Source organism: Monodon monoceros, unplaced genomic scaffold (assembly GCF_005190385.1).
Source record: "Monodon monoceros isolate NGI ecotype Baffin Bay Population unplaced genomic scaffold, NGI_Narwhal_1 Super_Scaffold_11, whole genome shotgun sequence".
Taxonomy (NCBI): Eukaryota; Metazoa; Chordata; class Mammalia; order Artiodactyla; family Monodontidae; genus Monodon; species Monodon monoceros.
In genome coordinates this window covers 33011481-33083569 of record NW_021703767.1, presented here as the reverse complement: position 1 = coordinate 33083569, position 72089 = coordinate 33011481, and positions in this window count along the sequence as shown.

Here is a 72089-nt window from a genome sequence, read left to right as displayed (position 1 = left end):
GTGTGTCTGTGTGTCTGTGTGTGTGTGTAATGAAATTAAGAGGGAGATTGGTGGCCTGAACTTTGTTCAGGTCAGGAAGACTTATCTTCTCTTTCAAAGCTATCTTATGTAAAATTAAATTAAAGCAAGCTCAGTTTTTAAACCCTCAGACCAGAGATGTCCTATAAGCAAACATTTTAAATTATTATGTACATACATTTCCACAGTTTATATAGTCATACTCAAGTAAAATACCAGATCTGACTAGACATGTTATATGGAATCATAAATCAATGTTATATAGCATCAAAATTACTTGTCTCAACTGCATTTATATAGTATGTTCTAGTGGTATCTGTAGTTACATATTGTTTCTTATCCACTTAATTTGAGAATCTGTATTTGAAAATATTCAGTTGAAAGTATGAGAGATAGTGGAAGATAAATGTATTTCATTAGACTGCACAATAGAAATGGAAATGTGGTCTTATGAAGTAAATAGATCATTATCATTAAAATAATATCTTTTTTTATAAAACAGTTGTATTTAAAGTAGATAACCGGCCACACAGGTTTCTTATTTAAAATTTCCAATGGCCTATATTTTGTCTAATTTTATTATAATTCTCATTCTGTATTATTATTCCAAGGCAGTAAGACCAGATAATTAAATTAACTGTGACTTTGCAAGTAATTTTCATATTTTTGAGAACATATGCTACTTTTCATCCTCTAATTTATTCAAACTTTGACCTGGAAAGTTTTCCCTCCTCCTAATTAACCTAAGGATCAATTTCACAGAATAATAACATTTTAATAAAACTGAATAGCATAGTAGGGATTATCATAAATGAATTCCAACATTTTTTTGATTATGAATATTCCTGAACACCTGGCAGGAGAGAGAGGCAGATTTGAAATAGCAGGACACCAGCCAAACACTGCCCTTCTTTTTAATCAGTGAATTCACTATTAGGTCTTTTCAGTCATCTGAGAAGTCAGATTTTTGTTCCTTAAGGCGTAAGTTTTCCTCAACACTACCATTACAACTGGTTCCTTTTCCAGTGAGAGATCATGTTTGTCTGCCCTGTAACAGATAATTGTCTGTTGTGGCTTAATCACATAAGGGTTAATTTTACCATATAGCAAGAGGGTCCAAGGGTGATAATAAAGTGGCTTCTCTAAACTATCCGAGTCCAGGCTTTTTCTAGATCTTTGCTCACACATCCTTAACCCAAGGCCTTCATCTGAATATTCAAAAGTAGGCTTCCGTGCATCCAGATAGAGCGTCCTTGTTCCAAGTAGTTAAAAGAATAAGGGCAAAATAAGTCAGTTTTCTTTAAAAAACACACACACAAATAAACAAAACCACTACAAAGAAACCTTTGGGGGAATGCCCACCTGGCTACTTCCAATTATCATCTCAATGGCGAGAGGTTAATCGGACAGCCACATTCAGCTGTAAGACAGGCTTGGCTTGGCTGGGGTCACTGTCACGCAAAACAAAGTCACAGCTCTCCTAGAAAGGAAAAATGGGGAAATAAATATTAGGCAGCTAGGAGAGTCTGCTACAGAGCCCAGGTCTGACTGACTCAAGAATTCCTCAACCTAGACTCTGCAGATTAGTGGAATGAATTTTTCTACCTTTAACCTACCTACCAAATTTGTTACTTTGATCACTGCCAATCAAAAATGTTGCTTTGAAAAGTAGCTCGAGAATTTTTACATCCCCTTTATTCCACTGACCTCCCAATTGCCCAGTTCCAGTGATCTCGGCATTCACTATGCCTAAGCTCCCACCAGCCTGGCTGTATCTCTTACCGTGTAAAGTTGATTCACTTCCAAGACTTTGATCTACAAGTCCTTCTCAGATTACCATCTCCTGTCCTTTCACTTTCCCAATTCCCTTATGCCTTCTTTGTGATTTGTAGGCTTTCACACTTCTCCCAAGTCTGATGAACAGTCAGTTTCTTTCTATTTGCCAACTTTCTTCTCCTGTTCTCACATCCCCATATCACTCATCTGGCAATCCAGTTTTATCAATGCACTCATTTTATCAGCACACTCAATTATTTTCAAGTCCCTCTCTCACGGACTCTTCCACAGGATGCCTATCACTAAGACCATATGTAATAAGACCATATGTTTTGCTCTGTCCCAATGTACCGTGAATCTCTAGATGGTTCTACACAGCCCTGCCATCTTTATTCCCCAAGCAACTAAGAATGAAAGGGTTGGAAGGCCTTATTTTCATATCACCATCATCCCACCAAGTGCCTGAGGCATACCCTCTTTATATTAATATTTGGTACATTTTGTGGGGGGTGAGTCACAGGATTCTAGCAAGTAGGTCTAAGCAAGAACTGAGTAAAGATTTCGGGAAAACATCGTGGTCAAGAGAAGAGAGATTTTGCCTTGTCCCTCTCAAATATTTTCTCCAAAATGAATATTCTCTATATCTCTTAAGGAACCTGAGACAGTTAAAACTCTGCTTTTCATGTCATCTCAACACTTACTTAAAGCAATGAGCCCGAAAAGCCTATGTGTGTGAAAGGATAGGGATCAAACAGGCATAGGGAGGAGGATAATTCCCAGGGGATGATTAATACCTCAAAATAGCATCTTCCCATCCCACAGTAATGAAGAAGCCATCTTCTTACCATTAGGGTCTGGTTCCCCAGTGTCAACATTTTTGATCTCAGAAAAAACAAATATTTGACACTCAGTGTTCACCTGTCATTTATAATTCAATGATACAAATATAGAAGGAAACATTTTATGAAATTTCAGCAATGGAAAGAACTCTTTCCACTCTTCCAGACCACAGAAGATATATATCCCCCTTCCCTGAATCTCCTAGATCTGCAGAATGTGAAATATTATAGGAAACTTTTTAGTTTTTTTTATTGAAGTATAGTTGATTTACAATGTTGTGTTAGTTTCAGGTGTACACAAAAGTGATTCAGTTATATGTGTGTGTATTCAGTTATATATGTATATATATTCTTTTTGAGATTCTTTTCCCTTATAGGTTATTACAAAATATTGAGTATAGTTCCCTGTGCTATATAGTTCCCTGTGCTATACAGTAGGTCCTTGTTGGCTGTCTACGGAAACATTTTTTTAAATGCTGAAAATTAGGTAGTTCGGCTGTACTTCTCACAGGAAAATAGTGATCAATTTCTCAACAAAATCACAAGCAAAGAACTCACAATAGAGAATAAAACTTTTGGGAATTAAAAATGACTATGACTCCAGGAGATGTAAACTTCTTGATACAGTTACTCAGTGGTAGGGAATTCGTTCTCAATAGATCTGTTCTGTTAACATGGGCGGCCAGCCAGCACTTCCATGAACTTTTTGTTATGGTGAACTTTTTATTGCAATGGTGCGTGTAGGAGGGATTTGACCTGTGTAGGTCCCAAGAATTCTTTTCCAGAATATAACTCACTTTGACAAGGCATTTATATACACAGGTATACCTTAAATAGAAATACCACCAGGCTTCAGGATCCTATGCTGTCTAAAACTGCAACCACTCAAAGGAATAATTGTTTGGCTTCAAAACAAAATAAGCTTAGAAATGTGCTTAGTAATTTTATCAATATAATTAATAATTACTACTCATAATATATACTGTTTATTGGATATGATGCCAAAAATTTGAATTCAAGATCTCCTTCTTGGTACAAATGTCATTTGAAAAAAAATGTGGGTTTTTTTTTTTTTGTATAAATTCTGTATATTTACTGTCCAGATGCTTGTGAAGTAAGACCACAGGGCTATTTAATTCTGTGATCTTATAGTTATAAATTTGGACATGACAGGAAAAAAGAGTTTTCAAATAAAATTTCTGTCATATTGTGTTTAAGATTCTAGTAAAGTTTGACATTAAGTAATAAGAAATCTGAATATGATCTATCTTATCAGTAAGAGAAAGTGAAAACTTACAAATTACCACCAATTATGTGCAAGATGCTCTTCTAGATGCTTCTTTTGCTTGGGCTTGAAGTGAGTTGTTAAATGCATGTATGTATGTGTATATGTACAGGTATGGCTATATATAAATATATATTTAATTATAACTCAAACATTCAAAGCATCACAAAATAGCCCAGAAGATACACTTGTCATTTGTTAAGTTCATGCTTGTGTTACTCAAGTATGTGTACCTGTCATAAAATTAGTAATGGACTTTTCATCTGGGGTTAAAACACATCCAACGTTTGAATTAGCAGCATTGGGCTTCCCTGGTGGCGCAGTGGTTGGCGCAGTGGTTGAGGGTCCGCCTGCTGATGCAGGGCACACGGGTTCGTGCCCCGGTCCGGGAAGATCCCACATGCCGCGGAGCGGCTGGGCCCGTGAGCCATGGCCGCTGAGCCTGCGCGTCCGGAGCCTGTGCTCCGCAACGGGAGAGGCCACAACAGTGAGAGGCCCGCGTACCGCAAAAAAAAAAAAAAAAAAAAGAATCAGCAGCATTTCATGCAAGAAACTGACCCTACTCCTCCCCGACCCCCCACACACATTCTTTTTGCCAGTGTGAGAGATGGTCAAAGATCACTATATTCTGATCCTAATGTCCTTTGAAAATAATTTGGTGTTGTAACAATCATTAGTACTTTGGCCAAATAGTCTCAGCTTTGCTCTTTCAGGCACATGTTAGGATGCCTTCCTTCCCTTGGGCTTCTCTAATCTTGGAACCAAGTTTGGCCTTGTAATCGGTTTTGGCCAATCAAATATGAGAAGTGCTGTTAGTCACTGTAGAAAGAAGTTTTTAAAGCTAACATGTGATTCCTCGTTCTCTTTCTCTGACAACCATCAGGACACTGGTGTGCCATCAGCCTGGGTTATTTACGGACCACAATGAGCAGGGACTCCTGCCAACCAGGATAAACATGGGGCACAAGCAAGAAATAAACCTTAATCATTTTAAACCATCAAGACTTTCAGATGTTAATAGTGCATCCTATGTTTAGCCTATCCTGACCAATACAAGTGGGAAAGTAGATTTTCTTCTCTGAGATTGAACTGCCATCTAAAACCTAGAGAAACAATCACAGTGAATTATTACTTTAAGATCTGGATTCTTTGTATTTATTCCTTCATTCAGGAAACATTGGAGAGTCATGATGGTGTTGATCACTTTGCTAGGTCTTGGGGTACAGAGATGAATGAGGTGTGGTCTTTTGACCTCAGGGATCTGGCATTCCAAAACACATTTCTGATATGTGATCAGATAAATAACAGGAAATCAATCCCATGCACTTGAGTTGGCTGTGTAGTTGGTCAAGCACTTTATGGGAACCTTGGATATAAAAGCATTGTCCTAATTTGAGAAAATGTGTGCAAAAGAAGAAATTATAAAAAAACTGTTCAGGTTATGTTGAAAGGCTCACTGCAGCTGAGAAACATGTCAAAACATTAACCTAATCATATCATGTATACCAAGAGAAAAAGAAGAATTTGAAGTATATTTTTATATTCTTTTATTATTTCCACTTACTTTGAAATAACAAAACAAAATATTTGGAAGTTGTGCTAAGTTCCCTCGGGGTCATTCAGAGCTATGCTTTTTAATATTCTTCATTTCCAAGGACATTTTATGATCAACCTTACTTGGATACAAAGATTGTGGACTCTTGGCCAGGACCGGCTTAAAAGAAAAATCTCTTGGTGTTAATTTAGTGCTTCTCAAACTTTCACATGCATACAAACCAACTGGAGTTTTGTTAAAATGCAGATTCCACATACCTAACAAGCTCCCAGGTGATGCCACTGCTGTTGCCTGAGACCACATTTTGAGTAGCAAGGTGTTAACCCATCACTATTTGACATCATGTGGTAAGGATATAATCAATTATTCAAGCTATTTACTGAACATCAACTATAACAGGAACATCAAGCATTTCACTATGCCAGATTCTAGTGATTAAATGGTAAGCAGAAAAAATCAAGGTTTCCATGTTCATGGGATTTAAATTTCGGTGGAGAAAACAGAAAATAAATGAATGACAATATAAACATTTTTAAATTTTTGATAAGAACAATAAAGAAAATGAACATTATGTATCCTATAAAGGGGGACTATCTGGCCATATGAGATATTTAGGGAAGAACTGAGGAAGTAGCAATTAAACAATTAGCTGAGGGTCTTCCCTGGTGGCGCAGTGGTTGAGTGTCCGCCTGCCGATGCAGGGGACGCGGATTCGTGCCCCGGTCCGGGAAGATCCCACATGCCGTGGAGTGGCTGGGCCCGTGAGCCGTGGCCGCTGAGCCTGCGCGTCCGGAGCCTGTGCTCTGCAACGGGAGAGGCCACAACGGTGAGAGGCCCGCGTAACGCAAAAACAAAACAAAACCAAAAAAAAAAAAAGCAATGAGCTGAAAAAATGAAGGAGCCAGTTACACAGAATGGAAGAAAACAGCCTCCAGAGGAAGTACAACATCTTATCTAGTAACATTTAGAGAATTTGACTTAATTAGAAAGGAGACCAATACAGCTAAAGTCAAGTAAGCATTTGGAGAACTAGACTGGAGACAGACCCTGCAGTATACTTTAGATTTTGGAATTTTTTTAGAATTCTAAGATAAAAATTCACTAAAGGAACACTTGTCTATTTAATAAATGGACACAACCTTTACTATTTAGAGAACACAAGGGCAAGAGCAAAAGTCGGGCTATAGAGCCCATTGAGAAAGGGGATTTAGGAAGCTACGTAGTGGTGGTAGTAATAGCAGTAGTAGTAGCCACAACAGCAGAGTAGTTGAGATCAGAGATGGTATCAGGGAGCTGACATTGAACCCAGGGAGAATAGGAGAGTTGGAGGTGTATTTCTGATGAAAAGGACGATACAGAAGATGACCCACGTGTTTGGCTTGAGGAAACAAGTGGCTAACAGCATGATTTACTGATGTGTGGAACCCAGGACTAAAACAGGTTTGTGGAGGAAAGGCAGCATTTCAGTTGTAGACGTGTTGACACGTAGAAATAGTAAGTAGTCATCTAGTTATACGAGTCTGGAGCTCATGGATGGTTCTAAGCAGTTCATAGAAACATAGAAATCATTAACCATGGGGCCGTCATGTCACTTAGGGAGAGGGCATAGAAAAGAGAGAGGAGATCCAGCCCTGGAGTATTCAAATTTTAGATATTTAGAGATATCTAAGGTATCTTTTGCAAAGAATACCTGGAAGGAGGAAACACAGGAGAAAACTGATTTTGGTTTTGTTCTTTGATAGGACAGAGATAGAGCTTCTATTTTAATAAATGGCAAAACAAAGAATATGTGCATAAATATAGGTGGGTGTGCTGATTTCAAGGAGAATATCAGTCCTCTGATGGTACCTATTCACTGAGGAAGAAGGAGCAGGGAGCTGTGAGGGTAACTAACGAGTAGGGTGAGAGAATGGAATAGCTGTGTTCTGGTAAATGCTGGTAAATATGCAGGTAAATAACTATATTTTCTCAAAAAAGTGTCTTTTACATTTAGAGCTACAAACTGGAATTGTTTCTCATATGTGAAATCGGAGCCAATGTGCATTATTTTTCATATGGAAATCCAGTTATAATAAACCTGTATCAATTATTCTAATTACCACTCTTTCCCCACTAAACTATAATATCATCTTGTCAGTTAGCAGTTAATTTTATATATGTGGGCCTATTTCTGGACCCTGTACTCTATTGGTCAGTTGAAAGCCTTTGTTTCTCAGCTAGGTTTTCATTCTATATAATGAAGGCTCATGTACAATCTGTTGGTATATTCTTCAAACTACCAGGACATCTACTGAAGTTGAGTGTCAATATCTATGTGTAAATTGGATTCTCACACATTATGTTCTCCAAACAGAATGTGAAGTAGATATAACCAAAGTGGTATTATAAAACTGGTCCATACACACAAACATTTTATGCTGAAAAGCAATATGTGAAAATCTTCAATTACAGAAATAACAAGTACAGTTACTAATCCTTTAAATATCCCATTGCAAATGCACAAACACCAGAAATAAGACTTTGTTAAACAAAGGGATCAACAAAGTAAATATCCATTAAATAACCAAATTTTTGAGTTTAAAGCCATCAGTAAAATAAACAATAAATTATGACTCAAATTTTACACAAAACCTTTCAATGCAAAAAATCACCATGTCTTGTTTGTTTTGAAGCTATGCAATAAGGGTAATCCTTTATTATTCTCTCACATCTGGAACTATGTCAAATATTACTTTGGTAATTCTAACTATAATGCAAATGCATTTCTAGAACAACTTAGTTAAATTGACATAGTGCCCTGAGGTACCCTGATGATTTCATATATGATATATTCTTTGAAATGTTGACTATTTCCCTTCATGCTTAAATGTTATTTCCCTTGGTTTTTACATTCATGATTTATTCTGCACTGTATATTGCATTAAAGATCTGACATGAAAGCCAAGAGATAATGTCCTATAAAATCAAATAAAGACTATTGTGAACAGTTTTATTTTATTTTGTTTTAAATGGGGATGGATAGGGGATCACAGTATACAGTTACAACAAACTTTTAGTTCAAAAACATGATTGAATTAAATGGAACATTTATTTGAGTTAGAGAGATTAAATCTTTTGACAAGGTGAAGTCGAGTTGTTTTCTGTTTAGTCTACCTTGCTAGAGAGTAGATTTAAAGGGCAATAGAACTTTATGAGAATTCATCTCCTCCTCAGAGATTCTGGCCCTAAAGCAAATGCAGTTTCTGGTAGATTCTCCATTTCTATTACCTTACTTTCCATTTCAGTGTAGTATTAGAAAATTGCCCTCAAATCACTGCTTGCAAAATATTAACTGCATTTTTAAGCATCTTAATTTCACGTTGGGGAAGAATTGTTCTTCAACTTTATTTTTAAATAAAATTAAGCCTGACATTAAATTCAAGGATAAAATTTAGACTTTTATTTTTGGCCTCCCCATTCTCTAAGCACCAAATTTCTTTCTTCTTGAATCAGAGACTATATACTGAATATGTTTAAAACACAGCCAAGTGTCATATTTCTCTAACATGTAAATATTTTAACAGTAAATTTGCAATGCATGTGATCCGATGAAGAAGAACAAAGAAAAAGAACCGATAATGATCTCTTACTTCCCATTAACAGAGGATTTCATATATTGTGGGCATTGAGCCCACAAATCACTTCCATCAGATATTCTGAGCCGGACTATTGTTCAAAAACATTAAAAAGGAGAACATATTAGCAGTTTTCATAACCCACAGATATTACTTGACTTCTTGTCTCATAAATGGAGACCTGGGGGCTGGGAATTGTCCTTGGGGACACCCAGTCCCCAAGGTGGCCCTTCATTCTACTCATTTCAATTGAAACTCAAATATTCACAAACCCTGATTTTGTAGCTTCCTAGCTAGCTAAGAAAGCTTATTTCTGATGGTATGAGAAGGATAACAAAACTCCAAGATTTCTCCTTTTTGTCAGAAACAAGAAATGCATTTAAATTTGGGCCTCCAGACAAAATACCACTGTGATGGTTAATTTTATGTGTCAACTTGTCTAATCTGTGGTGCACAGTTATTTTGTCAAACACAGTCTGGATGTTGCTCTGAGACACTTTTGATGTAATTAACATTTAAATCAGTAGACTTTGACTAAAGCAGATTAACTTCCATAAATTAATCTCATCCAATCAATTGAAGACCTTTAGAGCAAAAAGTGAGGTTTTTAGAAGGCGGAATTCTCAAGATTGCAACATAAAGTCTTATCTGAATTTCCAGCCTGCAGCTTGCCCGACAAATTTTATACTTGTCAGTACCCATGATCGTGTGTCACAATTACTTAGACTAAGTCTATAAATATCACTCTAGATGTCATTTCTACAATTGGCCAAAAACACCACCTGTGTATGAATCTCAGCTTAACTGCAGAAGTTCACAGAATAAGTGTTTTAGAAAAAATACATGCAACAATAATGAAGTGGAAGTTGCATAACTCTTTAATAGCTTATTTGATAAGCTTTATCAAATACTTTATCATAACTTTTTTTTGTGGAATATCCAGTAAAAACTACTTGAATTTAAAGGAAAAAAAATACTAGTCCTTTAGCTTCAGGGGCCCTTCTCCAATGACATATTATTTCTGGTCTCAAGAGTGTATCATAAGGAACAAAGAAAATTGGATTATGAGTAATTTCACTCCCTTCTCTCGGAAATCATATACAGAACAAAGCATTACACAGTCAACTGAGATTTTTTTGCATAGTAACTATCTTGTCGGCACTCTTAGGCAATAGGGATAAAATCATGAATACTGTATAGGTTGTTTGGGTCATTTTGTCAAGGTATATTTGTCTCACTGAGAGAAAGTTGGGAGTGAAACAGTTTTATGAAGAAGTAACACCTGTGAAGGAAAAGGGGAGGAAGAAGAATGGGATAAGAGAAGCCCTCAGATCATGATACAGTCTCTGCTAGTCAAATGGAGAAAAAAGTTGAAAGTTGGGGAAAAGTTGGCCCCCTTAGAGGAGTTTTTCCTTGGCAGAAATGGTTAAGACCTGCACTAACACCTGGGTCAGCCACTGTCCAGGCCTTCCCCTGAGACGGGCAGGCTCTTTGACTGGGGTCACCCACAGAAGAGCATGACCTCAACTCGAAAACCAGGGTGGATCTTGAAGGAGCTAACAGCTGGACACACTCCTCACTGCTGGGCACTGAGTCTTTTCTTAAAGGGATACCTGAGCAGAACATCTCCATGTCTGACCTGGTCTACCCATTGTACTTCACTGATCCACTTCTCTGTGTAGGTTTGAGATGAATCCCCTCTATGGTTCCCGTGTGAATCTCTTCCTGAGGTGAAACTCAGAAGTGGGAAAAAGAGGGAAGAATCACAGGCTCCAGTAGTCTCGGGGCTATAATCCGTACTCATTTCTCCCTCTTTTACTGTCCATTCTAAATTCTCCCCACCCTCAGATATACTCTTTTTGCTGGTCATAGTGGTTTATCTGGTGCAGTGAACCAAGTACTCATTCCTGAATTGTCTGAAGCCCTAGTAGTCATGCCCATTCCAGGCTGGAAATGATGCACTTTTCTGTTTACAGTTACAATTAGACGAGGGAATATCATGAGTCACCCAAGTGAGTCAGCCAAACTCCATACATAGTTCTCCCCGTCCCTGTTGTGAAATAGCAGCCTCATCGCCTTCTGATAATCAGGTTCAATTATCCCTGAAAAGAAGTGACTCATCTTCTTACCCACTGATCCCTAAAAGGTCTAGGTGGTATTCTAGCTTATAGCACTTTGAGACTCTTTTTGTGCTCCAGGCAAGACTGCATCCGTGTTTGGGACCAGATTCACCACCTGTAACTCAGCAGCATCCAAAGTTGAAGGGACGGGAACCATAAAGTCGTTTGTAAGTCATGGGGCGTAGTGGAAGGTAGGGCAACTTCTGCTTCTATACCTTGGTTCCTGAATCTAACTATTGTTTCTATGGGGAGTTACAGTGCCATTTAGTGATCCCCAGTTTAATGCTTGTACTGCATCTTGGTGAGTGGCACCTTACCCTTACAGGCAATTGCCTTTAGGCTATCACTTCACTTTTGGCAAGCCATTATCATGCCCATAGTTTCCGGGTGATGCAGAATGTAAAACCAGTGGATCTCATGGTGATGGGTCCAATCCCACATCCCTTTTACTGTGAGGTTGTTCCCCTGATTGAGTGCTGTTGTGTGTGGAATGCCATGCCTGTGGATCAGGATTTCCGTAAGTCTCTAGACAGTGGTTCTATGGAGAGAAAGGACAAACACATGCATGGATTAAGTGTTTATTCTTGGGGAACCAATGGTTCTTTCAAGACAAAAGGGGCAAGTGTAGTCACCTTGTCACCAAGTGGTCACAGTCTGTTTCTTTGAGGAATAGTGTCATAAATCTAACATGTCATTGGCAGGTTGGCCTCAGTGGCAGCAGTGGCAAGATGGCCCCAAGTGGAAATCTATGCTGTTGAGCCTTTGCATTGACTCATCTCTTCTACCGTGGCCCCTGAATTAATGTGCCCACCATCCCAGCATTGGCGTGAATTCTAGCAAATATTGGTTGATACCAACCCAGTCATTTTGTCTACTTGGCTCCTTAGTGCTTCTTCTCTGGTGGATGTTCCCTGGTGGGGATCAGCCTGTGACACAAAGATCCTCACTTTATACCCACTCTTATGTCCATGTATGTGCCCTACCACAGAGCTCTTTGTCCCTGATCTTCCAATACATTTCCTGCCAGACCCCCTATCTAGCCAGCCAGGCAATTTTCCACTTTCTATAAAGTTTATATTATACATATTTTAAACTCAGGCCACTTCTCCTTCAAGTGATGGACACTTGAAGTTCTTGAAGATATTTTTCTCATGATTTTTTTTTTTTTTTTTTTTTGCGGTACACAGGCCTCTCACTGCTGTGGCCTCTCCCGTTACAGAGCACAGGCTCCGGACGCGCAGGCTCAGTGGCCGTGGCTTACGGGCCCAGCCATTCCGCGGCATGTGGGATCTTCCCGGACCAGGGCACGAACCCGTGTCCCCTGCATCGGCAGGCGGACTCTCAACCACTGTGCCACCAGGGAAGCCCTCTCATGATGTTTTTTTAAGGCCATTTCTGAGTGGCGCTGCACTGCAGCTGCCATCCATTTTTGGACTGCTTCCTCCTACTGAGCTTACCCGTCCATAAACCAAGTTACATATTTTTTCTTCATTTTATGTCAATTATACAGAACCCTTCAGAGATCAATGTGTGTGAGCTGAGGGAGGGATGCTGATACAACAATGGTGGTTACCCGGGAATCTGGGGTAACTGCATAGGCAGCTTGTTGTGCCTTCTGACCGGGACCTTGTGCTTGATCCCAGATATATCATTTCCAACTTACGATGGATGAGCACTGTGCCCACTTCACTTTATGACTTATGAGTCCAAAATAACCCAGCCCATTATGGCAGTTCCAGATGCATGGTCACTTGGTACCCTATGGTCAAGCGTTTTGTCTCTATAAGAGCTCAGTTAAACCCCAGAAACCATCTTTAAGAGGTGCATATTTCTATGCTGCAGAGAGAATGTCCTTGCTCCCATAACTCAAGAGTCCATGCTGTATTTCTCCTAGTTACACCTACTCTCATTTGTACACTACATCTTTTTTTCATCACTGACCCACATGTTATAAGGTCTGCAGATTGTATGGCTCAAATGGCAGAACTGTGTGTTATGCAGCCTGGACCTCCTCTTTATTGCTTCAGGCCCAGCTCAAAACTATCAGCCTTCCGTGTCATCCAGTATCAAGACCAGAACAGTATTCCAAGTTATGCAATATATTATCTTCAGAACCCAAAGACACCTACCAGGCTCTGAGCTTTCTTATTTGTGTAGAGAATACAAGTTGCATCAATTTGTCCTTTACTTTGGAGAAACTGTTCTGGCATGCCTTGGATACCTGGACTCTTAACACTTCACTGAAGTGGCAGAGCCTAAATCTTTATCAGATTTGTTTCCCACCCTTAGGACTAGATATGTCTTATCTAGACCTCCAGGATACTGGCTACGTCTTGCTCCTGCCTGATTGACATGATGCCATTGGTGTAATGGATCTATAGATTTTTAGTTGGATACCCAGATTGTTCAGATATCCATATGGTCAAGATCTCTTTGGATTATATCATGGCAGAGGATGGGAGGGTTACCATAGCTCTGGGGAAAAATAAAAATGTATGTTGCTGTGAATGTGAATTTTTATAGTTCTCTTTCCTGATTGGAATATAAAAGAATAAATTTATATATTCAATGGTCACACATCATATACCTGAGGCCTTATTAACCTGTTCTAGCTAGGGTATCACACTTGTTACAGCAGCTGTGATCAAGGCTCCTAGAAGTTTGAGCTTGCAGTAACCCACAGTCATTCTCTAGGATACACTTGATGTCTGTAGGGCATCAAAAGGGGTATTAAAGGAAAATATGATAGAGGCCATTATCCTTGAATTATTTTTGAGATTGGAATTATTCTCTGCCATTCCCCCCCTTCCAATATAGTATTGTTTTTATTTATTCCCTTGCCCTGTGACTAGTTTTAGAGATTTCCACTTGTTTTTCCCCATGATGATACAATGTGGGAGTTACTCCAGCTACCAAGTGTGTCCATCCCATTACATACTCAGGGACCAGTGAAGTGAACACCAGGCAAATCTATAGACACACTGAAAACCAGACTTAAGCCAGGAGTCCACTTATTTCTGGACTCTATATACCTTCTAAATGAGGAGCCATGATGATGCTTCAAGTTCCCAGGTGTCAATGTCTACCCAGAGCTAGTGTTCAACAGTAAATTATGTGGGAATTCTTTTCTCATTTTAGATTTACTTAAGGTAATGCCATGAATGCCTTCGGGGAAGGACTAAGGAAATCCTTTACAGTGTATACTTGCCCTGACCTTATCCCGTCCTTCTCAGTGGAGAACCAACCACTTATTTCATCAGTGGGTTTACTGTCAGAAAACTGGATCCGTTTCAGAAACTAGGCAAAAGATTTTGAACTTTTTAATAGTGCAACTGCCCTCAGCTTCCTGTCCATCCAATACTGCTCTCTTTTAAATAACAATGTTAAGCAATGCCCTTGTTTACTGCTCATCTATTTTGTGCCTAGGAACACCATGCGTAACAATCACCATAACTTTCTATGTGTCAGGTCCACTTGGTTGCCAGTCTGAATTCTCAGGCATTAGAATAATTATCTGACATACCTGGCTTCCACTGTCTAAATGCTGATACCTGACCTCTACTCTTTCAGAGCCTCTAAAATATCCATTATCAGTGAGTTCAATTCTGTTCAGAGGAAAGCTGTCACTGAACTTCTTATCGATGCTGGTATCTTTTCACTAGCACATTTCTGATGGTCTTACCAAGTCGTATGCTCTTTCATTTCCCATGGAATGTAGTTCTCTGGTGGGACTTTATGTCTCTCATAATATATCTATCCCAGTTTACCCATTTCCACGAGCTCTTAGCCCCTTCTTCTTTCTCACTCAGGTATTTCCACCTTGCTCAGTGTGAGCCATCCCTGTTTCGAGGTTTCTAGGAGTCACCCTCTAAATTTGAGCTTATATTTACACAAATTCAAGACCCATCCTCTTGGGTCTAAGCCAAGGATTCCAATCCATTTATCCCAAAAAATGTTTTCACAAGTCAATAAACTCTCCCTAGATGGGTCTTATTGTCTGGTCTCCTTATTTGAGCACTTTCAGCATCAATACAGTCATGTCGATAGTCCCAGGCCTCTACCAGTACATGTTGGGTAGATTTCATTCCTTTGGGATTATACTCCCTTCCCTCCCTCAGCAGGCCCAGCACTTCCCTGAATGGATTATATATTCCTTAACCTGATTATGAGCCTGGCAGCCAGGGGAGAAAGTAAGGTCAGCTGAAGACTGCAGTATCTATTTCTTTGTGGGATAAAGACCTCTAAGCATCTTCCAGCTTGGGGGGTGGAAAATGTTACCTCATTAACAAAAGACAGCTATATCACTCTAATTGCTTAGGAAATTCCAAGAGTTTTAGAAACTCTGTGCCAGAAATGGGAATGAAGACCAAATATATTCATCTTCATATAATAAATCACAATATCACAAATACATTTTAAGAAATGAATCAAAAGATGAATAGTCAAGCCCTGACACTTGGCACTTAACTTCAAGTTACACGTGATTTTTAAAATTTTAACACCATGAGAGCATAGTATACTAATTCAATTGATGTAGAACAATAAACAGGCACATTAATGAAGCAGCTTTTTACTTTTGTCAAAAGAAATTAAATTGGGGCTGGCAAACGAATAGGAGAGTTTCTATGAGTCTCCTAGATAGATTAACAAATTCAAATTTATAAACTTAATATTATGGCAGGTGTAAAAGAAAATTAATAAACAAAAACCTCAATTAAATAGAGTTGCGAGACCAGAAGGGGAGCTCTCAGGCCTTGAGATGATAGCAGAGGCTAAAAGGAAGAAGAAAGACTTATGTTTTTTTTTTCCTGCCAAGGACTCAGCCAATGAAAAGCCACAGACTCTTTGTTTACAATAGCTCTCCCAACTTCCTTTTCCTCTCCATTAAAGTGTGCTCCTTCCCTTGTCTTGTGGGAACTTGCATATGGCTTGCCATGGTTTCAGACCCCAAGTTGCAATTCATTGTTGGTCCCAAATAAACCTAACTGTGCTAGAGATATATCTGGCAGGCTATTTGTTTTAGGTCAACATACCAGAAATTCTGAAATTATTAACAGCAGAAGAGATTTTGTAAGGTATTATTATGAAAACACTTTTAGAAAGAATATGTATTGATTATAGGAATGTAGCAATACTTATTACCATTCATTCATGCCAACCTAAATAAAGAGGTAAACTGAGGCAAGCTTAAATTACCAGAAAATGAGTTTGGGGAGGAATATCAGAGGAACTGCAATTCAGGAAACTCCAATTGTGACAAGCTGCAGGCCAGTCCATTGAAAGTTTGGGGGTGGCTGTACTTATGGGCAAAGGATTTGTGCAAAGAAGAAATTATTTAGATAGCAAAGAAAAGAGTAACAAATAAGTTAACTCATTTTTTTAATATTTTGATACAAAGTATTTTAAGTTCTGAAAAACTGTGTTGATTTCTAGCCAATTTATTTATTTTCCTTGAGTGTACTTGAGCCTTGTCAGATGAATAGACATCTCACAAGACATCTAAAAAATTGTGATATAAAGTTAATTTTTTTACAGAAATTTTATTCCTCCAGAAATCAAGATATTTTATGATGTTGAATTCTCTTAAAATATATTGCAATAGATGTATAGTACTGTTACTGTGTCGCCGAGGTCATTAAATCCTTGAATTTCCTAAGAAAAAAGGACTATTTCATAATTTAGAGGTGCCTAAGGGTAACTCATTTACACATCATGTCTGTACTTACCCAATGCTAAGAATAACTTGTCTGTTGGCTATATGCTTTTCATAAAACTTCATTTCTTTTTTGTAAAAGTTGATAGTTAAAATTATATGATAAATTATGTAAATTATCTTTACAATAAACCAGGAAAATATGTATTACCTATTGATACAGCACACATTTAACTCTAAATATAAACATACTTATTTAGATTTAAGAACAGAAAACTCATCCTAAATTGGCAAAAGTGCGCCACAGGTTAAGTTAGTCCTCCCGGGAAACTCCAATAATTTCCTCATTAAGTTGACCTTCAACATGCTATACAATAAATCGAAATTAGTGACATCATTTTAAGTCTTCATATTATGAGAATAATCTTCATTCCCCAGAACATGCTACCTTAGTAATTCTTGAGTAAAATACTTGTCATTTTAACAAAATTATAACAGCCACTACATGTCACATGTCTCATTCTATAATTATAATATTTAAGGTAGAAAAATTTTAATTGCTTCTTGTGGTTTTTGCCTGAGCCTTTAATTTAATATGAAGAAGTACATAGTTGGGGGCTTCCCTGGTGGTGCAGTGGTTGCGAGTCTGCCTGCCGATGCAGGGGACGCGAAGGTCCCACATGCCGTGATGCGGCTGGGCCCGTGAGCCATGGCCGCTGGGCCTGCGCGTCCGGAGCTTGTGCTCCGCAACGGGAGAGGCCACAACAGTGAGAGGCCCGAGTACCGCAAAAAAAAAAAAAAAAAAAAAAAAGAAGTACATAGTTGGTATAAGTTCTGGACCACTATTGAAAAGTTAAATTATATTGCCCTAGGGTTCTGTGAATAGTTCCATATATGTGAAGATTATCATAACATTTTCTGTATTGTATTTCATGAATATATTTTTAAAAGCCTTAGGTGAGATCAAACATTGAAATAACACAGTGCATGATTTTATTTCAATGTTTTCATATGTGAGATATTGAGAAATCACACATTTAAAAAGACTATTCCTTCATTTCCAATATGTGTGTCACTATAAATATAAATCTTTTTGAAGGCAGAAATAATAATCATTGCCTGTAAAACATTGTTTCTAGAAATACATATATGTAATATTTTGGTGAGAATGAGTTTCAAATTTTCCAACACGTTATTGTCACTGAATTGTCTTTAATGTACTGAAGCAGAATTTATCTAAAATCTCAATAAATTCATGTCATAATATGCTCATTTCAGAAAAAAAAAGTCCCCTTTTTTCTATCAGAAACTAATATACTGTCATCTTGGTATTTAAAATCAAAGAATGCAGGAAACCTATGAGGATAATTATCTATTCCACTTCCTTTCCTCTGGGTGAGACCACATCCAAACAAAACCAAGAGGATTGCTTTCTTTAGAAATGAATAGGAAAACAGACTAAATCCCTCCAGAATATCAGTGTTTATATTCAAGGACATCTTCTAATATCTTGCCTACATCTTTTATTCTGTTTATATATGATATTATTTTACTGGACTTCATGAAAAGCAGAATAACTACCTTGTTTTCTCTGCTCTCATAAAAATAACTTCAGTCTCTGGTTTCCCCCACAGCCAAGTTGCTTCCAGCTGCTACCCTGCTATACATGAAAATGGTAATTTGGCCTCAACTCCTAACTAATGCTCTATCTCTCTGATTCTCTTCACCAACAAACTTCTTTCACAAGCTGTCTTACATCACAGCGTTATTCTCTTAACTCCTCAGGAACTTCTCAACCTACCCTAATCTGTCTTTTGTTCTTATTACTCCAATGAAATTGTTCTTGCTGAGGTAAAAAATGGTTTCTTTGTCACTAAAGCCAATAGACATTTAATAATCTTTATTTACTTGAACTTTTTGTGGCAGTTAAGACTTTTGACATTGCCCTTCTAGAAACACTCTGTCTTGTTTTCTATGATACCACTTTCCTGATGTCCCTGGCCATTCTAAACAGTGTACTCTGTTCATTTGTCCTTCTCAACCTAGTAAATATATTTGAAGTTCTTTAAGATTTGATCTGGAACCTGTTACCTTGTTACTGTATTTTTCCTCTAGGCAATATCAACGACATTCATGGATTCAATGATTATCTATTACTCTACACCCATGTTTATAGTCTAGGCCTATCTCAGTTTCAAACCATATATAACTAAACTCTATACTGAACTTGACAATTGTATATTGCATATGAACCTGAAACATATTATTTCTGAAACAGAATTATGATCTTAGCTCATATAACTCTTCCAGTATTTTCTATATCAACAAACTGATATGGCCAGAAAATCAAGTACACAAGCCAGAAATCTGGAAATCATCTTAGACATTGTCTTTTTGTCTACGTCTCCCCAATATTGTTGATTAATAACATTTGCAGATATTATTTCATTAAAGTCTTTCCAATGTCTCTACTTCACCCATACCTTTATTACAAATCTTATCCTTTTCAATCAACTCGAAGCTGGCCTTCAGGAGTAGTCCACTAGCTGTTCTCTTTGTCTCCTGCAATTGGGTCTCCCTTTCACAGTGTAGCTGGCATGATCTTTTCCAACTAAAAGGCTAACCATGCCATATACCACCCACCCACACATTCATGCATGTAAAATCCTTTATTGGCTTCCTATGACCCTTAAAATGTTGTCCAAAACTTTAGCATGATCTTTAAGATACTTAATGAGCTCAATCTTTCAAAATATCTTCAGTTTCATCTCTCCCTATTCTTTTTATTTTCTGGCTTCAGCTGTATAAGACTTAGTTCAGTTCAGCAAATGCTCACTGCTCCCTTCAGCTACTCTGTTACTACATGTTTTCTCCTTTGCCTGGAATGCTCTTTTCCTTTTCTTTGAGTTAAGTTCTTAGTCATTCATTCCAAAATCAGTTCAAATTTTCTCATAAATATCTTTCTTAATCCCTCAGAGGAGGATCATTATGACATATGTTCTCTGATTAATCTGAATATACTTTTTATATTCTGCGTCATAGTTCCTGTGGCTGAAATTATCATAGCCCCTCCACTAGGGCGTAAGCTCCACAGTGGCAAAGTGGGATCTGTATTTCCTGTGCCTCGAACCATAGCCAGAGCATAGCAGATACTCAATATTATTGAGTATTCATATTTCTTTCACTCTGGGTAAACACATGAATGAACTTCTGATGAAGGGAATGCCTGTAGCACAGCTACAGCATCAAGAAAACAAAACCTCAGGTTGACTTGCAGCTGGGGTTGTCACAAGCACTGTAGACATTATCAAATTGTTGAGATAGTTTCAAGTACACCCAGGGCAATGATAATAAAGTCCTTGGCATCTGGTTTATTAAGGATCAGCCTGGTCCTTCTAATCCAGTGGGGAAACTGTTAGAGAAAAATATCTTCCAAGTGTCAACTACAGACAAATTGTAAAGCTCTAAGGATTGCTCTATGAAATGTTGCACTTATGCTAAACAGACGATGATACATAAGGAGGCGTACCCAGTTATTCCAGAGACCAGGGCACAATTAATTTTCAAAAAGCAATTGCCTAGCCTGGAATACTAGACCAAGAATACTTAAAACTTTGTCATCAACCCATAGCTCTACAGAATTGTGAAAATGTGTAGGTTAAGCAAATAATTAGGAATAGGAGGTCAGGAGAGTACTTTTATTCTGTGGTAACAATTTTTCATTAAACGTATAATAAATACCAATTATGCAATATTCTGTATATGGAAGTATGGAAAATTCTAACATCTAAAGAATAGTGTTACTGCCTTTAAAGGACTTATAAATTGTAGCATTCCTGAACTCAGACCTACCAATTTGCTCTCCACTGGTCCTAGATGTATAAAGTTAACAAAATATTTGTGTGTGTATTTATATATTAAAATATATTTACAAGATATATACTTAAATTATATATTATTTTCATATATCATAATATATTTATATAATATATATTTATATAATATATATTATATATACATATATATTTATATATCATTATATAATTAAAATATATATGATTTATAGCTATATATAATTATATATATACACAAATATATTTATTTTCTCAAATGCATTTATACCCATATTTAACCAGATCCAACCAAAAAGATCATGCTATCAAGGTTGAAGAAACAGAAGGTATCTACTTAATAAAGTATAAGTCTCTGAAAATTGATGCACACGCATATACATCATCTAGTCAGTTAATTTTATTTAATTCTCACAATAGCCCTAGGAGTGAAGAATCTGAAGTAGAGAGAGGTCATGTAACTTCTCCAGTTACCAAGAAACCCTGAACTACTTTATTCTAATTGCAATGCCTTTTTCACCCACCATACTAATACAGTGTTTCTGTGTCTCTGACACATATTAAATATTTTATAGTAACCCATATATATTAGTATCGTGAGAGGAATACAGTGCAATATTATTTCAATGAATTTTAAAATGTTTTCAGATTACAAATTGGCTGTTAAACTGGTAAGAGAGACAGAGAGAGAGTGTGTATGTATACATGCATATGTGAAAATAATTGGAAATAGGAGAGAAAAGTTGAGAACATTAACACCAGTCTCCTTCATTTTACAGAATGGAAAATTTAAATAGTTGCCCCAAATTATGCTCTATCTTTCTCTGTGTATCTAGTTTAGCCTACTACTATTACTGTAGGCATGATAAAATTGTATTGTGAGTCTCCAGGTAAAGTTCCTGAAAGTTAATTCTCTACAATAAGTGTCAAATCTAAAAAAGCCAATGACATTCTGTAGAAGGAGCAGAAATGTTGAAAGAGTCTACCATTAATTAGTTCCTTTTTCTCTGGTTAGCCAATTAACAAATATCAAAGGAAAATTATCAGATCAGGAAAGAGAAGTATATTTACTAGAACCCTTGGTATCTAGTTACAAGAATACTTTGAGGACTATCTTGTAAAACCCAAGAATGGAGATCCTGTGGAATTTTAAAATGAAGTATAAGCAGGACCTTAAAACTCTTTTCTTTTTCTCTTGCATAACCACTCCCTACTAAAAATAAACAAACAAGTAGTGGAGTACGTGCAAATTGTGGCTCAGTTTCCTTGTTACAGATCTTGTTGCTTCTTTTTCCCTTTCTCCTTTGTCCCAAAATTCCCTCCCCACCAAGAGGGTTCTAACCCTATTGATTATATTGTTATGTATTTATTTATTTACTTATTTATTTTCAAGTATGCAATCCTTTTCCTTGAAACTGTTTAGGAAGATCTATTGTTTTGTGAGGAATAGATACCAAAAATTACAACAGAGAGATCAACCAATTAGACCCACTATTATTAGGTGACTAGCAAATTGCAAGAAGCAGACCCACCCACAGCTACAGAGCTATAGAATATGCTCTGGTCAACATAGTGATAGAATTTTGTATATATCGGTGGCTGGATATTTGTGACAGATGTGTCAAGCCGTGACTTGACTCTAGATTGCAAAAGTACCCTGTATTCTTGTTTGCTACTGCCCTGTTGTACTTTCTTGCTTGTGGGTTTATTTTTATATTTTCATAACAGAGTGATCTGGAAAATCTGAATAAATTATGGGAAATGGGGGATTTTGAAGCTAGAATACACAGCAGAATAAGAGTAGCCATTAGCAGCAGGCAAAGTGGAGGGTATGATCATCCTATTTTGAAAAATGGGGAAATAATGACCCGACTAGGTTTGAAAGTAAACTATAACCTTGAGAGGGAATGCTTAAGAGATAGTAGTAACTAAAGGTTTTATCCTACTCATGGTGTTACTGTATACAGGATGCCACCTCACACCATGTCCCTAATGCACATAGCCAAACATATCCTAAAACTGAAATGAGTCTATTTAGTTGAAGCTCTAATTTATATTTTTAAGCTTCCAGGGATTAGAATTGAAGATATTTATATCTTGTAATTTCCCTCAAGACACTAAAGAATAGAAAAATAAGCAATCATGCTAGGGTCAGCAAATATGTCTATTCATTCTATCACGTGTGCTAACATCACATTGGTCCCCAAACCAGGAGTACCAACATATGTAAAGTTACAATCTAAAAATTAGACCAAGGAGAGAGTAAAAATCAGTGTTACCCAAAAGGTAGTTGAAAAAATAAACAAAGTAAGATACATTCTAGAAAGTTTGATAAATTAAAAGCAAGAAAAAACATAGAATAGCAAAATGTCCTATGCCCAAAGACCCAATATGCCAAATTTACCATTACCATTTCCACACTCTCTTCAAGCATCTAGAGAAATTGTATCCTCTACCAGATAATATACTTTCTATTTATACTCACACAGTCTTATTATTGATTATGATAAAACATTGGTTCATCCTTTTAGAGGAAGAAGAGTGTCCTTCACTTCTTTCTTATTCCCTAGAATACCAGGTACCTAGCCTGTGTTTAATAAATGCTTTCTCATTGATAGGTGTAGATGACTCTATCAGCATGAACCTATAGATTATAAGGCAGATTACACAGACATTTGAGAATACTATCAGGAGAGGTTGAAAATCAGTAGGAAAACTAACACTTCCATTAGGAAATAAACAAATAAAAATCACTGCTAAGCTCTTTCAGAATTAAGGCCCAGAGCTCTAGCATCCTAGGAAATTATTTTTTGGTTTGTCTATCAAAGATATTATGTTATTGAGGATGCTGTCAAGATGTGGTTTGCTTAGTTTTTCTTTTGTTTTGTTTCTCCTTTAAAGCCAGTGGATAAGACATGTACTCTATCTCAGGATAACTGGAAGGAAAAAAAAAAGTGGGGAGGAGAAGTTTCCTAACATCTCTGTCGTAATTAAGGAGACACTTTGAAATGACTTTGGCTTCAGTTAAGACCTGTGGCTCTTGAATTTTCTAGGCACAGCTGGAAGTAAGAAAGACCAAGGGCAAAGATTCTATTTTCTAACTGAATTGACCTTGGCATCTTCTCCCATTTGTGCTGGCTTATGCTCTCTTTAAACATTCAAAAATATTTTAAGGTCTAATGACTGGGAGACTTATGTTAACTGTTTCCATACAATCCTCCAGGTCTCCTTTAATGTCAACAAGCACCCAGTGTCGTAGCTCCCCTGCACTATTTTCATTTGCTGTATTTGTCAATCCATAGAACTTGATCCCTACTAGGACATGGCACATTCTTCCCAGTGATTATAGTATAACCCCTAACACAACCCACAGTCTACCTACTGACATTGAAGAATCTAAGAAAATGGAGGCCCCTTCTCCTGATTCCTGAGAAAGAAACCTTCTACTCAGCTAATTAAAAACCCAGATATTGGCTAGTTTTACTAATCTCCTCCAACCACAGGGAGTGCTTATATAGTTGGATCTCTTGGCAGCCATAAACACTGATCCACATCCCAGATCAGACAGCAGGTGCCTTCTCTCCTGTGCTCCATGTTGCTGAGGACTGGAATTATCATATCTAAACCATCACTTTTTCTCCCAAGATACTGCCATCAGTTGTATTTTTTCCCAATGAAGTGTTTTTGAAGTAGCCATTTTTATCATTTGTATTGTGTTTTTACTCAAATCTTTCAGTTGCCTAAATATTTAACACCAAAGAATTAAAAAGCAATTATTTCCTCATATATAGTCTATAATAATTTTTTTCAAAGATACACAGATTTTTCAGTCTAAACCTATTCTTATCCCTAATCCTAATCCTGACCCTACCATGGGGATAGAAGAGTGACTGACAGTCTCCTTTACTTGGATAAGCAAAAAGCTGTATTGTAATTCAACTAACGTTAAAAGCCTTCTCTATGTTGTGAGTTGCAGATACAGGATGTATAGGACATAAAAACCTTTTCTCCTCATAGAACATAGTAATTTATAAAGGTCAGTGATGTTATGAAAAAGACTTTAAAACCCTACATTTTAATTTCTAATCATCTTTTAAACAATGCTTCCCATATCCTAAGTAGTACCAGAACTCTATTACAATTTTGATATTGTCACACTTTGTATTAATTATGATAAAAAGTTTACAAGCACATGAAAAATAAATGCAATTTTCTAATTCAAAACATAAGCAGATTTTTATAGTTGAAGAATGCTTAAACCCAAATAAAATTAATTTTCATTTATTAGTTTAGTTTAGAAATTTTCAACAGGTGTAGCCAACAATAATGGAAATACTCATGCATAAAATATTTGCTATTAATTTGCTCTACTTATGCACACAACTTTGTCATAACAATTGCAAACATGAGAAGGATCGTCAAAGTGATGGATTCATGAATAATTAAACAGCTAAAGGGCCAAAATAATATAGCCAGTAGGGAGAGTTATAGATCTCATGTGCAACTTGGATATACAACTCCTGGATAATAGCTGACTGTATTTAAGATGGAGTTTTGATATATGCAAAATTTATTTAATAATTATATTAGGAAGTGTAATTTCCAAATTATAGACCTATCAGTTCAAGGTCATGGTCTATTTAATTACAACAACGCTTGTTTTAAGTGCTATTTCAATAAATAAAAGTGTGTAAAACTGGAAAATTGTACTGCCAAAAGTATGATTAAATATAAACCTGTAAAATAATGTAATTAGAAATAATAACCATTTCTTTCATTTAACTAAGATGATTCAACAGAGCTTGAATGACTTATCCATGGTCAGAGATGAAGGTTAGAATTATGAATTCACAAGATGTAGCACCAATATTCTCCTTTGCCTCATCTCATTCAGCTGACAGAAGGCTGAATGTGAATTCAAACTCACATTAAAACTCACTTTGAGCTCTAGTAATAGTCTGGTAGATTGAGTGTCCAGGCCACTCCCCACAGAAAAGTTTACTGAAAGTTGAAGTTAAATTTGGTTAAAAGCCAAAGAAATGTTATGTCCTTTGGGGTTTCTTGTTATGTTATTATTCAAAATCTGCTACATCTTCCTTCCTTCTTTGTGGCATTTTCCTCAACTCAAAGTATTAGAATTTCAGTGAGTTAAGTATAGTTCTTACATTGTTATCATAGTAGCTTGCTCCTGTGTGGGTGCTTGCCTCTGTGTGTGTGTGTGTATGTGTGTGTGTGTGTGTGTGTGTGTGTGTGGTGAGAAAAGTAAGCAGAATGCTCCATTTCTCTGAATTCCTGGGGGATACGTCCACCTAAACCTTTGCTATCTTGCACAAGTTCTATAATTTCCCCCGAATGCTTACATCCTTAAGGTAGGTTCTCTCTTGCCCTACTTTTGCCCCCTTGACCTTCTCTTTTTAGTTTCCAGATTCTTTGGAGTGTCAACACTTCATTTACCTCTGAGTTTCAGATTCATTCACAGTCCTCCTGTGCCCTAACATATTGAAAGACTCTTTCATTCTTTACTAACTGCCCTCCTCTTTACGTATCATGAAGCATCTCAGGCTGCCTTAGAGGTGCATAGTATTGTCTTACTTACATGTTAAGTTGTAAATTTAAGGTTACTATTCTTAAGGCATGAATTAACATATTAAGTGAAATTGCCTAAAGCATGTGTCATAGCTTACAGGTGTTTGTTTTGAAATCAATGAGATTGTAGTTGACTTTACAAAATAAGGAGAGAAGTCATATATTTATTAGGAAAGTAAAATTAATTGGGGAATTTTGAAATCCGATTGCAGGCCAGTTGTAATGAGTTTTTTCCTTTTATCTAGAGTCATGAGTTAATAGTTAGCACCAATGTACTTTCTTGGCACCAAATTTTTCCTTTACCTTCTAGGTCCTTTCCCTCATTTTAAAAAACACACTGACTGTAACCTTTATCTTGGCCCATTTCCCAGACTCATGTATCCTCTCAACATTGTTGCAGTTAATTACTTATGGTTTTTATTTGATGGTTATGTTTGCCAACCTCATTACTTATTGCTAATTCTGAAATGCTATGATATAAAACACACATGTCACTTTTCTCTAGGTCACTGCTAGCATTGGATTCTTTTGGTCAAGTATTCTAACTGGTAATAATGGTGACTTCATAAATGAACAATGCTTCATACTATTGATATTTAGTTTGAATAAGTTTTTTCATTCAAGTTATTCTGCCACTTTTGAGTATATCTTTTTTTTTTTTTTTTTTTTTTGTGATACGCGGGCCTCTCACTGTTGTGGCCCCTCCCGTCGTGGAGCACAGGCTCTGGACGCGCAGGCCCAGCAACCATGGCTCACAGGCCCAGCCGCTCCGCGGCATGCGGGATCCTCCCAGACAGGGGCACGAACCCGTGTCCCCTGCAACAGCAGGCGTACTCTCAACCACTGCACCACCAGGGAAGCCCAAGAACAAAATAAAATAATGCTTGCCCTAAGAATCATAGTTGTGATTTTTCTAACACTTTTGCTACTTACATTAGTATTTAGTATATATGTTCTTTTTTTCTTAAAGGAAGTAATAATTATATTTCTTTATCATGATTACAATATTATGTTTTATACACTTGGTTTTCTTCAACTTTCCATTTTAGGCTCTAAAGATCCAATGGTCTGATTATGGAGCTTTCCCTTGGGACAAGCTGATTAAGTTTTATTTTAAGTTTATATACACGCTCTCACATAATGTTAGCTAGTTACATGTAAAATGCTATTCTGGCTGATCCATAAGCAAGATTAAATATCCTGGGGACAGGAAGAGTCCTTACACCTACCCCATCCCCATCCACACTTATGCCTCTATTTACAAGATAGATGTGTATGTATATATGTATATATTTATATATGTACTATATATGTATCTGAAGATGAAAAGATGGTTCATAAGCTCATTGGAAAAAAACAATGAGAATGATAAGAACAATCAAAGAAAAAGCATGACATCTACTTTCTGCTAGACTCAGTGTTGTAGTTTTGAGTGCTGATGGCAAAGAACTGTTTTTATGAGAGTTTTTGTCAGATTGGAAGTAGGAGCAATACTGCTTTAAGCCTCAGGTAACTGCTATGAACTGAATGTTTGTGTCCTCTCAAAATTCACATGTTGACACCCCAATACACCATGTAATTATACTCGAAGTTAGGGCCTATATGGAGGTAATTATGGTTAATGATACCATAAGGGCGGGGCCCTAAGATTAGTGTTCTTATAAGAGGAGATACCCGAAACCTTGCTCACTCTCTCTCTTTCCACCATGTGAGGATCCAGAAAGAAGGTCGCCAGTCTTCTGTTAACCAAGAAGAGCTCTCTCACCAGAAATCTAATCAGCTATCACTTTAATCTGAGACTTCCCAGCCCCAGAACTGTGAGAAATAAATTTCTGTTACTTAAGCCACCCAGTGCATGGTATTTTTGTACAGCAGCCTGAGCACAGAGACTGAAAGGGTGCAGTGACATGTGACACAGGCAGTTGGGGCCACAGAAGTGTGCAGCTCAGGCAGAGAAGCAAAGGTCTTTTCACCTAGGACTCTGCCAGCAAAGGGATTGCAAGACCCACCCACCCCATTATCTTGTAGGCAGCGAAACCTGAGGAGCACATCAGGGTAGGAGGAGTTAACAACTAGTTCCTGAGTACCGCTGACCACTTCCCTCCACAAAGGCTGCTAAGAGGAGGTGAGGAGAGAGACCCTGAAACCATGGAGATATGAGCTGAGAAGTCTCCAAAATGTGGGGATAAACTCACTGTCTGATCAGGCCACTCAAGATGGCTACTCTCTTGCTCTCTGTACATCCCCTCCCAACCAGTGCTTGCTTCACCTATATCCTACTCACATGACTGATCTTTGCACATACCTGCCCCAGGCCCCAACTAGAACTTATCAAAGGAGCAGTGAAGGAAGTGCCCCTCTGCTGGTTCCCTTGGTAACCGATGAGCCAACCTGATGTCAATTGCCCCTATAACTGGCAATCTCCCCTCCTCCCCCAAGAGTGAAGACTGCTGCCATGTCCTGCCCGCTGTCCACGGCACCTGGTGGGGTGTCACTCCAGGACCTTGCTTCAGACCTGTAAGACCCCACATCCATTAAACCATTGATGTCTTTATTGCTGAATCCAGGTTCTTTTTTGTTCTTAAAGCTAGGCCTGCATGGTGCAGCCCGACATTCACTTATGCTCACATTACTTTAATAACGTCTGAATTAACTTTAAGTCTGCAAGGTTTTTAATTTCTCCCTTAAAAAATGTATAGCTGATTGACGTTTATAGCATTTTCAAAGTTATTTTGTAAAAAGCTCATCTACCCATGCAATTTTTTGACAATTTGGACCTTAAAATTACAGAGAGTCAAATCAATCTACTTGTAAACTAAGGCCTACTCCACCCCTAAGACTCAACAGCTAACACTCTGTGGAGAAAATGCAATAAAGTTTTAAAAGAAATGAATTTTAAATTGAGCATTGATCATTTTAAGATAACTTATTTTAAACAATGTTTAATATAATGCATATTTGGGGCATTCTAAGTATCATATGTATACATACATACATATATATATTTTACATATAATATATGTAATTCTCAGGTAATTCTGTCTTTTAAAGAATACAGATTTTGTTTCCTTTTTTGCTTGTCTTCTTTTCATCTTACCTTTCCCTTTTCTTCATATAAACTTTTAAAACTACTTCTTAGGTATATTTCCATATTTTTTCTCCAAGCCCATATAACTTTACACAAATATATGACCTGCATTTATGTACCATATATACATACCCTGTATATATCTATGTAACTATTATATGAATATAGAATATTTTATATATAAAAATCTTGACATTCTCACCTTTAAGATAGTAACATACTTGTACAAATTCCATTGTAACTATCTTTTTCTACTTAACAATATCTTATGGATATGTCTTTTCATTAAATGAAGGTTTCAAAATGATTATTTTTAATAGCTACATAATATGCCAGTTTGCAACTATATCAAAATTTTTTCAATTACTCACATGCTTTGGACTTGCCAATGTCTGCAGTTTCTTGCTAGTAAAAATAATTCTGCAATAAACATCCTTGCATCTATATTTTCTCCTATTGTTGCTTACTTTTCTAAGAGTGGTAGATTCCCTCGAAATGGGTTTGCTTTGTTGAAGAATATTTGTAACTTTAACTTAATTTATGAAATCTCACTTAATTTATGGATAATAACAAACTGTTTTCCAGAAACTAACAATTGTCATTAGCACCTGGGTATGGGAGAGTATTGTTTTTCCTAAGCCCTGGCAGAAATATGGTATATTGGGTCTTCTTTTGTTTTTCAGGAAAAGATAGGACATGATTTATAGTCCAGTTAGTCATAGTTTTATATATATTTATTTTTCTTTGATTTAATTTTCTGCAAAAAGCTTCTTCATAAACACTGTGCATTTTTTCTATTACATTGTTGTGCTTCTCTTAGCAATTTATAAGAGCTCATGGTTCATTGAAATTCTTAACTTCCTCTGACAATGTCTATGTAGATTTTGTTAAAATTAAACATACACATACATATTACATTTTACAGTATTATATTGGTAAGACAAACCTGAAACCTTTTAATACAATTAAATGAAAATGATTAGCACATTTTCTGATAGCTACAATCAATCTAATTGGATCTTAGTGTGGGTAAGTAAAATTTAAAAAAATCATGTAGTGTGTTTACTTTTGTCCATATAATAAATGTACCAAATCACCAGATAAACTGTGCCACCACTAACCACTAATATACGATTATTGTTAATAAACAACAACAAACAGAATATTCCATTTTAGGCAGTATGTCAAATTAATGTTTCTGAAAATGTCTATTGTCAAACCTCTAAAAATGTTGGATAAAGACTTTAAAGAAAACATTTAAAATTCATTGCTGAGCTAGCAGGAAAGAAAGGAAATTCTCAAAGGCAGACGGAATACAATAAGAAACCCTGAGTCCAGAGAGATGAGCACTCAAGCAGGCAGCTGTCAATTCCTTGTAAACTAAGTTTGAAAATTTAACGGACCACTTCTGGAGAATAGAACAAAGGCTGAGTATCACAAAAAGTTGGGACCTTATATCAGAGACCTGAGTAAAACCCAAAACTCCAAGTTTGACATGAACAGTTTAAAATAGAAAAAAAAAAAAAAATCTGTTCTGTTCAAGGGAGAAGAAATCTTGCTTAACTAGGTCTCAGCTCTGGATGGTAGGGGAAAAAGCCTCGGTGAGAATTCCCACCCAAAAGACATAGCCATATAGAAAAGTAAAAGAACACATTTGAAGTCAGGATATTTAATATTAAATCATATGATTGTTTAGTGTGATCTTAAGCTTGGTTTAAAATATCCACATGCCTCAGGTTACTCATCTCTCACACAAGAAAAACACCATTTCTCTCACTGAATAATTTTATGTTACAAATGCCTTAAATCTGTAACAAACTACTGGAATGTAAAATTATATGCTTATTCATACATACACTTTTACTTCCAGCCACCAAGCATTTCTATTTGTAACCCTTGGTAGTTATGTTTGTAGTTTTTGTACCTTTTATTTTTTTGTAATTTCCAACTTAGAGGAAATTTGCAAAACTAGCCCAAAGAATACAGGTATATCCTTAACTGGGATTCACCACTTGTTAACATTTTTGATCCATTTAGTTTATATTTCACCATAATTAGATTTATGTTCACAATTTTGGAAGAAATACTACAGAAGTGATGTTGTCTTTCTCTGCGTTTCATATCAGGAGGTATATAACTTCGACTTGTTCCAATATTGCTAGTGTTATATTAATCACTTGGACAAAGTAGTGTCTGCTAGGTTTCTCCACACGAATATGTGTTTCCTCTTTGTAATGAATAAATAATTTGTGGGGAGATACTTTGAGACCACAAAAATATCCTGTTCCTCAACATATTTTTACCCATTAATATTAGCATCTGTTACTTATTCTTGACAGCATCAATTAGTACTGTGATTAAAATAAAATATGAGGTCTTCCCTGGTGGCCCAGTGGTTGAGAGTCCGCCTGCCGATGCAGGGGACACGGGTTTGTGCCCCGGTCCGGGAGGATCCCACATGCCGCGGAGCGACTGGGTCCGTGAGCCATGGCCGCTGAGCCTGCGGGTCTGGAGCCTGTGCTCCGCAACGGGAGCAGCCACAACAGTGAGAGGCCCGCATACAGAAAAATAAATAAATAAAAATAAAATAAAACATGATTTTCTAGCTCCATCATTCAATTTAAATTTATTGTTGTGTTTCTGTAATGTAAAGCTTTCCCCATCCGCATTTATTCATGTATTCATTTCTTTGCTTATGTCAGTGTAGACTGATAGATTATTTTATTCGGGGGAGAGTTAAAGCCTGTTACTATCATTATTTAATTGTTCAAGTTAATCCACATTTGGCTAGTGAGAGCCCATACAAGCTGATCACTGTGTCCTTTGACATGTTTTCAGCACTTTGTGAGCACTTTTTACTCTCTGGCCTAATTTCTGGCATATGATATTTCAAGCTTATCTTATTATTTTCCTGTTCTAGTCCAGGAATAAGTCCATTTCTCCAAGAAGCCCTCATTATTTTAAGTGACTATTAGCTGTATTCAGTGACATTGGTATGTCATTGGTTTTAGGCCCTTTTAGTGAACTGAGCTTGGAAATTATTCCCATACACACACTTACACACACACATGAACACACATACATATGGGTATTAGATAGACACAGATAAATATTATATAGATACAGATAAATGTACTATGAATTCACAAGATCATATTAATACCTCCCATTCCAATCCAATAGCACAGGATTCATTCTAATCTTCCTTCTTTATAATACTTTTCCTCAACAAGAAGAATGTGGCTTCCATTATTCTCAATATATTTTACTTATGTACTTAATTATAGACTATGCAGAAAATATTATGAGAATTGCTAACCCTTATGACTACAAATAAAAATAAATTCTTCATAATTTATTTAAAATAGTTCTGTTTTGCCCGCATCAATGTAGTGATGATTCATTGGAAACAAAGTTATGTATTACTGTTTGGAAAATATTCTACTTTTTAAACCCATATTGTTGGTTTTATTTTATTTCTTGAATAGTAAATTGTTCAGAGTGCTTATATATTAGAGCCATTAGCTTTTTATCAGTAGCATATATTGCAAATATTTTCTGCCAGTATTTTTTTCTTTCTTTTTTTTTTTTGACTTTGCTTCAGGTGTTTTTGCCATGCAAATTTTCTTATTATCATCATTAATATTATTATTAGATAGTTATAAGTATCAATCCTTACTTTTATTGCACCTGGATTTTGAGCCATAGTCAGAATACTTTTCCAATATACAAATTATAGAGCAATTTGTCCATTTTTCTCTAATTCATGGTATTATTCTTTGCATTTAGATCCCTGATTATTTTGAGGTTTATTCTTAGGTTTGATGCTTAATATGAGTCTAAACTTACTGTTTCCTAAGTGGCTATTCAGTTGTCCCAGACTCATTTCTTAAAATATTCATTTTTTGCTCTCGTTGTTGAATGCCACTTTTATTGTATACCAAATTTCTGAATATGTATGACTCTATTTCTGAATTTTCTATTCTATTTTACAAGTTTATATGTTCATATCTGTGCCTAGTATACTGTTTGCATAGCACAGGCTTCACAACATATTCTGGTTATCTTGTAAGGTAAATCCCTCCCAGTAACCTCTATTTTTCAGTGCTTTCCTAGCTGTTCTTGAATGTTTCATAGCTAGGCTTGAACTTGTCTATAGTACAAAGTCCATAACAAGACTTTTCAGTGAAGTGGAACTGATAAGACCTAAGAGCCTTTAGAAAGGAGACTTGGTTTTTAAATTTTAGATTTAAGAAAAACAGTTCTCCCATCAGCAGTCCAGGAATCTGCATGGTAGACTAGCCTGACCCCTATCTTGATGTTGGGCAGGGAGGGAGAAACAGGATTGCTGAGCAATGGTGTGGGATTATGATGCAGCAGAAAAGAATTTCCTCTGCTTACGTACATGTACATATGTTCACATACACATATCTAGCACTATTCTCTCAGTCTGCTAAGCTACAAAGAATTAAGTGAGAATAAGTGATAGCTAGACACAAAGTGGTTAATGAGACCAGTTACAGAGTGTAGCATGTGTCACAAGTCATTCATTTAAGACCTATTTTCATGCAGGGCATGGAAAAATCAGAAACTTCTCTCATCCTTTATATTAAAACACTCCAAGCAACACAATTACCTGTAAAAAAAAGTCTTAGTTCAAAATATTGGCTTTAGGCTTCTGCTAAGTTAGGCCGTGGGGGAAACATAGGTCAGGTCTTTTGTTACGCCCCAAGCTCTAGTCTGTCAGAAAATCTCTGGCAGAAGAAAATTCCTAATTGAGACGCAAAATAAAAGAAAATGTGATGAGGAACTTAGTAATTGGAGAACTTCCGAGAGTGAGCAAAATTCCTTCTTAAGCCTCTGATATGAGGATGATGGGGTGTTTTTCTTCTTGTAATAAACTCTGCTTTAGAACTTGACACTGTGTCATCTGGGAAAAAGCCTTTAGGATTTCTATCATGCCTGCAAAGTTCAGTAGGTCTGGCATATAAAAAGAAGGTTTCTGGTAGAAGCCCAGGCACCAGTATGGAGATGTCTTCTATGATGCTGCTAATTATAGAGCTGTAAACATTGGATCCAAAACATAAGAGAGGAAATGTTTGAACCCCTCAGCTGCCATTTCTTTAGCAAGCTGGCTGTGCAGGTGGCCCAGCTCCTCCTACAATTCTTAGGATTGGCCTAGCACTGGTACCTTAGCTTCTTCAGTACCAAGAACTTCTCCTTAGCTGTGTAAGCTGGGCACCAAGACATTGCTCTGCATGACAAATAAGAGGCTGCACTTCTAGGTGTGTCTCATGTCACTCCTGATTCAGGCAGAATTCCTTCATCTACAGAATTATATGCAATATCAGACAGGGTATGTCCTGGGAAATAAGGAGGGAACATCACACAGATTCAGCTCAGAGATGCTGGGCAGGGTATGGAAAGACACATGCATGTATGACTATAGAACAGGTGGATCCTAACTCTTGTTTTGCTTGTTTGGCTATATAGGAATGGTCACAAGGGCTTTAGTCCACAAGATCTATGGACTTATGTCCATACCTGCACTTAAAGCACCAGGAAGCCACAGAATGGATCCTGGAAGTGGGAAGCTTGGCTCCATCCGAAATCTTCAAGGGGACGCCATTTGTCCTTCCTTCATTGACTGCTATTGCCTATAATATCTTATACGATGTTGTAAAATCAGATTTGTCACATCCTTCCCCAATCACTATGTAAGTACAGGGATATTAAAAACTTTTGGTCTTAAGGACTCACAACTATTCTTTTAAAAATAGACTGAGAAAATATCTTGTTAAATGACCCTATCCACTTTTCTGCTGTATTGTCTTTTTCCTTTAAAATAGAGTAAATATAAAATTTATTATTTAGCAACGTTCTCTTGCCTTCGGCTTATATTTTGTCTTTATTCTTTAAGAAGCAGATACAAATCCAAATAAGCCATACAAAATTGCTCCATCACAACCCAGCTATTGGACATATTAATGTCCTATTAATTACTCAGTTAGTTACAGATTCATTCCACTTAGGTATTAAGAATGTCAATGTCTGTCATAAAATTGTTCAGACATTTATTTGTGCCTGGTAGCTATTATATCTTTACAATGGTATGAATATTTCTTCTCTGCAGTAGAAAAATCACCAGGGATATTGAACTAGCAATTATTTTAAAGAGCAGTCCCAACCTATAAACTCAGATGGAATAGGGTAAAAAATTTTAGTTAAATTTACAAATGCTTCTAAATAATGCCATCATTGTTATTTCTCTCTTTTTCTCTTCTTCCAAAGCAATTGTTATTTTCATATCACCCATGTTAGGTTTTTAAAATGTAAATGGTGTAGTAAACTGTCAGCTTTTATTATATCACTATGAGAGACTAGTAAGCATATATTCACAAACACAAAGAATCAAACAAATCAAAAATAAATGTACCAGAGGGAAGAGAGCAGAAGAAAGAAGAACCACAATCCTGCAGCCTGTGGAACAAAAACCACATTCACAAAAAGATAGACAAGATAAAAAGGCAGAGGACTATGTACCAGATGAAGGAACAAGATAAAACCCCAGAAAAACAACTAAATGAAGTGGAGATAGGCAACCTTCCAGGAAAGGAATTCGGAATAATGATAGTAAAGATGATCCCGGACCTCGGAAAAGAATGGAGGCAAAGATCGAGAAGATGCAAGATATGTTTAACAAACACCTAGAAGAATTAAAGAAGAAACAAACAGAGATGAACAATACAATAACTGAAATGAAAAATACATTAGGAGGAATCAATAGTAGAATAATTGAGGCAGAAAAACGGATAAATGACCTGGAAGACAGAAAGGTGGAACTCACTGCCATGGAACAGAATAAAGAGAAAATAATGAAAATAAATGAAGACAGCCTAAGAGACCTCTGGGACAACATTAAACACAACAACATTAGCATTATAGGGGTCCAGAAGGAGAAGAGAGAGAGAAAGGACCAAAGAAAATATTTGAAGAGATTATAGTCGAAAAATTACCTAAAATGGGAAAGGAAATAGCCACCCAAGTCCAGGAAGCACAGTGAGTCCCATACAGGATAAACCCAAGGAGAAACATGCCAAGACACACAGTAATCAAGTTGGCAAAAATTAAAGACAAAGAAAAATTCTTGAAAGCAGCAAGGGAAAAATGACAAATAACATACAAGGGAACTCCCATAAGGTTAACAGCTGAGCTCTCAGCAGAAACTCTACAAGCCAGAAGAAAGTGGCATGATATACTTAAAGTGATGAAAGGGAAGCACCTGCAACCAAGATTACTCTACCCAGCAAGGATCTCATTCAGATTTGATGGAGAAATCAAAAGCTTTACAGACAAGCAAAAGCTAAGAGAATTCAGCACCACCAAACCAGCTCTACAACAAATGCTAAAGGAACTTCTCTAAGTGAGAAACACAAGAGAAGAAAAGGACCTACAAAAACAAACCCAAAACAATTAAGAAAATTGTCATAGGAACATACATATCAATAATAACCTTAAACGTGAATGGATTAAATGCTCCAAGACACAGGCTTGCTGAATGGATTAAAAAAAAAAGACCTATATATATGCTGTCTACAAGAGACCCACTTAAGACCTAGGGACACACACAGACAGAAAGTGAGGGGATGGAAAAAGATATACCATGCAAATGGAAATCAGAAGAAAGCTGGAGTAGCAATTCTCATATCAGAAAAAGCAGAATTTAAAATAAAGACTATTACAAGAGACAAAGAAGGACACTACATAATGATCAAGGGATCAATCCAAGAATAAGAAATAACAATTGTAATTATTTATGCACCCAACATAGGAGCACCTCAATACATAAGGCAAATACTAACAGCCGTAAAAGGGGAAATCAACAGTAACACAATCATAGTAGGGAATTTAACACCCCGCTTTCACCACAGGACAGATCATCCAAAATGAAAATAAATAAGTAAACAGAAGCTTTAAATGATACATAAAACAACATGGACTTAATTGATATTTACAGGACATTCCATCCAAAAAATAACAGAATACACATTCTTCTCAAGTGCTCATGGAACATTCTCCAGAATAGATCATATCTTGGGTCACAAATCAAGCCTTGGTAAAGTTAAGAATATTGAAATCGTATCAAGTATCTTTTCGACCACAACACTATGAGACTAGATATCAATTACAGGAAAAAATCTGTAAAAAATACAAGCACATGGAGGCTAAGCAATACACTACTTAATAACCAAGAGATCACTGAAGAAATCCAAGAGGAAATCAAAAAATACCTAGAAACAACTGACAATGAAAACACAATGACCCAAAACCTATGGGATGCAGCAAAAGCAGTTCTAAAAGGGAAGTTTATAGCAATACAATCCTACCTTAAGAAACAAGCAACATCTCAAATAAACAACCTAAACTTATACATAAAGCAATTAGAGAAAGAAGAGCAAAAAATCCCGAAGTTAGCAGAAGGAAAAAAATCATAAATATCAGATCAGAAATAAATGAAAAAGAAATGAAGGAATTATAGCAAAGATCAATAAAACTAAAAGCTGGTTCTTTGAAAACATAAACAAAATTGATAAACAATTAGACTCATCAAGAAAAAAAAGGGAGAAGACTCAAATCAATAGAATTAGATATGAAAAAGGAGAAGTAACAACTGACACTACAGAAATACAAAGGACCATGAGAGATTACTACAAGCAACTCTATGCCAATAAAATGGACAACCTGGAAGAAATGGACAAATTCTTAGAAAGGCACAACCTGCCAAGACTGAATCAGGAAGAAATAGCAAATATGAACAGACCAATCACAAGCACTGAATTTGAAACTGCGATTAAAAATCTTCCAACAAACAAAAGTCCAGGACCAGATGGCTTCATAGGCGAATTCTATCAAACATTAAGAGAAGAGATAACACTTATCCCTCTCAAACTCCTCCAAAATATAGCAGAGGGAGAAACACTCCCCAACTCATTCTACGAGGTCACCATCACCCTGATACCAAAACCAGACAAAGATGTCACAAAGAAAGAAAACTACAGGCCAATATCCCTCATGAATATAGATACCAAAATCCTCAACAAAATATTAGCAAACAGAATCCAACAGTACATTAAAATGATCATACACCATGATCAAATGGGGTTCATCCCAGGAATGCAAGGATTCCTCAGTATCCACAAATCAATCACTGTGATACACCATATTAACAGATTGAAGGAGAAAAACAATATGATCATCTCAATAGATGCAGAAAAAGCTGTCAACAAAATTCAAAACCCATTTATGATAAAAACCGTCCAGAAAGTAGGCATAGAGGTAACTTTCCTCAACATAATAAAGGTCATATATGACAAACCCTCACCAACATCGTCCTCAACAGTGAAAAACTGAAAACATCTCCATTAAGATCAGGAAAAGACAAGGTTGCCCACTCTCACCACTATTATTCAACATAGTTATGGAAGTTTTAGCCACAGCAATCAGAGAAGAAAAAGAAATAAAAGGAATCCAAATTGGAAAAGAAGAAGTAAAGCTGTCACTGTTTGCAGATGATATGATACTATACATAGAGAATCCTAAAGATGCAACCAGAAAAGTACTAGAGCTAATCAATGAATTTGGTAGAGTAGCAGGATACAAAATTAATACACAGAAATCTCTTGCATTCCTATACACTAAGGATGAAAAATATGAAAGTGAAATGAAGAAAACCCTCCCATTTACCACTGCAACAAAAAGAAAAAACTATCTAGGAATAAACCTACCTAAGGAGACAAAAGACCTGTATGCAGAAAATTATAAGACACTGATGAAAGAAATTAAAGATGATACAAATAGATGGAGAGACATACCGTGTTCTTGGATTGGAAGAATCAACATTTTGAAAATGATTCTACTACCCAAAACAATCTAGAGATTCAATGCAATCCCTATCAAACTACCACTGGCATTTTTCACAGAACTAGAACAAAAAATTTCACAATTTGTATGGAAATGCAAAAGACCCCGAATAGAGAAAGCAATCTTGAGAAAATAAACGGAGGTGGAGGAATCAGGCTCCTGGACTTCAGACTATGCTACAAAGCTACAGTAATCAAGACAGTATGGTACTGGCACAAAAACAGAAATATAGATCAGTGGATCAGGATAGAAAGCCCAGAGATAAACCCACGCACATATGGTCACCTTATCTTTGATAAAGGAGTCAGGGATGTACAGTGAAGAAAGGACAGCCTCTTCAATAAGTGGTGCTGGGAAAACTGGACAGGTACATGTAAAAGTATGAGATTAGATCACTTCCTAACACCATACACAAAAATAAATTCAAAATGGGTTAAAGACCTAAATGTAAGGCCAGACCGTATCAAACTCTTAGAGGAAAACATAGGCAGAACACTATGACATAATCACAGCAAGATCCTTTTTGACCCACCTCCTAAAAAATGGAAATAAATACAAAAATAAACAAATGGGACTTAATGAAACTTAAAAGCTTTTGCACAGCAAAGGAAACCATAAGCAAGAAGAAAAGACAACCCTCAGAATGGGAGAAATATTTACAAATGAAGCAACTGACAAAGGATTAATCTCCAATATTTACAAGCAGTTCATGCAGCTCAATATCACAAAACAAACAACCCAATCCAAAAATGGGCAGAAGACCTAAAAATAGACATTTCTCCAAAGAAGATATACAGATTGCCAACAAACACATGAAAGGATGCTCAACATCACTAATCATTAGAGAAGTGCAAATCAAAACTTCAATGAGATATCATCTCAAACTTTCAGAATGGCCATCATCAAAAAATCTACAAACTATAAATGCTGGAAAGGGTTTGGAGAAAAGGAAACCCTCTTGCACTGTTGGTGGGAATGTAAATTGATACAGCCACTATGGAGAACAGTATGGACGTTCCTTTAAAAACTAAAAATAGAACTACCATACGACCCAGCAATCCCACTACTGAGCATATACCCTGAGAAAACCATAATTCAAAAAGAGTCATGTATCAAAATGTTCATTGCTGCTCTATTTACAATAGCCAGGCAATGGAAGCAACCTAAGTGTCCATCAACAGATGAATAGATAAAGAAGATGTGGCACATATGTACAATGGAATATTACTCAGCCATAAAAGGAAATGAAATTGAGTTATTTGTAGTGAGGTGGGTGGACCTAGAGTCTGTCATACAGAGTGAAGTAAGTCAGAAAGAGAAAAACAAATACCATATGCTAACACATATATATGGAATCTAAGCAAAACAAAACAAAACAAGAAGGTCATTAAGAACCTAGGGGCAAGACGGAAATAAAGACAGACCTACTAGAGAATGGACTTGAGGCTATGGGGAGGGGGAAGGGTAAGCTGTGACAAAGTGAGAGAGTCGCATGGACATATATACACTACCAAACGTGAAATAGATAGCTAGTGGGAAGCAGCTGCACAGCACAGGGAGATCAGCTTGGTGCTTTGTGACCACCTACAGGGGTGGGATAGGGAGGGAGGGAGATGCAAGAGGGAAGAGATATGGGAACATATGTATATGTATAACTGATTCACTTTGTTATAAAGCAGAAACTAACACACCATTGTAAAGCAATTATACTCCAATTAAGATGTTAAAAAAAACATATATATGTATTACATGCATTTTTATATACACATATGCATGTTACATATACATATGTTCTAACTTCCATTACAGATTGTGAGTACTTTTCTCATTTCTAAACACTCTGTGTTTTATAAATTGCTTGGCCAACGAATTAGTATACTTTAATAAATATGCATTGAAAATTTAACCCGCAAAAACTTTTGCATAAATATATATAAAACAGATATATTTGAAATTCAAAGAGAAGCTGGCAAAATATCAGTCATAGTAGGAAAAGATGATACAGAGATATTTATCTGGTGGCACATGGATCAAATTTGGCCCACTATTATCTTTGCTCTATCTGCCTTACATTACCCTTCATCTGTTTTGTTTTATTTTAAATTTGATTACCTGCCAATATTTTAAAATCCAAGGCAAGATTTCAATGGACAGCAATGAAAATTTCTGTGGAAACTAGTAACTTCAAAAATGTAGTGGCTTAAAACAACAAAGATTTCTCTCTTTCTCGTGCCACTTATCCAACAAGGGTTGGCAAAAGCTTCTGCTCATTCTAGTCATTCAGGGATCTGGGCTGAAAGAATTCAATCTCTTTTCATTCTTGTAAGATCACCATATTCAAAGGAAATATATGAATCAAGTTTTAGCAATTAAATTTTTCAACCAAAAGGAGTGACATATATCACTTTCCCTAATATTTCATTGTTCAATACAAGTGACTTGGGCAAGTCTAATTTCAAGTGAATAGGAAAGAGCAATTTCATCTCATGCCCCAAATAAAGACAATACAATAGCTATCATGCTCCTCTATCAAAATATAAAATAATATATTTAATAGAATATAAATACAGACACGGGGTTGGAATAAAACAGTGAAATACCTAATTAGGTCTATAGATAACTCTGCACACAAAAATAGAAAATATGCACGTTCATAGAAAGTCTATGTATCATACTTTCACAGGATCTAAGGTAATTTACCACAAAGAAAATTCCAGCAACTTTAATAGAGAACTATTACAAGTCACATTCTCTGATCATATCACACAAATATTAGAAATAAGTAACAAAAGTAAGACCAACAATTTTAGCAACTTAGAAATTCAAAAACAAGAGAACAATCTTGTAAATATCTTCTGAGTCATAGAAAAAATCAAAACTAAGATGACAAAACCAGTTTACCATAACTAAATGCAAACATAATCATAAATCTAAAAATACGTATAATACTTAAAATCAAGGTCATACATAGTTGATAGCTATGCTTTAAATAATTTCTGATTTATAAAGAAAGCCAAACTATATACAAAAGATTTAGATATTAATGGCAACACGTTAGGTGCACTAATGTTAATATTTATTGGAGACTTCCAATATCATAGGGAAACATTCATGTTAAATCTGTTTATATTTTAAATGAATGAAAGTAACAAGCACTATGTTCAAGAAGCTATAAAAGTAAATAAGCAACATAAGCTGAAAGAGCTAATAAAGACAAAAACATTTATCGGATATAGGGATTAGAATTAATTCATTAATGAGAAAAGAGGAAAGAAAAGAAGGTAGAATTTATGAATTTACATGAGAATTATTTGAATTGACCAGTGCAATAGTTAGACTTCTGGCTATTGTGATCAAGAGGAATAAGAAACAAAAATACAGGCAGCAAAATAATTCATAATATAGTTTTTAATAAAATAAAACTAGCAAAACTGTAGTGGGTAGTTTGAATTATTAAATATATCAATCAAATAAATAAATAATAAATTAAATATTTAATAAATTAATATAACTGGTAACTTTTTAAACCAATTTCCTATCTCACAACATATACCAAAACACATTAAGATGAAGTAAATGTTTAAACATATATTATGCAATGGTAACAATATGTAATTTTTGGGAAAGCAGAAAAATTATAAGTAAATATTTACATAGTATATTGATAAGGAAGTATCTGATAAAAATTATATCTGTGTCAGAAATTCTAAAGAATAATGTTTTATAGACTGGAATATATACACTTTTTAGGCTTCTGAATAGTAGATGGACTATTCACCAAAAAGATAAATGTCCCCAAATTCTAACACTTAATGATAAAATAATGCAAACTGAACCAATAATGAATCACTAAAAGTAACAGTTCAGATTATTCAGCAAATGACGCTACTCCTCTTTGGGCAGGGTGGATGTCCTTTCCCATCACTTTTCCTTTTCCAGCCACTTTCATGTGACTTTGCTGCATGACCCGTGCTCAGACAGGATATTGGCAGAAACAACAATATGTCAGTCAGTTCAAAGCCAAGGCTGGAGGCATCAGGTATTCCTGTTAGTCCGTGTGCAATCTGTAGTCATGAGAAGAACATGCCCAGGTAATAAAGTTCCCAGATGAATTTAAGAGACGTGTGAGGTAGACCTGGACCAGGAAGAAGCCTGAGCGCAGTCTGAAGCCTGCATCCAAACCCACCACCCCACAGCATGGATAAATGCTGTGAACAAATAAGTAAAAGAAGGTTGTTAAAATCCACTGAGTGTTGAAGTATCTTATTATGCAGCATTATTGTGGCGTAGCTTATTATTGTACCTGGTTTCATACTTAAATGATACTATGCAGTGAGGTCAAAGAGAACGGAGTAAAAAAATTCTTACACTGCAAATAAAAATTTTCAAGGACAATTTATGCAACAAAAATCTTAAAGAGACAAATACAGTTTAGTCCTGAGATTATCTTCTAGATATTTTTGTAAAGAAATCACTGTATAAACAAAGATACAGTTACAATGATATACACTGAAACTTTCTTTTTATCGTAGACAAACACCAATACTTAACAATTGACTAAAAAAATTATTCTGTATCCATTCAATGGCATACCATGCAGCCACCAAGAAAGAGACCATAAGAGCACATTTCCTAATGTGGAAATATTACTAAATATGTTTAATTTTTAAAGCCAGGGTATAAAATTGTATATTCAGTATAAAATTGATGGGGGGATCCAGAATTGGTTAAAGCAAAATATTAAAAGTGGTTATCTGGAGTTTCTTTTTTTCAAAATAAATGTCTTTTATTTGAAATAGTATTTAGTATAAAATTTTACAATTCTTTGGTAATTATAATGATAAAATAATTAAGATAATTTGAAGAGTTATATATGTTCCTAAAAATGTACAAATAAGGTAATTCTTTTTAATCTTACATTTAAGAAAACTGTGTGGTCATAGCTGAAATAGATTCCCAGCATCACCTAGATACTTGACATTTCAAATGTATACAGTAAATTAGTTTCTCTCACAAATCATGGAGTATAATTTTTAAGTTTTTTAAGTCTAAATTTTACATGTAGTTATGTTTTGCTGAATATTCCATCATACTTTTAATCCAAAGTTAGTACTTAAAGAAAAATTTCATCTGAACTTTTTGAAAAATAGTATTAATTTAACACTTCTAAGTATAATGAATAGTGCTGTAGTGTTTACTTTAAATGGAAAGTTTTCTAAAATGAAACTGGATAGAGAACGTTTATTCAAATTCATCATTTTAATGTGTTTACTTTAAAGGTATGTTTAAAAATGATTTCTGAATTATCTCAGTTTATGCAAGTCACATCTGGTTAAGGTTTGAGTTTAATGTGTTTAGATATGGCTTACAATTCAATTCAACCTCAGAATAAAATTTCAATAAAAAAATGCCACTCATATAAGACAGTCTCTGTTTTCATCTTCTGACTTTGCATTAAACAGTATTAAATAATGACTGCAATACAAGTAAATTTGTGAAAGACACAGCCACTGCATGTTAATGTTCAATGTTATTCAATAATACATTGGACAGCAACATGATAATTTCTGACTCTACTTTTACTATATTATTAAAAGGATTACTCCAAAATCAACCAACCACTTTTCTCAGTTTTCTCTACCTCTTGAAGTAACTAATACTGCTGATGTCCGTGTTTCCTCTTTCATCTTCTGATATATTGAAACCAAGTCCCCCTTGGAGCCTTCCTATCTCTCTGAAAGCTCTCTTTGTAACTATTTCCTGGGTCCTCTTTTCCTTGTTCCCTAAAGGAGGGTCTTACATAAAACACAGATCAATGATCCCATAAAGTCGTTAGAATTACATATAAGAAATCTCACCCTCTTATAACATTTTGGACAGTTTGTGAAATTTTATAAACTCATCAACTTCCATTCAATAAATAGTAGGAGAGTACCTACTCAAAAAACAAAAGAACAGATCACCATATTCTGGAAATCGATACTAGCAATTTTTTAATCTCCTTAGCTACTCCACCAGGAAAGTAGAGAAAATACAATAACTTAAGTAATAACAAAGCAAAAATAAACAAAAGACATCATAGATAATATCTACAACACTAGATGACAAAAGATTTTGTGTCTCTCCCCAATATCAATTAAAACCCAGCTTTGTGCACTGGGAGTGAGATATACATGGCATTCTTAGCAATTAGGAATGAGGCCAATATGGACAGAGAGTGAGGTAGTAAGAAAGTAAAAAGTGATGAGGACTATGAATTAGAGGGCTTGGGAAGTGTTGATCATACTTGAACTAACAGAGTATAGCAAGGATTTTGACTTTTACAATGAGACATAAGAGGCAGTTGGAGAGTTTTGCCCAGGAAAGGGACGTAAGGTTAGAGCTGTAAGTGGAGTGGAGAAGAATTAAGGCAAGAAACCAGTTAAGATTCTCAAATAGGGACTACAGATAGGGACTTCCTTGGTGGCACAGTGGTTAAGAATCTGCCTGCCAATGCAGGAGACATGGATTCGATCCCTGGTCCAGGAAGATCCCACATGCCATGGAGCAACTAAACCCGCGAGCCACAACTACTGAAGCCAGTGCGCCTAGAGCCAGTGCTCTGTAACAAAGAAAAGCCACCTCAATTAGAAGCCCATGCACCACAATGAAGGGTAACCCCTGCTCTCCACAGCTAGAGAAAGCCCACGTGCAGCAACGAAGACCCAATGCAGCCAAAAATAAATAAATAAATTTTTAAAAATTTTATGGATACTACAAAAATTTCTGACCTAACTAGAGCATAGCAATAAAGCCTGGAAATACAGGCAACTGTACATAATAAATGTTTTCTTGGTATTACATTATAATACATGTTCTATTCAATTTGTTATTTCACAGAGTAAACTTACACTTTTAACGTATCCCCCAAGACCTACTCATGGTGATTTAATCTGTAAAAAATAAAAATAATAATTATTATTAATATATTTTTTCTGTGGTTTCCAATTCTGTGGTTCACATTGTTATAACTTTCTTTTTTGTACCTTGTTCTTTGTGTTTTGGTTGTTTTAGTGTTTAATTTGAAAACTAAGTTAGGTATAAAAGTAAAAAACCTCTGAAGTTAAAAACTAATTGAAACAACTAAACTTGGAAGAATAGAAAGGCAGATAGATGAATGATAGATAGATAGATAGGTGATAGGTTTATCTCCTAATCTTTAATTTGACTTATAAATATCAATATAAACTCATTTACCTTTCTCTTTCTTGAAAAATAAAGTATTTGCCAATATGTTTCAGTGTACACTGAAAAGATCTAGAAAAAATATAATAAAATATTAAGTAGCAATGAGAATTTCTACCACCTAAGTACCTAGATTGTAGACTCTAATAAATAAAATTTCCACTAAAATAAATCAGGATTCCATGAAAAAAAGAAAATTTCATTCCAGAAAACCAAGAAGCTCTCAAATACTACCCAAGATTAGTTAAAGGACACAAAAGTCAACTTGAAATAGCTCTCTTTGGCCACAGATGCATCAGAAAGAATGTGTGCATTAAATTTAAACATATCAGCAACTATATTTTTTAAATCCTTGAGTTAATATGTTAAAAAATATATCGTTGGTCAACTTTGAAAACTGTTATAACCTGACTCTATTCTAAAAATTAGTAAGTAAGGGGAAAGAATAAAAATGTATCCTGCTCCTCCTGTTTGTCCTGTATTTTACTATACCCAAATAGTTGATGAGAGGAAATCTTTGTTTAGAGAAGAATTCCAAATAATAAATGTGGAAGAAAAGGTACAACTAAAACAAAACAAAATAAAACAAGCAATAACAATAGCAACAACAAGCTACTGTGAAATAACAGATCTAGGCAACATCATCAAAGAAAAATAAAACCATTAGGCGGTGGAAGATTAATAGAGAATTTTATCATGAATGAAACTGGCACATGAAAACTGGATCCACTAATCAATTTCCCATCAAGTGACAGAAAATATCAGATGTAAAAGCAAAACATCTAGAAATTATATAACTCTTAATGTGAAGGAAGGTAAAACAAAAAGCTCATCTACAAAGTATTCTCGTAGAATAAAGAAGAGGAGATGGAGGAAGAGAAGGAGAACTTAAATCTAATCATTCTTCTAGATCTAACTATCTTGTATAGTAAATTTGGGATAAAAAATGAATGATGGCTTACTACAGGGATGTAATTTACCAGATTCAGAATGTGGGAAATTCTCTAAAACAAATGACACTACACTGAAAAAATAAATAAATAATGAGTAGCAAAGAAGAATAAATGCCCTCTGTTTGTTTCACTGGCCTTTGAAATATAGCAGTCTATTGCCACATCTCTACCTGCCAACTACCCTACCTCTTTTCTCTGGGTTCCCTGTACTGTTTTATACGTATCTAGAATTGAACACAAGAAATTATTTTTGATTGGATTGCAGAGCTAAGCGAAAAAGGTAAAAAACAAAACTTTTAAAAGAAAAATAGGAGAACTTCTCATGTTGTAATAGGCAGAGATTTCCATGCAAGACACAAAAACACTAACCATAAGGCAAAAAATGTATAAACTGGACTGCATTTGATTTAGAACTTCTGACCATCAAAAGGCTTCATTAACAGAGTGGAAAAAAAAAAGTCACAGAGTAAGAAATGATATATGCAATACTACATCCAACAGAGGACTCATTATACTCTAAGGATTACAGAGCCATACCAGATCTGTCTCTGGTGTATTTCCAGAAACAAAGTGAATAAAGAGAGAGAGAAAAAAAGAGAGAGATGATTTTATACATCAATACATGAAAATATCTGAATAAATATTTCATAATGTTATATAAATGGGAATTATTGATTTGAAACACCAGGGGAGTATTTTTGGGATTACATTTGTTGGTGTAATTACAATTTCTGATGAGGCCTTGGTATCTGAACATTTAAGTGTGTTCCTTATGTATGGCTATTATAAAATCCTAAATACAAACACTATTATAGAAAGCTACTTCTTAATTTTGTTCTTGTCTTATGCACCTTTTGCTTATTATCTTTTTAAGTTACTTTATAGAAAAGGAGCACACATAAATGTATATCTAGTTTTTTTCAGTTAAATAAGATTAACTTTTTAATAAATTCTGTAGGTACACTATGCATAATATTGGCATTACTTAGATCCCTTGGAATCTAACCTCTAGTTGTGTACCAGAATAATAAAACGTTTTGAACATGTGCAAAAATATGCATAGTTATTTGTAAATTATAGGCAGGTAGTACAATATTAATATATTATTTATATTATTAGACATACATGGATGATATACTTCTAAGGAGGAGATTAAAATATTATAAGCAAAATTGTAAAAATATTTTGGTAGTCATTATGGCTTCATACCAGTATTAGATATGAGAATGAATATTAGTGTTAGGGTGAAATTTATAATTTGCCATAAGGCATGTAATTTTGTTTCAAAGTGTCCTAGTAAAAATTTCATTTTTCCAAATTATTTGCCAATATTTTTGATCATTTTATTTTAAGATTTATTTTTACCTTTCTAATGTGACTTAAGAATGACCCACACTAGCAATGTCAACTTTGCCATTGTTGTTTGCTTGTGCTCTTGTAGCTGGTATTAACCTGCATTTTCTAAGTGTCTATTTCCAGTTTTAAGTTATTTAAAACCAGACAATATAATTTAAAACACAGTTAAAGTATTATACAAAAAATGCAACATGTTGCACTATGCTGAAAGTGGATGAATGAATCAGGATACTACTATCAATTCTCACCTTTCTGGAATTCACACACTTTCCTTAAAATGAATCATCTAGCATAGAAAACACATGGATACTTGCCACTGAGACTAAGTAGGGAAGCCATGTCAACCCATCTATTATGTATTAGAAATCTTGACTTTCACTTTATCCAGCAAAATATAACCATAAGTACCTTGCTCACACTATGGGATGTGTTCATGCAACTCTCTCTGGTAGCATGATCTGGAGGGTGTTATTATTAAGGTTAACAAGAGAAAGTTGCAACACAACTTAAGTAAAAGAGTTATTTAGTGTTCACAGATATATTCAGCAACTGTCTTACTTTTTTAGTAAATTATTTGTTGAGTGTGTAACTTTAAGTGAAACCATGTAAATGGTCAGGTCTCAGCATCAGGGGCCCTGATGGGGAAACACATAGTGACTCATTCTTTTTATCCTTTTTTTTGTGGTATGCGGGCCTCTCACTGTTGTGGCCTCTCCCATTGCGGAGCACAGGCTCCGGACGCACAGGCTCAGCGGCCATGGCTTACGGGCTCAGCCTCTCCGCGGCATGTGGGATCTTCCCGGACCGGGGCACGAACCCGTGTTTCCTGCGTCGGCAGGCGGACTCAACCACTCCGCCACCAGGGAAGCCCTCCTTTTTTTTTTTTTAATTCACATTTCCATGATGAGGCTGCTTCTTTTCATCTTCCATATGAGCAAAACTAAATAAATACAATGTACCTCTGGAGGCTTTTTTCAAGACAGAACCAGTAGAAATACTTTCCCATAGAAAGACTCACAGTAAAGACACTGGTCACAATATTTTCAAAAATTGTTTCCAAAATGAAGTAGCAAGAGATTATACTTCTATTGCTGTGCTTCTTCATTTTTGTCTCATTGGAGCCAAAACTAGTAACCTTTTCTTGGAAGCTATTAAATCTAAATTTAAGCCAGGATGGGAAAAAGGGAGAATTTTTTGATTCATACGACCACAATGTGCATTGATGAGTTAGAGATGATCATAAATTTTTGAATTTTCTAGACTTTCTGCCCATTGTCTGTAATCTTTGCATATGAGTTTCAGTCTCTCCCCCTGCAGACTGGTGTTTTCCAGAAGACCAGAACTGGCACACCTTGGAATTTCTGGGCTTACATATCTCAGCTTTCTCTCCAGAAAGAAGCAGTCCCTTCCCTCAGCTCTGGATCTAAAAATGTAGTGGGATGCTTTAGTAAACATGCTCTCCCCTTAAGCAATCAGTTTGGTCAGGCATGTGAATATATTTAAGAAGAAGGGTAATCCTATTTGGACATGTTTAGATACTACAGTGAAAAGAGGAGGAAGAGTTGTTCCCTGAAAAATGTAAATACTATTCCTGTGATAAGGAAGAGGTATTGGGAGGAAAAACAATGTCCACAGTCAGGGCTATGTGGTCAGGAGAATGTGTTTCTGCAGTGTTTGTCATCCCCGCAAATAGTCTGTTAACAAAAACCATGTCTCAACATCACATTCTCAAGATAGATGAAGTGACTCACATACATCATTTTTACATTAAGTAGTTCTTTGGACTGAATTGTGTTCTCCCAAAATTCATGTATGGAAACCCTAAACATTTGGAGATAGTGTCTTTAAAGAGGTAGTTAAGTTAAAATGGGATCATTAGGGCCAGTCTTAATCCAATAAGACTGGTGTCTTTATAAGAAGAGATTATGACACAGACAAACACAGAGGGGAGACCATGTGAAGACAGAGGAAGAAGACAGCCATCTGCAAGCCAAAGAGAGAGACCTCAAAAAAACACAAAAATTCTGTGGACATCTTGATCTCTGACTTCTAGACTAGAATTTATTTTCTTTAGAAAATAAATTTCTGTTGGTTAAACCACCTAGTCTGTGGTACATTTTTACGGCAGCCCTAGCAAACAAATACAGTATTTCACCCATATTTGTTTCCTGATTATGCTGTATTAATATTAGACAACTCTTAGGATTGGTTTAAATTGTGACATATCTTTTGTCTTGCTCAAATACAGTGCTTTCTTTTTGGCTGAAATAGTTTTTTTGTTTGTTTGTTTATGAGGTCAAAATTCAAAGACTTTTTTCTCTTATGTTTCCATTTCTCTGAAGTCAGTGACTTTGTTATTCATTTCTTTAAATAAGCTTATGTTGGCAATAAAATCAAGAAGTAGAAATCTAAATTGTCATGCAGTGCCCCTAGGAATATCTAAATCAGTTGTGAAACAATCAAATTCCTTTTCTTTGCAATACAGAGAATAAGATTTGTACGCTTTCTAATGGAGCCCCAAGTAATGTCGGAATGAAACAATTTTATTTTGCATTAGGGTTCTTTGCTTTAAAGCAGAACTCTTATTTCTTAAGATAATTCATTTAATCATTGTGGCAAAGGCAATATATCACAGAGTTTTCAACATTACATTAAGCAGATAATCAATAGTTTGAGACAATAAAATAAAATGTTTTCAGCTTTATTAAACTTTGGGGACATGTGGAGAGCAACTGGGAAGTAAGATAGCATTAAAAGTCAGTTAACATAGCTATTATTGCACAGTGTGTCTGATTCATCACTTAGCATGGGGCTTCTGTGGTTATTCAGGTGAAATCAGATTGAAAAACAGCCCCACACACAAAAAAGAAGGTAGAGCTAGCTAAAATATTTAATTCATCAATTTCCAGAGAATAAGCAATAATTAACTTTTGTATCAATGTACCATGCTTCATATTTTAATATTTTTCATTCTATTTAAATGCATTTATCTCTCTTAAAATTAATTTTTTAATATAGTATAGACTATTGAGTCCAACAAATCACTGAAAAAGCAATTGAAATTTGGGTTGAAATATAGACAATTAAAAGGCCTTGGTATATAAGATAGTATGTTTAGTACTTTTTATGCATGAATGTATTTAGTTCTCATAGCAACATAGCTAGGGTTATTTGACAATTGAGAAAAATGAGACTTAGATGGCATGCCTCACCCAAGCTCAGCCAGCAAGGGGACTGGTACCAGTAAAAACAAGCACTCTATTAAGGCAGATGATACTAGAATCTCTCTGTTATCAATTAGTCAGAATGTTGAATCAACAAACTTTTTTGGTAGCTAACTAGAAGTCCATTCAAAGCAATACTTTTACAACAAAGTTGAACTTAGTTTTATAATGCAAACTTTGGTGGCCAGTCATCGATCATCCCCATCCAAACGGTATGTCCCTTGGTGCCTTGCTCATTATCAGAACCTGTTCTAACTGGGAGAAAAAAAACTATCAATGAAAACATGTCATATAATTTCAGTTCACTTTTCTCACTCCCCTACTAAGACTTTTAGGTCATAAGCCATAGATATAACAAATATGCCCTGAATTCCTGGGGCAATAAATTCTCCTGGGTCTTTATCCCCAATGTCTATACTGGACCTGACACATATTACTTATCACTTGTTTAAACAAATTAATAGTAAATATTTGAAACCACCGACAAAAATTTCAGACAGCAAGATAAATTCTGTAAATAACAAAATGTTAAGGGAAGAGAAATTCCAGAGAGAATTTCCAGATGCTTTGAATTCCCCGAACATCAATAGTACTGGGTCAACTTCATTAACTTTCTTAAAAGAATAGAATTTTTAGAGATGGATTGCACCTTGGAGTCCATACAGCTTAACCTCTGCCTGCCTTGATAGGATGCCTAAAGAGGATGCACATGAAGAGAGTAACTGCAGTTGGGAGAACTACTGAAGCCAGTTCCGGTGACGGCAGAGTGAAGAATTAGGACAAAATGCTGTTGCATTGGAGTCTTAACTCTACCGTCTCTCTGCACTGCAAATTAAAACCCAATGTTACAGCCCAGGGTAAAAGAAAAGGGAGGCTGAGAGTCTATGGTAGGGAAGCCCTTAAGACAGGATCCTTGGATGTATCTTACGTTGTTCAAAGGATTGGAGTTGAGAGTAGATATTCCCAAGTTTGAATCCTAACTTCGACACCCACCAGCTATGAGTCTCAGTTTATTCATCTGCAAAATAGACATAAAAATTCCTAGTTCATGAAATGTAAAAATTAAATTATGTTATGCCAATATGTTATGTGTTAAATGAATTATAGCTATTTGTTCATTCTCTACCTAATTCCAAAACTATTTGAGTTATGGTAGGTATTGTCCTCTTTATTATTGTGATTGTTATCATTGCCTTTAGGCAACAATAGTAAAGATCACCTAAGTGATAGTGCTGGAGGTACTACGCATGAACAAATAAAACCTTATGTAAATAAAATTCAGTATTCACCTGTATCTGGAAAGCTCAGAGGAAATCTTATTATTACACTAGAATTCTGTGTGATGATGCCCACACTTGGTCTGCACTTAATTGAATAAATGTTTTTGAGGGTTTTATTTTTTCAACGTTGACTACCATAGGCATGAAATTTATGAAGGTTTTCACACTATCTGTCTTTGTCATTCTGTGAAAGATTTCTAAAATTCCTGGCTGGCCTTTACTCCAAGGTCACAGAACAGAATGAGTAACCCTATAACCCTGGTCTTATTAGCATCATGTTAGTATAAGTAAATTAACTGTCCCAGAGTCATATTATTTATGCATAATATTACTCTAAAACTATAATTCTCTAGGAATAACTCTTTCTCACCAATAATCTATCATGCTTAAAAGAAATTGGCATCTGATTATGCCTCTACCACAAACTATATCCTTTACTACAACGTCTCTTATCTTTTCTACCCAATATCAAGTTCTCCTCTTTAATTCATTCTTACATTAGTGTCAGATGAATCTTTTAAAACATTAATTTTTCTTTCAAGACAAAACTCAGATATCACCTATTCTGGAGGCCTTATTGTAATTTCTCTGGTTTAGTTGTGCATATTTATATGTATCTGTTATTATATCTTATAGGCTATATTGCAGTAATTTATTTTAGACTACTCTTTAACATTGCTGGGCCTGTGCATGAAATGTTTATAGATAATTTGTGTAAGTCTCCCAAATAGTCAATATCTCCCACTTCTGAGTGCAAAATCAATAATTTTTTACTGTCTTGAAAATCAATAAAATTCTGACCCTATTAATCATACTCAATCTAGACTCATCTCTGCCCCCAGTTTTACCATGCTCATATGGTAAAAAATTTGGTCTTTGCCATAGGCTTTCCAGGCTTGTTAATACTATCCAAATTTGCATTCTTCTTTGAAACCTAAATCAAGGTCCACGTATTGCATGAAACTTTTCCTGACCATCTAACATAGGCTGAGCTGTGGCACTGTGTATGAAAGCTTAGATGCTGCAGTAAGCCTGCTTGAGTTCATAAGTCTTTGATCAGGGCAAGCTTATGAATATGTTTTGATTCAGCTACCATCCATGTAGTCAGGAATCAGAAGAGTGCCTATCAAATCATAGGGCTGTTGTGATAAAGAAGGTAAAGCACTCAATAAAAGTTAACGATTGTCATTGCACAGAATATATGAATTTAACACATAAGAACAGAGTATTTTCCCATTCTAAACCAATTATTTTTGTCTCATTCTAAACCAGTTATTTTTTTCTCATTCTAAACCAATTATTTTTTTCCTAGTAAGTTTGTGAGCATTTCGAGGACATAAATTTACACTTTCTTTGTATACTTCACATTACAAAAAATTCATTCTACTCAGCACATTTTTTTTTTTTGCTGTCAGTGAATTAAAATGTTTCATAAGGTAACTGCTTAATCCTTTTAATATTTTGAAAGTGATTTGCAAAGTCATTACTTTACTCATTCACCATGTATTTACCAAGACCTCAAAGCTTTTGCTAGATAGACTCTTCAAAGTTATTGATTTGGATTCTATTCTAACACAGTTTGTGGTAACATTTGTAAGCATAAGTCACTTGTTTCCCAAGGATGTGTATGTATCTTCTAACTGCATTTGTCACTGCAATTTTAAGAGGCATAATATTCTGAGACAGCACAAACCAGTGTTCATTTCTCTTTTTTTTTTCAGCAATAATCACAGGGATGCCCAGTGAAATATTTTTAAATTAAATTCTACATAGTATTTACTGGCAAGCTTCAAGGGATCAACATGAAAAATGTAGGTGCTTTGTTAAAAGTAGGATTTTAGTAAAATGTACAAAGTAAGGAAATTAAAATAAGAAAAATGATTTAGTGAAAACCTCTTCTTTCATTACCAGCTCAGGTGATTTTCTGTTACTAGTACTCAGAAAAAAAAAAGCAAAAATCAAAAACGTCAATCCAATTGAATATTAAAGGGAATTCTTGATTAAATGTTACAGTTAGAAGGAATCTTAAATGTAAAAATATATATTTATATATGTATATATCCTTCTTTTACTATGTTCAATCAATTCATTATTTTATTATTTTTTTATTTATCCTCAAACAGCTTATTTTAGAGGCTTATTTTGCCACTATTTGTTTTGTATTGTTACACATCTTGCCTCAGTAGAAATTTCACAAAAACCCTAAACTGGAATTCATATCCAAGCTTAGAGGTTTCAAATTGAAATTCTAAGCACAATCAAGGTCATTTAATGTATTGCTTTGGAAGAAATCCAGAAAAGCATTTGTCCTTTAGATTTTCTGGAAAATAACAAGTTACTGAAGAGGTGAAGCAAATAGCTTTAGAATTATAGAAAAATTGTAATTTAGTTTACATACCCAAATCATTGACATTTTCAGAAATAAATTTTTAACCTCTAAGATAAAATTTGTAATAGTGATTTTTTTTTTTTTTAGCGGTACTCGGGCCTCTCACTGCCGCAGCCCCTCCCGTTGCGGAGCACAGGCTCCAGACATGCAGGCCCAGCGGCCATGGCCCACGGGCCCAGCCGCTCCGAGGCATGTGGGATCCTCCCGGACCGGGGCACGAACCCGTGTCCCCTGCATCGGCAGGCGGACTCCCAACCACTGAGCCACCAGGGAAGCCCAGTGATAGTGATATTTTTATTATTTGTAGGAATGATTCCTTTTTTTTGTCAAACGAAGGCATGCTTCATCTAAAAGTGAATTATTTGGACTTTTTGATTACTATAAATCTATCATGAAAAGCCATCAACATTTAATGTCATTGCCCTTAACATTCATTTTGAAATTTCCTGAAAATGTATTGGTGCGTTCAGAGCTATTACTTTCTATTATAGCTTACTTTCTTAATTTTAACCAGAAGTGTAAAGAATTTAATGACTATTCATATTGGGGTTAGTTTATATAGTCCACAGCTAGTGGAAAATAGTAACTCTTCTTAATAATAAATAGCTCTGATCATCATTCCTAAGTGTGAACTATATAGGACTCAATTATTACATTTTCATTATTAACCTGAAAAATAAATACGCCCAGACCCTTTATGGATAAATAATTAATCCTATTACAATGACGTGTGGATTGTGGAAACAGCCCTGTAAACCAGGATGTGGAGAACTCTGGCAATGAAGAGGCAATGAATAGAAGAATGTTAATATATCAAACAAGATAACCAAAAAAAATGAGAAAACTGAGAGTGAGGACGAAGTTGAAAGTAAGTAACTATTATGAAACTTTGGATCATATAGAAGTAAAAAATAAATACAGATAGAACTTATAATAATGAGTTGTGTAGCAGGAAAAGTCAGAAGTCTGAGGCAAGAAGACTTTACAACTGAAAGAGAGCTTCTCTCAAACATCACGTTTATTATATTTTTTCTATGTGAACACTGCAGTGCATTTATTGCTATCTAGAACACATTCATATTTCAAAATTATTAAGACAAATGTCATCTTCCAAGAGCCAAAACAGTATGTCATTTGTATGAGCCTGCTCTTTGGAAGGCTGGGACAGTTAATTCCATCTCATTTGATTTGACTGTGGATCCTAAAGTCATCTGCAAAATAAATTGTGGCACAAATTTTTATCACCCACAGGGTAAACCACAGTATGAACACACAGATTAATTAATTAGTGGTAGGCTAACAATTCTTGCCTGTGGCTTAGAAATCTCAGAATTCTAAAAGGGATATAATACTGTGTTCTCCCAGAAAAATAATCTGAGGCTTTTAAACACAGAGACACAGGACTTTTGCTAGTCATGATATTAAGATGATATCATTTAGGTGAAAATTTTAATTGCACCCTTTTTAGATTTTTCTTTGCATTTGTAATTCTGCATGGAAAATTTCTCTTTTCATTCATCTATGTTCTTTTTTTTGTCCTTATTTTATTTCTTTCTAAAAATTATTTTATGTAAATTTAAAAAATGAGATACCGGCATAAGAAAGCAGGTTTGAAGATATTTTGAACCCTAAAAAAAAGATGCTTAGTAACATTTTTTTAATCCCAGGCAAGTCTACAGAGTTCTTGAATTTTATTCAAGGTTCAAGTTTCTTGAATTTTATTTCTCATTCTGGCACCAGTTAACCTTGGCTCTAAAGTCAGCTCCTAGGACAGAATGACAGTCTCACATCCCTAAGTTTCTGGTAACTCAGCAGAGCCACAGGCCAAAGTTCTCTCCCAGGAGAGCAATGGGCCCAGACCCAAATACAGCTGAGGAGATCAATTGTAATAAAGCTACTATTTCTTTTTCAGAACTATTCATTCTTTCTTCTTTTGTTTTTTTTGAGGTACGCAGGCTTCTCACTGTTGTGGCCTCTCCCGTTGCAGAGCACAGGCTCAGCGGCCATGGCTCAGGGGCCTAGTTGCTCCGCGGCATATAAGATCTTCCCAGACAGGGGCACGAACCCGTGTCCCCTGAATCGGCAGGCGGACTCTCAACCACTGCACCACCAGGGAAGCCCAGAACGATTCAGTCTAAAATAAGGAAATGTTTGAACTAAAATCCACGGTCTGCAACATATATTACGCCCTAACTTTTCCCAATCTTTTTGAACAGTACAGGATGAGAAAGACACTAAATTGGGAAATTTCAAAGAATGACTTAATAAATAATTGTTAAATAAATGGATGAATGAGTGAGTGAGTGAGTGAATGGAATGCTTACATAAGGATGACCACCTAATGCAATTATTCAAACTGAATTCAGGTGAAAAGTCAAATATATCTTAAAGATCCTACATAGTTCATTAGAAGGAACCTCAATAGAAAATCCAAAAAACAGTATAATTGTATTCCTGTTATTTTGCCTGCTTATCAACTAAATGAGAAAACATTTATCTTCTACTAAAGCAAGATTTCATCTACATGAAGTTCTGTTCACTTCTTACTTTTTATCATTAACACTGAGCAAATATACTCTACCATATCAGGATGGGATTATCTAAAATATGATAATCTTAGCCTTAGCAGGATTCAGTTTTGTAGTGTTTCTTTTTATGCAGTGCCTTCTGATAACCAGGATTATTTGGAAACTCAAAGTCACTGAAAAATAGGACATCCACATCCATCCTTACCACTAGAAATTCTATTCTACCATATAAAAGCAAGTTGAAAAATGTCTTCTGCTACCTCTGGAGACTGGGGCTAGAGAATATAGGAATTAGGGCAGGAGCAAAAGATAAGTAGTATGTTAAGAGGGATTTTATGTATACCATTTAAACTATGGTCATTTTTCCTATGAGTATTTTTATACTAAAAATGACTAGTTTAGTACTGTACTCAGATCCAGAAGCATAATACTTAACTAAGGGATATGTGGTTTGCTTATGTATAAGTTAAATCTTTTTTCTGAAACAAAGCTATGACATACTTCCTTCCAGTGGTTCATGCTGGATATACCCATCAGAATATCCTGGTTGTTGGTGACCATGACTCTAGGAGGTTGTGCGCTAGGTAGTTAATGGTCTTACACACACAGAGGGGAAACACAACACATACACACACACACAACCCCCCCCCCACACACACACAAACACCATCTGGAGGATAAGGACCCATTGTAATGTAGAGACTTCAGTTAACATTATCCACTGCTGCTAGAGCAAGGTCCATGGTCGTTGTGGGGCATAACACTGAATTCCACGACACTTCACCCACATACTCACTGTGATAACACATATATGTGGATGAATCTTGTCCATTTAACAACATGCCAGAGATTCCCATTAGTGCTATTGTGCTTATTATGGTCATTGTTCAATACACATCAGTTGAATGACTATTATGTGTCAGTCAAACATGGTCTGGAGATGCCAAGATATAATATGATTTCAGTCCTATCTCTTAAAGAGATTTTGCATTTCCATGGGCTGGTCTCTCACACAGCCTCTAAATAAATAACTTGTCTTAATTTATAGCCCTGATGATGATTTCTACTCCCTTCTCTCATAATTTCTTTGTCCTCAGGCTACTAACTCCTATGATGAAGTCAACATTTTAATGAATCAAAGTATAATTTTACAAAAGAAACACACTGACTTCTACAAACTCAAGAAAACCCCTGAGCCTAGAATATTAAAATCGCTGATGTTTTAGCTCCATTTCATTGATTACTTTCCATCCTTCAAGTACTTAAAAAATAAATAAACCTTTAAACATTAAATACCTTAATTCTGAAAGATGCACTTAGACTTTCATGCTTTCATTTTCTTTCTTGCCAATTTGACTACTACAGAATTCCTCACAGCCTGTACTAATCCATTTACTGAGAAAAATGAAGACTCTGTAGTTTAAAAAACTATGAAGACTTACTTATATTTATTATGTTCATAAGAATTTTCATATCTGGTAATTGGAAGTTTGCAGCCCCTTTCATAATACTTCCTTGTGAAGTCAGCCATAAGCAATGAATAAAAGAATGCACGTGTTCTCCCAGCTTGACAGAGTGGAATTACAAAAGGAGGAAGGATCACAGTCCTGTGAAGTTTTGTCCTTCTAAAGAATATGAAAAAACCTAATAATCAGGGGGATATTGAAACTGAGATAATAGTCTGACCTGCCCCTCTGGGGTTTTATACAACATTTTAGCCAATCGAGTCAGGTGAGAAATATCTTTTCTATCTAATATAACATAAGAAGACTTTTGAAATACTTAATATGGTTATTTGGTCTTAAAAAAAAGAAGTGAGTCTAGAGCATCCAGATACAGAGTATTAGAGTCCTGGCAGAGTGAGGACTTCTTCATGGCACTGTGGCTCAGCATGGGGTGTCAGAGAACTAGTAGGGTAAGGATGATGTCTGCATGGATGGGGGACAGGACGGCAGAAGTCAAGGGAGATTCGATATATATAGGGGATTGAGTTAACTCTATTTATACATATATTTACACATAGAGAAACACACAAACATGTACATACATTTATGTATGTATTATGTGATAATAGGAGTCATGACTGAAGAAAATACTGATTTTAGGGTTGGGGCAGAGATGCTGTAAGATCAGACTGACACAAAGAATGGAGATATGTTTGTATGCATTTACTTTTACATCTGTAATTATTTACATACTTTCAAAATACCTCCCAACAAAACCTTGTTAATTACAAAGAGGAAAAGAGTAATACAATTGAGTAGCTTATCAGGCATCACTTTAATTACTGATTAAAGTTAACATCATCAACAAAGGGACAAGTCAAAGTTATGCACAATTTGATAGTAACTCTCAAATGTTTTAGAGGGGAAACATCTTTGTTATGCACTTAAAACTTTATCTTCAGATGGAGAGTTTTTTCAAAACAAAAGTTTTAAAAAAGACAAATACTGAGTAAACAAGAAAGGAAAACTAATTCTGCACCTGGAGAATGTAAAACTAAAAGACAGCAGGTCAAATTCTGCAGAGGTTAAATTGAGCATTCCCAGGGAACTTTCCAAGGTACTAAATGATAACTAACCTCACTTTGACCTTTTTATCTGAAGCCCTCTTTTTTTTTCCACCTGTCTTTTTTTTTTTCTTTTTTTCGATAAGTCTATCCTCTTGACAGTAGCTATGAAGTATTTTGCTGGCACCAATCTATTACCCCTGCCCCCATCCATAATTAAGTTTCCCAGAGAGTTAACTTTAACCAATTTAGATTTTTTATCCTGTCTACATTTGCATATGCTCCAGCTTTGGCCCACCTTATAAATGCATTTGGAGCTGTATCATTTAGCAACTAAGAGTAAGAAATTTTAAAGGCATATTCCTGCGTTTAAATTCTCTTATGCAGCTCTTCTTAACTACTCTGTGCTTCAGTTTATTCATTTATAAAATAAAGTTAATAATATTACTACCTCATGCAATTTTAAGAATTAAACCATTTATTATGTTTAAAGTACTTAGAATATTTCCTGAAACGTAAGTACTATTAGAGTATTTGATGTTATTAATATCATTTTAATTGCACTGAGATATTCCAGATATTGAATATACTTTAGAAATATCAAAACCTTTGCCACCCTGCATCCTTTATGCACACATGGGAAAGTTCTAGATTGTAATGACAACTACTTTGGTTGAGGGAAATGGGGTAGAACAAAGAAATTTCATCTCCTCCAGTGTTGGGGAAGATTTTGTCTTTAAAGAGTTGCTATTCTTTCTGATAGAATGCATGCTTCCATTGCCAAGACACCAATATCCATCAAAGGCCAAGTAAGTCAAATTTGACATATTTGGTTCATAATTTTGTCATTAATGTCAAATGTCTTGAGACAGATAAATTAATAGTGTTAAACATTTTACTTGCTGATAGCATAGCCAAAGATGAGGTTTCTAGGAATGCACTGCATTATAAAAACAGTCGTATGTGATGACAACTAGATCCATCTTACTGATGTATTCCCTGGGAATTCATACCCTTAGAAAAATATTTTGTTTGTGTTTCTGACTGTTTGTAAAAAAAAAAACAAAAAAATGGAAGAATCCTTACAGGAAAATACTTTGTAATTATGATAACCCCTGCTTATTCAAAACCATATATATACTTAAAACTAAATGGAAAAAAAACTATCTATCTATCTATAGATAGATAGATAGATAGATATAGATAGATAGATAGATATAGTCTACTTAAAACTAAATGGGAAAGTGAAGATTATAAGTACCCAAAGATAACCACTTTCCATGAGAATGACAGAACAGGCATAGAAATATCTATGGTACTTAATATTTTCTCTGCTGGAATAGCTTCACTGGTTTGTCTTTACTGTGTCTGACTTATGCATTGCCTATATGTTTCTTATATTTGTGAAATGTGTTTTATGTATCTTATATTTTTGAAATGTGTTTTATGTATCAGAAAATATTATTTACTATTGTTATCATCAATAATAGTTACAATGTCATGGTGCTGATACTAATCTTATAGAACTTTACACTTGTAGCACACACCACTTTAATTAATTATGAAAAATTACAAAAATACAAAATAATATTTAGATAAGATATAAGTAAGAGAAAGAATACTCAAAAATAAATATCATGTACCCACTCATCATCTTAAGAGAGAGAATACCAATTATCTTGTAAATGCCTGAGATTCCATCCTCAAATTCATCTTCTTCCCTAAACCCTACCACTACCCCAAATTCTACCATGGTTTTTGTTCTTATCATTGCTTTATTTTTTTTAAATAACTAGTTTAGCTTATCTGTCTGCATATATGAAAAATATTTATTTTTATGCAGTTTGAGCACTAGATGAAAAGAATTTCAAAATATGTGTATGCGTGTATTCTGACAGATTGATTGCTTTGCTTCATTCAAAGTGCATCTTAAAAATTTTATCCTGGGTTCAAGATGGTGGAGTAGAAGTACTTGTGCTCACTCCCTCTTGGGAGAGCAGTGGAATCACAACTAACTGCTGAACAATCATTGACAGGAAGACACTGGCACTCACCAAAAAAGATATCTCACATCCAAAGACAAAGGAGAAGACAAAATGAGATGATAGGTAGGGTGCAATAACAATAAAATTAAATCCCAAAACCACTGGGTGGGTGACTCACAAGCTGGAGAACAATTATACAACAGAAGTCCACCCACTTCAGTGAAGGTTCTGAGCCCATAGTCACCCTTCCCAACCTGGGGGTCCAGCAATGGGAGGAGGAATTCCTAGAGAATCAGACTTTGAAGGCTAGCGGGATTTGATTGCAGGACTTTGACAGGACTGGGGAAAACAGAGACTCCACTCTTGGAGGATACACACAAAGTAATGTGCTCATCAAGATCCAAGGGGAAGGAGCAGTGACTCCATAGGAGACTGAACAAGACCTACCCGTTAGTGCTGGAGGGTTTCCTACAGAGGCGGGGGGCAGCTGTGGCTAACCGCAGGCACAAGGACACTGACAGCAGAAGTTCGGGGAAATACTCCTTGGCGTGAGCCCTCCTTGAGTCCACCATAAGATAAGAACTACCAAAGAGCCTGCAGCATTCAAGGCTAGATCATCTGAGGCCAAGCAACCAATGGGGAGGAAACTCAGCCTCACGCATTAGCAGACAAATGGATTGAAGTTTTACTGAGCTCTGCCACCACAGCAACACACAGCACTACCCACCACCAGTCCCTCCCATCAGGAAGCTTGCACAAGCCATTTAGATAGCCTCATCAACCAAAGGGCATACAGAAGAGGCAAGAGAGTCTACAATCCCGCAGCCTGTGGAATGAAAACCACATTCACAGAAAGATAAACAAAAAGAAAATGCGGAGGAGTATGTACCAGATGAAGTAACAAGATAAAACCCCAGAAAAACAACTAAATGAAGTGGAGATAGGCAACCTTCCAAAAAAGAATTCAGAATAATGATAGTGAAGATGATCCAGGACCTCGGAAAAAAATGGAGGCAAAGATCCAGAAGATGCAAGAAATGATTAACAAAGGCCTAGAAGAATTAAAGAAGAAACAAACAGAGATGAACAATACAATAACTGAAATGAAAAATACACTAGAAGGAATCAATAGCAGAATAACTGAGTCAGAAAAATGGATAAGTGACCTGGAAGACAGAATGGTGGAATTCACTGCCATGGAATAGAATAAAGAAAAAAGAAAGAAAAGAAGTGAAGACAACTTAAGAGACCTCTGGGACAACATTAAACACACCAACATTTGCAATATAGGGGTCACAGAAAGAGAAGAGAGAAAGAAAGGACCCGAGAAAATATTTGAAGAGATTATAGTTGAAAATTTCCCTCACATGGGAAAGGAAATAGCCACCCAAGTCCAGGAAGTTCAGAGAGTCCCAGGCAGGATAATCTCAAGGAGAAACACACGGAGACACATAGTAATCAAAGGGACAAAAATTTAAGACAAAGAAAAATTATTAAAAGCAATGAGGGAAAAACAACAAATAACATAAAAGTGAACTCACATAAGGTTAACAGCTGATTTCTCAGCAGAAACTCTACAAGCCAGAAGGGAGTGGTACAACATATTTAAATTGAAGAAAGGGAAAAAACTACAGCCAAGGTTACTCTACCCAGCAAGGATCTCATTCAGATTCGACAGAAAAATCAAAAGCTTTACAGACAAGCAAAAGCTAAGAGAATTCAGCACCACCAAATCATCTCTACAGCAAATGCTAAAGAAACTTCTCTACGTGGGAAACACAACAGAATAAAAGGACCTGCAAAAAACAAACTCAAAACAATTAAGAAAATGGTAACATGAACATACATAATGATAATTACCTTAAATGTGAATGTATTAAATGCTCCAATGCAGAGACACAGGCTCACTGAATGGAAACAACAAAAAAAAGACCCATATATATGCTGTCTATAAGAGACCCACTTCAGACCTAGGGACACATACAGACTGAAAGTGAGGGGATGGAAAAAGATATTCTATGCAAATGGAAATCAAAAGAAAGCTAGAGTAGCAATACTCATATCAGATAAAATAGAATCTAAAATAAAGAATGTTACAAGAGACAAGGAAGAACACTACATAATGATCAAGGGATCAATCCAAGAAGAAAATATAACAATGATAAATATATATGCACCCAACATAGGAGCCCCTCAATACATAAGGCAAATGCTAACAGCTTTAAAAGAGGAAGTTGACAGTAACACAATAATAGTGGGGGACTTTAACACCTCACTTACACAAATGGACAGATCATCCAGACAGAAAATTAATAAGGAAACACAAGCTTTAAATGACACAATAGGCCAGAGAGATTTAAGTGATATTTATAGGACATTCCGCTGGAAACAGCAGATTACACTTTCTCTCGAGTGCAAATGGAACATTCTCCAGGATAGATCACATCTTGGGTCACAAAGCAAGCCTTGGTAAATTTAAGAAAATTGAAATCATATCAAGCATCTTTTCTGACCACAACACTATGAGATTAGAAATAAATTACAGGAAAAGACATAAATAACACTAACACATAGAGGCTAAACAATACATTACTAAATAACCAAGAGATCACTGAAGAAATCAAAGAGGAAATCAGAAAGTACCTAGAGCCAAATGACAATGAAAACACAATGATCCAAAACCTATGGGATGAAGCAAAAGCAGTTTTAAGAGAGAAGTTTATAGCAATACATTCCTACTTCAAGAAACAAGAAAAGCCTCAAACAATCTAAACTTACACCTAAAGGAACTAGAGAAAGAAGAACAAACAAAACCCAAAGTTAGTACAAGGAAAGAAATCGTAAAGTTCTGTGCAGAAATAAATGAAATAGAAACAAAGAAAACAATAGCAAAAATTAATAAAACTGAAAGCTGGTTCTTTGAGAAGATAAACAAAATTGATAAACCTTTAGGCAGACTCATCAAGAAAAAGAAGGAGAGGACTCAATCAATAAAATTAGAAATGAAAAAGAAGTTACAATGGACACCGCAAAAAATACAAAGCATCCTGCAACTACTACAAGCAACTCTATGCCAATAAAATGGACAACCTGGAAGAAATGGACAAATTCTTAGAAAGGTATAACCTTCCAAGACTGAACTGGTAAGAAATAGAAAATATGAACAGAAAAATCACAAGTAATGAAATTAAGACTGTGATTAAAAATCTTCCAACAAACAAAAGTCCAAGACCAGATGGCTTCACAGGTGAATTCTTTCAAACATTTAGAGAAGGGTTAATACCCATCCTCCTCAAACTCTTTCAAAAAATTGCAGAGGAAGGAACACTCCCAAACTCATTCTACAAGACCACCATGAGCCTGATACCAAAACCAGAAAAAGATACTACAAAAATCTACCAATTCACTACCAATATCACTGATCAATATAGATGCAAAAATTCTCAACAAAATACTAGCAGAAAGAATCCAACAACACATTAAAAGGATCATACACCATGATCAAGTGAGATTTGTCCCAGGGATGCAAGGGTTATTCAATATATGCAAATCAACCAATGTGGTAAACTGTATTAAATTAGTGAAGAATAAAAACCGTATGATCATCTAGATAGATGCAGAAAAAGCTTTTGGCAAAATTCAACACCAATTTATGATAAAAACTCTCCAGAAAGTGGGAATAGAGGGAACCTACCTCAACACAATAAAGGCCATATATGACAACCCACAGCAAAAATCATTCTATATGGTGAAAAATTGAAAGCATTTCCTCTAAGATCAGGAAAAAGACAAGGATGTCCACTCTCACCACTATTATGCAACATAGTTTTGGAAGTCTTAGCCACATTGATCAGAGAAGAAAAAGAAATAAAAGGAATACAAATTGGAAAAGAAAAAGTAAAACTATCACTGTTTGCAGATGACATGATACTATACACAGATAATCCTAAAGATGCCACCAAAAACTACTAGAGATAATCAATGAATTTGGTGAAGTAGCAGAATACAAAATTAATGCACGAAATCTCTTGCATTCCTATACACTAACAACAAAAGATAAGAGAGAGAAATGAAGGAAACAATCCCATTCACCATTACAACAAAAAGAACAAAATACCTAGGAATAAACCTACCTAAGGAAGTAAAAGACCTGTACTCAGAAAACTAAGACACTGATGAAAGAAATTAAAGATGACACAAATAGATGGAGAGATATACCATGTTCTTATATTGGAAGGATCAATATTGTGAAAATGACCATACTACCCAAAGTAATCTACAGATTCAATGCAATCCCTATCAAATTACCAATGGCATTTTTTACAGAACTAGAAAAAAATCTTAAAATTTGTGTGAAGACACAAAAGACATCAAATAGCCAAAGCAATCTTGAGGGAAAAAAACAGCTGGAGGAATCAGACTCCCTGACTTCAGACTATACTACAAAGCTACAGTAATCAAGACAATATGGTACTGGCACAAAAACAGAAATATAGATCAATGTAACAGCATAGAAAGCCCAGAGATAAACCCACACACTTATGGTCAACTAATCTATGACAAAGAAGGCATGATATACAATGGAGAAAAGACAGTCTCTTCAATAAGTGGTGCTGGGAAAACTGGACAGCTACATGTAAAAGAATGAAATTAGAACACTCCCTAACACCATACATAAAAATAAACTCAAAATGAATTAAAGACCTAAATGTAAGACCAGACACTACAAAACTCTTAGAGGAAAATATAGCAGAACACTCTTTGACGTAAATCACAGCAAGATCTTTTTGACCCACCCCCTAGAGTAATGGAAATAAAAAAATAAATAAACAAATGGGACCTAATGAAACTTAAATGCTTTTGTACAGCAAAGGAAACTATAAACAAGATGATAAGACAACCCTCAGAATGGGAGAAAATATTGGCAAATGAATGGACAAAGGATTCATCTCCAAAATATATAAACAGCTCATGCAACTCAATATTAAAAAAAATAAACAACCCAATCAAGAAATGGGCAGAAGACCTAAATAGACATTTCTCCAAAGAAGACATACAGATGGCCAAGAAGCACATGTAAAGCTGCTCAACATCACTAATCATTAGAGAAATGCAAATCAAAATTTCAATGAGGTATCACCTCACACTGGTTAGAATGGGCATCATCAGAAAATCTACAAACAACAAATGCTGGAGAGGGTGTGGAGAAAAGGGAACCCTCTTGCACTGTTGGTGGGAATGAAAATTGATACAGCCACTATAGAGAACAGTATGGAGGTTCTTTATAAAACTAAAAATAGAGTTACAATATGACCCAGCAATCCCACTACTGGGCATATACCCAGAGAAAACCATAATTCAAAAAGAGACGTGCACCCCCAATGTTCATTGCAGCATTATTTACAATAGCCAGGTCATGGAAGCAACCTAAATGCGCATCGACAGACGAATGGATAAAGAAGATGTGGTACATATATAAAATGGAATACTACTCAGCCATAAAAAGGAAAGAAATTGGGTCATTTGTAGAGATGCGGATGGACCTAGAGACTGTCATACAGAGTGAAGTAAGTCAGAAAGAGAAAAACAAATATCGTATATTAATGCATATATGTGGAACCTAGAAAAATGGTATAGATGAACCGGTTTGCAAGGCAGAAATAGAGACACAGATGTAGAGAACAAACATATGGACACCAAGGGGGAAAAGCGGAGGGAGGGGGGGATGAATTGGGAAATTGGGATTGACATACATACACTAATATGTATAAAATAGATAACTTATAAGAACCTGCTGTATAAAAATAAAATAAAACAAAATTCAAATAATTTTTTTAATAAAAATAAAAAATTTATCTTTGTTAATGCAAGAATCTCTGATTTATTAATTTATACTGTGATAGAATATTCCATTGAATGCATATATACAAAATTAATTTATTCATTTATCTATTCTCTAAATGCTTATTAGGATGATTTGCAGTTTTCTTTTGTTTTTTTCTATTACAAGAAGTACTGTTAGGGACATTTTGGTACATTTCTCTAGGTTCACATGTGCAAACTCATCTTTAGAGTGTACAATTAGGATTGATGAGTAGTAGCGTTTATCTTCAACATGTCTATAAAATTCAGATTTTTTTTCAAAATATTTTAGCTCCCACCAAAAGAGTAGAAATTTTTCCATAGCTTCTAATCCTCGATAGCATTTGGTTTTGTCTGATTATTAAATTTTTGTCAATCTGGATGTGAAATGATATCTCATTATGTGTTTAATTTGTGTCTAATTTGCATTTCTCAGGGAACTGTCAAGCAGGAGCGACAGATCTGGAGGAAGCAAGAGACACAGCTGCTGTGAGATTAGCCCCCAAGTTAGAAAGAGGGTACGATATACCATGGCTTTTCCTCTTCTCACACCCAGCATTCAATAAGTGCTCCCAACTGGAAAAACCTCCCTGGGAACCTGAGATTAAGGAAGCCTGGGGGATTAATTACCTGATATACAGATCAGGGCAGAGAAGGGCAGGAAATGAATCTGAAATTAAGTAAGAAAATGACTATCATAGCTATACGACATTTAACGTGTTACTGAATGTCTCTTCCACTAGAAGACAAGCTCAATAACGAAATGCATTTGTGTTTATGTTACTCCCTTTGCTTAGAAGAGTCCCTGGCACATAAGAAATATTCAGTAAATATTGCATGAATGAATGAATGAAGAATGGTTAAGACCTACACAGATCATAGCCTTTCACATATTTAAATATTATTATTTGAAAATTGAATTATTAATAAAGTATTATCATTTAATTTTTAAGAGTTTATTTTTAGAGCAGTTTTAGGTTCATAGAAAAATTGAGAAGAATACACAGAGATTTCTCATATACTTCCTGCTTGCCACACATGCATAGCCTCCTGCATTATTAACACCCATCCCTCCACCAGAGTGGTACATCTGTTAAAATCGATGAGCCTACATTGACACATCATAATCACCCAAAGTTCAGAGTTTACATTAGGATTCACTATTGCTCTTGTACATTCTTACGGGTTCTGACAATCATGTAGTGACATGTGTCCCCATTGTAGTATCATAAAGAATAGTTTCACTACCCTAAAAATTCTCTGTACTCTGCCCATTCATCCCTCCCTCTCACAACTCCTGGTGACTATTGATGCTTTTGCTGTCTCCATAGTTTTGCCTTTTCCAGAGTGTTGTATAGTTGGAATCATACAGTAGTAGCCTTCTCATATTGGCTTCTTTCACTTAGTAATATGCATTTTTTAAGTTTCCTCCGTGTCTTTCCATGGCTTGATAGCTCATGTCTTCTTGATGCTGATTAATATTCCTTTGTCTGGATGTATCAGTACCACAGTTTATCTGTCCATTCACCCACTGAAGGACACCTTTGCTGCTTCTAAGTTTTGGCTATTCTGAATAAAGCTGCTAAAAAACATCTGTATGCAAGTTTTTTTGTGTAGATAATGAATATGGGGCATAGGAGAAGATGATTTTCAAAAGTCCCTGTACTTCTGAGATAATTTTCCAAGATTTAATAGTATCCTGAAATTCATTCTTCTCCTACCTCTGGCACAGATATCAGGAATCATTCACTCATATCTTACCTCCATGTTTATTTGTACCACTAATAAAATAACAAGCCCCTATCCATCCATTATCACCATGGCTCTCTTCCCCATGCATTCGTACAGATCCTCTCTTAGCCCAATCCTCTACCCTAGTTACTGATATTTTTTCATTTTGCTTCCTAAATCCACTTTTTCTTCTCTTTCATCCCTGTAGAGTTGTGTTTCTTCTAGTTCTACACATGGCTGACTTATTTTTATGTGTAAGATATTCACTTAAGTGTCATTTCCTCAAAGAGTCTTTCTCTGCCCATCCTATGTACTCTGGTCTTTTTTTCTTGATTATCTATCTGCATTTTTTCATATCAACTGTCATGTTCTGTAGTTACTCTGAATTCTATTTGTTTTCATATTTATCTCTTTCAACCCATGGGGGCAGGAAATGTGTAGATTTATTTCATGCTGTACCTGCAGAGACTAACATAGTGCCTGACAGCTCCATACATTTATGAATCTTCCAGAGATACCATTTCTTTCTTTCTCAGATAAATAAATTAGTTTAAAAATTACAGACAATTGTGATTTTCACTAATATACGACTATCATATCATACTGAATTTGTGTGTAGTAGTTAATGTTGCACAAGTGTGTACCCTCATGTTAAGGGGACAGAAAAAAATTTGACCTTGCCTTAGCATGCAACTCTTTGTATTGGTACAATATTTTTTTTCTCCAGGATATTGATCATAGTAAAGACAAAAGTAACTTATCGGCTACCAAAAATTATCTAAATCTACTTTTGCATTATAAACATCCCCAGTTTCTTGAATATTGTAAGCATATTATATTTTGGCTCTCCTTACCCTCCAAGTCATTCTTCTCTAGAAATACCCCAGGTTATTATATTCTTCTTAAAGTGCCAAGTCTGGAAATTGATAGTGCAGAGGAGAACAAGAGCATAAACTCTATCACTCTGCTACTTTTGAAAAATATAAATCCCTATATTTTGAAAAATATAAGTCCCTTCCTCCATGTTTTTAGTATCTAATAGGAAAAAATACAAATATTGATCTTACTCATTTCAAAAGCTGAAAATTTTTAAATATTTTAAACATAAAATGTTAGAAATATTTTTACAGAAATTGCTTAATATTCATTATTAATTGCAATTTACTTATTCATTAAAAATCTCTATCATCTAGTGAGTTAATTTAATTTATTGGACAAATGAATATTTCAAGTTTTTTGACTAGTTTTTCAGAATTAAAGAAAGTGTTAAATACAAAATTGTAATAATAAAATTAGATACATAATTTTTAAATGGTCAGGATCCTGTTCAGTGTTCTATCAGTTTTCCCTAAAAAGAGAAAATACAAAAGCTGGAAGCCAAAGAGTTATATGCATTAGAGACTTTTTTGTGCTGGGAGGGTAGGAGCTATTAGATCATAATGCCCATAATTTTGTGAATATAGAATTGTTTCCTATACCATTACCCACTTTTTTGTCTGGTTTCCATAAATGGCTCAAGCAAAGGGGCTTTTTACTATGTCCCTTAGGAAACAATTCCTTAGCCTAATAGACCTAACAAGGCTGCCTTTTCTATGATAGTCACTCAAATATTTCCTATACTCAATTCTATTCCATTACTTCTGGTTATTTTCCCTTGACTAACTTAAAATTTGCTCCGTCTCCCCTCTTTTTTACTCTACAGATACTTTCAAGTGATTGAGTTTCCCATTAGTCTTTTCACC